We start from the raw sequence: 72089 nt of genomic DNA on the forward strand, positions 1-72089 counted from the left end.
AATCCTATCTATCCAGATTAAAATTTGAGCAACTCTACATTGTGAAGTGTCTTCAACTATGCTCAAATTTGGTGGACATGTTTTAATACTCCAATAAGGCATCCACACCAAGTGATGCATCAAGGAGAATAAAATAACTTGTCCTAAGACCCTCAAAGCCCTCTCTGTTGGCTTGTGGCTTTGGTAAACTTTACATTATAAAGTTTCTCCAATTGACCTCAAACTTTTTGTGCATGCATTAATACTCAAATAATGCCCCTACACCAAATATTGGATTTCTGGGAATTTATTTGAATAGGGTTGTAAGCAGAAATTCATTTCTCCCATTTTAGGGGTTTTCCAAGTCTACATTGGAAAACTTCTCCAGCAAATCCCAAATTTGGTGTCCAAGCCTATTTTCATCTATTATTTGACCGTGTTAAATTTAATAGCCATTGGAATCCATCTGGTAGCCCAACCACAGATCAAACACCTTGTGTGCACCCTCACTAAATTGGCTTCTTTGACCCTTGCACTTTTACCCTTGAGCTCAAATTTCTACCACAGCTATAACTAGTTACATTTTACCTCCAGTAACTTTCCCATGGCCACTGGTCAATTATTGGAGAAGGTCCCTTTGTAACTTTCTCTCATTTTCACCCTTGAATCACTATTTTACCTCTCTTCCCATGCTTCTGCTTAACCCAAGGCCCTCAATTCTTTCCAGAGCCTCTCTAGTGTGTCAATGCAGCATTTCAAACCAATAGATGGCCTGCTCATGTAGGAAAAATGAGCAGCACCTCTTCAAGTTCATTTTTGGATGAAAAATAGCTTTGTACACCCAGTGCTTGCTACACTTGCTTTCTGGAGCTGAAACTTTGCAGTCTTGTAGTCCTTCTACTAAAAACACTGCTAGACAAGGTTTCACCTCCATTAGCTCTCAGTGCAAACCAGTTTTGATAGCCTTAAGTTTGCTGCTGCAAACTAAATCATAGTCATCACCCATTCAAACCTAAGCCACTTGGCTCCAAACTTCTCTAGTAACCTCTGGGAAGCATGCCCTGCACAAGAGACATCTTTGTCAGATCAAACGGTCACCCTGGACACGCGTAGCCATGGTGACTATGCTGGGAGCATGCACTAATGGTGCTCTGCACCATTTCCTCGTCCCCTAGCTCGTGTCCCACAGCTGCATAATGCCCCAGAATGCCAGAGCATCCCCCCTCCTCCACCCTTGACCCCTCCACGTCGCCAGCAAGGCTCCAAGAAGGCTGAGGGACGCGTGGCCGTCGTGCCCAGGGTGCACCAGAGAGCTCTGAGGTCCTTCTCGGTTCCTCCTTCCCCTCTTAGAGCCTCCCCAAGCACCAGGGCCTCGAATCCACTCCCCTCTCTCACTAGGAACCCCTGGACCGAGCCACATGAGCTCCCGAGCTCCCCAATCCTTTAATGGCCGCAGCGGACCGCCTCGGCCTCCTCTCAGATTTGAGGTCCTCCAAGCCTCCCCTCTCCCCTGACCCCCTCCGGTGCCATGGAACCTCCGTGTGGAACCCTCGGTAAGCCCTCATTCCCTCCCGGGGGTGCCAAGACATCGATGCCGCAACTTCTGACGGCCACCTCCGCGGTCGTCCAAGGCGTCGCCACCTCGGCCCCTTCCAGCTCACGCTCGACATGGGAATGGGTGCGGCTCACCTCTATGAGCTCTCATGTGGTCGGAGCACTGGGAGACATGCCCTGTAGCTCCGGCAGCCGCCGCCGGCCTCCCTTGCTCTCTCCCGTGGCGGGAGGTTGAACAAGGCCACTGGCCCGCACGTCAGCCGGCTGGCTAGGCCGCTAGGTGGGGCCGCGCCTCGATGGGATGTTGTCACTCCCGCGCAGGAAGCGTATTTCGTGCAAGGCGCCTCCCACGTAGCCCTCGCTGGTGGCCCGAGCCAGTGGGCCGGCCCAAAGGCTTATCTGGCGCTGGTGGCGCAAGATAGCCCCCCCCCCCCGAGAGGCTGAGCTCTTTTCCTTTTTATTTTCTCTTTAACTTATAAAATCCATCATAAAATCATACTAACTCCAAATTACTTGATTCAAATTTATGCAGGTCTCTAAAATAAAGATCTATCCAAATATTGACCTTGCACATTTTTCCAAACAACAATCATAGTTTATTTATATTTAAATACAGAATGGGATGCTTCTAGCTCCCCTTTCAAAAATCCCATAGGCTTCACATCAACTCCAATTGGAGTGATTCCAAATTCCAGAGACTCCTAGAATATTGCTCTAAATGTATAGCTTTATTAAATACTTTTGCTTGACATATTTCTGTTGCATCAAATAAATAGCCCCCTTTTCTATTTATTCCACATTGTAAAATCTCTAGAATAATCATACCAACTCCAAATCCATTGAAACCACTTCCTAAAAATTTCTAAAATTATTGTCAGTTAAATGGGTGCCTCCACTCATTTTTAACAAAATGATTTCTGTTGGCCTCTTCAATGGTCACATATTCCTCCTTTCCTTCCATTATACACCCGTGATGATCCAGAACCCTTGGCAAAGATTCAGGTATTTTTCTTATGACCAGAGAGGTCCAAGAAAAATAAAACTTCTATTTATAGAACACTTTTTGTTCTGCTTGCTATGTGGCTTACCATGGTTGTTTCCGACGATAGTTGACGGTAGACGAATTATTCGGAGATGGAGCGGAAGACCTCGAAGACCCCGAGAACTTATGTGAGCAAGGCAAGCAACCCTTTGACCATGACTGAGCATATGTTACTTTGCATGTTAAGATAGCAAGTATTCCCGTTGCATATGATCATAAGTGCCGGTAATCATTTGATATTATTTTACCGAAGGCTCCTTCGGAGCATTTGCATTGAGCTCGACTCTACCCCTTGAGGGTCATACTAATACCATGTTGACAAGTAAAGGTAGAAGTAGTATCATCATGAGCATGTTGTTGTCACAAAACAAGAGTTTATGAAAACCCCGTGGGTGCCACTAATGCCTGAGGGTGATGATGAGTTAGGTGGTCACTTTTGGTGAAGTGATGCAGCCGGTATTTGTGTGAGTAAGGTTTCAGAAATGGGATTAGATTTATGATGTGTCGACCGTCCCAACCTTACCAGTACGACCACATTACCACTCATGGGATGGGGCTATGTTAATTACTCTGGTCGGTGCTAGCAAAGAGCCACATTACTAGTGGCGGGAGTGATATGTGGTCAGTCTCGTGATGGGGTCGTGCCGGGTAGGACGACTATGCCATTTATGAGTTCTAGTCACACCGTTATTCCCCGCATGGTTGGTACTGTCTAGAGTTGGTGCTCGTAAGACGTACAACATGTGGGCTGGGTACCAATCGAGTGGACCTCTTTGTCTAGTATCGTCAGGGGAAAGGCATTGATCGGGTACTTACCTCGGGTATGTGAAATACCGCGAGTCGTGGACAACACGAAAGTTTCCCGGATCTCGTGGGTCCAGCGTACTACCTCCGCAAAGTGTAAACTATTCGAATAGCCGTGTCCACGGTCAAGGACAGTTGGGTAATCCAGCTTAAACTACGTCCTGATATTTCCGCATAAACCAAGTGTGTGTGAGTGAGTGTGTGTGGCGTTGGAACAGGTGTTGATATGAAAATAATAATATGACCAAGTTCGGTGACTTGCATATGGGGTGAACCCGGATGGTTCAGCCCTCAAGTGATATATTGAGGATATGACCAAGTTCGGTGACTTGGCATATAGGGTGAACTCGGATGGTTCAGGCCTTAGCAGATATGTTGATATTTGTAACATGTTCTTCAAAAATAATTCTTTAACTTGATGCATATTCATGATCATTCCACCCAGATGAGTTACACTAAAGATGCATGATATTGTTATCCTTCACTTTCGTTGTTCATGTCATGGGCTGTTTGCGAGTACATTCAAAGTACTCATTGGCTTGCCACTGGTTATTTCATTGACCAGGTATGAAAGAACAGGATATGGTGAAGATTAACTCGGTGATGTTCTTGTGGGCTAGGACGCTTCCCAGTCAGAATGCATCTAGGTTAAGGCTGATGGCATGGGTTCACACTTTCAACCAATAATTCCGCTATTTGTTCAGTTTCAAGTGTAGGCCTTTAAGGCCCTATATATGTAAGACTCGATCGTAGTGGTCATTTATTGTATCAAACGGTATGTATGGATGTAAGACTCTTTTATTCGGTATCTGTGTTCGGTGAGCATTGATCTCTGGGATCACTGAGCACGGCGATCTCGACTCGTAAGTAGGGTCCCCACAGAGCTGGTATCAGAGCCATCGTGAGTGTAGGAAGCCCTTAGTCAGCACGGACGTTAGTTAGGATAAAACTGCTTTCCAGATCCTTCAAACACTTACAAAACCTATATATTTTCTCGACTCTCCTAAATCTTCAAAAAAATTGAAGGTTATGCTCTAGCCTTCCACTCTTATTTTCTTGACACTCCTCGTCTGCTATTCAAAAATTCCAAATGGTCGCTAGTACCTTATGCCCTCTTACCACGGGATAAATTGAAACCCTCGTGGGCAGCCCAGAAGAAAGTAACCTTTCTAGGCAAACACATGTGCTGAAAGACAGAGAAGACAACTCTTCGACCAGACGACACCAACATAAGTACCTCCACGAGGAACAAGGTTATCAAGGATTAGAAGGTGGTGAAACCCTGGGCACTGTTCCAGAGTAATGCCACTTTCGCCTATGATAATCTGGACATAACATATGCAAACCTTAATCTGCGTCACTAATAGAGCGACCCTGTCAGTTATAAGGAATTGTGCCGACCACCACCGGTGGATGAGAACCTCGCCATTTGGTCCGCCTCACCTTGTGAGCAGGAAAACGGTTCTCTTCATCCCCCGCTCTAGGTGTCGACATCGCAGATAGTATGATTGACAGGTCAGAAGTCTATCATGTCATGCTAGTATCAGTGCATGAAGGTGTCCACCTGAGACTCTCAAAGCCTCAGAAGACAAGAAGACACTGACAAGATCATGAAGACAACAGAAGACCCTGTCAATGACAGCAATGGAGAACTACCTTCGTCAGCAACTTCCCATACTAGAAGACAACAAGAGTTCTTCACAACTCCAGTGAATTGCTTCAGCAAGCGTCAACAAGAGGCATGACAACACCATGAGAAGGTCCAGAAGACTTAGCGGACTCCTCTCCGAAGCACGAAGCGAGCATGACTGTCGAGTCCCAGAACCTAGGATAGGATAAGTCGTGAATTCCCTATGCGAAGTCGAGTCCGTGAAATGGTTCGGATGGACCATGTTATGTGTTGCTTGTTTTTGTTGTCTGTGCTTTGATATAAGTCACGCTTATGCTCAGGCATCAAGCATGCGGTTATATCACTCGTCTTATTTTGACGTTCAAAATGATTTTTGCCCTTGTTGGGTTGGCTTTTCAACGCTTGTTTGACTGCACTAAGACCCTTAGACACCTCCCCTCTGTGCTCTCTCTTTCTCTCACCCCTCTCGACAACTGAAGACGGCAAGGCAAGATGCACCAAGGTCCACTTTGAAGGATGGCTGACACTGAAGACACTGACTGTGCTACGTGTAACCACACGCAACCCGTAGGAGTGCGCTTTCCCCTCAAGATTGGGAAACCACACTAGACCAGACTAACCTCCACAAGCCTCTCCGGATCAAAAAAATTCTGGTCACGTGTGTAGTACACGGACTTGCCAGAACACGTGCAGGTCTCCGATAAACCCCGCTTAGCACCGGGTTCCGTATGGAACGAGTGATCGCAGTGAACAAGTATCCTTCCATCTTAAGCTAGCATTGTAACCTTGATGCCATAAGAGGACCGACCTCAGATATAAGAGTATAGACTAAAGACTGTCGTGGTGATGATGATATGTGTCCTGAGGATATAGCTAGACTATCTTGGTGGATCATATAGGCCCTTATAAAGGTAGGTGAACTTGGTGGAACAAGTTAGTATAGTAGCATAACCTACATAATCTGGAGTAAGATTGGATTTAGTAGGACGATTATGATCGTGAACCTTATTCTTGGTGGTATACATGACTTTAGCAAGTAGTTGGCATGATTTGATGCCTTTACCATAATAACTTGGAGTATCAAGTGGACTTCTCATTGGACTTGAGTCTTGGATTTCAATAGGTAATCTTAATAGAGTACTGAGGATTACAAAGACCACATGGTTCGGAGTAAATTGGATTTAGCTCGATAACCTCAATCATGATACCATGTTTCTCGGTGGATATAGAGTGCGTGTACTTGGAGTTGTCAGATTGGTTTACAACCTATGAGGTTTGGCCTTGGAGATTAGATGGCCATGGTTATTGAAGTTGGTGGATATACTATGACGTAATTCTTGCAATAATATGTGAATTATGAGGACTCTAAGGGATTCTGTATGTCGGGACCCCGATCCTAAGTCATAGGAGTCCAGCCTGTAACACATCGCATCCGTTTGCGGTCTCACGCACGGTTAACTCCACGGCTGCAGCCTTACCTTAGCCGGGACCGTTTGCGTCTTTTGACTCACGTATGCAATCGTGTCGCTAGCATTCCAATGTCAAAGAACCCGGATCGACAAGTCTAGTCACAAACCAAAGTGGCAGTACCGCACAAGGACAGGCATACATGACCCAACAAAGCAGGTGTCGGTCACTAGCGAGTGTAGACGAGTCGTAGTAAGCTACAAGGACTCCATTACATCGCGTGACATTTCCCCAAAGGGGACAGACAAAGCAGCTAAGAAGGACACATGCCGGTCAACCAATGTGTCCGGAGCAGTAGCGAACTACCAAGGCTCGTTGGATCACAAAGGGGCATTTCCTTGTAAGAAGTGCTACTAAAGTTCACGACTAGGTAATCGAACCCCATACATATCAAGTACGACACACGTATGCATGGCATACTGATATGTATAGATACATCGATGGCATCACAACATAACCATAAACATACAAGCTTTATTTAAGAGGCTTGGAAGAGCCACACACATAATATTACACTTAAGGGTCTCACGACCCATAATAGCAGTCATTCAGTTACAAGCCATCGGAAGAGTTTAAAACTGTCTGAGTACAGAAAGGTGCAACTAGAAGGCACATGGCCTGACTATACTACAGACCCAACCTAGGGCCAGATCGTAGCTGGGACACTAGCTACTCGTCGTCGTCGATGTCTATGAAGAACCCTTCATTAGGGTCATTAGCAACCTCTGCAACATTTATTAAGCAAACATGAGTACGGAGGTACTCAGCAAGACTTTAGGACAACTATCTACTCATGCAATGTATCAATAAGGTATTGTGGGGTTTCATGCGGAAAGGCAGCATTTGACTCGCGGCTAGCCAACTTTCATTTTTAAATAATTTTGACAACTAGATTTCTCGCACACGGGTCCACTAACACCACAACAATACACCATCGTGGAATCATTCCGTCTCCATACGGAATTGCCGTCCACGACACTCACGCTTATCTTGACAATTTTATGAGTAGCCATTGAAGTTATCTATGAACAACATATGTCTCCAAGTAGTCGATATCCGTGGAAGCGGCTATTCGAATAGATCATAACCCTGTAGGGGTGTACTTCGTCACACACGCTCTCGCCACTTATCCCCATGTGCACGTCATGCACCTTGACAACCTTCAAGCGGTAGCCTAGTGAGGGAGTCGGCCACGACCGTTAACCACACTAGTACCTAGTCCAGGTTTAACGCTTATCTGAGGGTAACCCGTACGGAAGTCCGGCCGAGGTTTCCGCCACGGCCCCAAACGATGTGTGCAGGGTTCCCAAGCCCACCATCCGGGTGCCACTTGGTACACCGTGCCACTACATACCGCATCACAGCCCACCTCTCAGGTCAGCACCATGCACGGCCTCCAGCATGACTATAAACACCAGAAACTACTTGCAACTCCTGGACCGAGTACTAAGCGATTAATAGGTCGAGCCGGGTCATATTTCAGGGCCCAGCATGTGGTAGTATCTCGTCTTGGATTACATACACGGAACTCAGTTCCTAAGGACGGTTCCAATGAAACAACCCGCCATGTACTCCTACACAGCCTTTCACCGGTACCTTTACCAAATCAGGTTCAACACACAACCTTTGCTTACTGAACACATTCTCACAATTCTGTTCATCTCCCAGATGACAGACCATACACAACTCTAAGCATAGCATGCATAGCAGGATAAGGCACATCATGGCTCAAGCAACTACCAGGTATGCTAGGTTGCAAGGTTCGGCTATTTACTGTGACAATGATAGGTCATGCAAAGGAAGTGGGTTCAACTAACGTGGAAAAAGTAGTTGAAGCATTTGATCCTAATGCAATAAGTAAGTGCAGGACCAAGAACATGGGATTTATCGGGATGATCAAAAATGGTTGCTTGCCTTGTTGCTCAGAGGAGTGACAATATCCGTCAGATGGATATTCGGTGGAATCCGGGGGAGCGGAGCCTACCGAAAGGAATGACAACAATCAATAACAAACATATGCAATCAAGATGATGCATGAGCATGTCATGAGAATGCAAGGTGATAAACTAATATAGCTAGCATGTATTAGGTTTGAAGTTGATTTGAATCAAATTCAAATATCACTTCAAACAAGGTATTCTTGGATACCATTTTAATTGATTCGACCTCATGCTCAGATCAACTTGACGTTAACAAGCACGGGATGACATGTTAAGTTGCTGGTTTGTAATTAGAACAGTGTTTTATCATGTCATTCATAATGAAATTTAAATATTTTCCAAATTCCATTTATAAAGTATTTATAAGAATTGACTTATCCATTAAACTACATATTTGGGTTCTGTAACATTTTCAAACATGTTTGAAAATGGCATATTCAGATTCCTTGAATTTTTCTGATACTTTTTCATATATAAATTATTTTCATTGGAGTTACAGATTAATTTCTATGAATTTTTGAAGTTTTAAACATTTCTGGAATTATTTTTATACTGGAAAATCCCTTTATTGCGTCAGCCTGACATCAGCAGGTCAACTGACCTGATCAGGTCAAACCTGGCACGGGGGACCCACTGGTCAGCCTCTCAGGGGTTAATCCCACGCTGACCAGCCCCTAACTGAGTTTGACTTGGCCTTGGGCCCAGTGTCAGCGAGCGATTAAGCATTTAAACTGCTGGATTAGGTTGGCCACGTCGGCCCCCACCGGAATATGGCCGGCGGCGACCACGGGCGCGGCGGAGGGCTCGCCGGAGAGAGCCAAACAGCGCTACGGCCGTCGGTTTTGGGCGCAGAATAGAGCTACGGGCAGCTAGTGAAACGCCACATCTAAAGGGAGTGGAGCTGGACCCGGTGGTCACCGGAATCCATGCCGGTGATGAGGTCAGCGGCGGCTGCGGCTCGGGCATCGACAGAAGTGCCGATGCAGGGGACTAGCGAGCTGGGAGAGAGGCCCTACGCCATCTACAGAGCTCGAGGAGCTCATTCCTGAGCTCGGCCTCGCGAGCTGAGTACCACATCGACGGCAGTGACATGGCCGGCGACGAGGTCCTTCGGGCTCCAGCGGCTAATGTGGTTAAAGGAGGGGGAAAGCCTCGGGAAGAGGGGGAACAGGAAGAGGAGCTCACGGCGGATCTTGTGAGGCTGCCGACAGGGTCCGGGAGGACCGGGAGACGATGGATCGACGGTGACCGGAGCTTCGGGGAGAGAGAGATCCGAGAGGGGGAAAGGGAATCGAGGCTTAGGGGAGAGGATAGAGCCGCCGAGAGGAGGATAAGAAGGCGCAGGCGTCGCGCTGGCGCTCCTGGAGGCCTCCACCAGCAGGCAGGCAGGCAGGAGGTGGCTGGCTCAGCCGCCGTGCTCATCTTCTCCCCTGCCTACTGGCAGGAGGAGTAAGATGACCGGGGAGCCCCTCGTGGGCTGGGCCGGCGACAGGTAAGGTTTTTCCTTTTTTATTTCTCTTTTCTTTTCTGTTTTGACAACTATTAATTTGCTATTTATTTCAGCTCCCAAAATAGTTTGTAAAAACTATTTTGAACACACCAAAATATTAGTTGGAAAGTATCCAATCATTCCTAAACTTTTCAACATTTTTGAAAACTTAAAGTTTCTGATTTCAAATTTAATACTTGAGAACAGTAGCTTTTTGCATTTATTTAAAATGCTTAAGGTGTCAAGAAAATGGTTTTCTTCATTGCTCATTTACTTTCATGATTTAACAGAAAGATTGAACTTTTCTTGAGGCCATTTTGGGTTCATTGATTTTAACTAGTTTGTATTTTCCTTATTTTGAGAAGTGGCTAGGCTTTTAGCATTTTCCTTCACCACTTGCTTTGTTCTTGTTGAAAATTTCTTAGATGCAATGCAAAGAAAACATGAGCACAAAGCTAACTTGCTTAAGGTGTCAGGGATGTGACAATGTAGAACCCCATAAATGATTGGATTCGTAGGAGTGACAGGTCCAGTAATGATTGAACGGGTTGATGGATCACACGATCGGATTCATAGTAAGGAAACAAGATATTGGATTGGTATACTATGTGTTTCCTTAATATAGTAGTGTAGAACCCTGTCCGTTGTATGATCTAGCTGGACATTAGATTTGTAGCATCCCAGTGCGACCTTAGCAGCTTATATACCTTCCCAAGGTTCTTGCTTGGTAATGCATGTGCATTTGGGGCTACACCATACTTGTAGTGTTTGGGTTTAGTTCTTCCCTCAACCCGGAATTTACTAGCATGAGCGGTGTGGAGTTGACCCACGGGGGATGGTATCTTATATGAGATAGGTGAAGTCGTCCCAAGTTAGCGGTCGAACTATTGGCATCCAAGGAAAGTGCTTAGAGGTAAGATGATAACTGTTCGCCCACATCCTAAGATCCTTAAGACCCTAAAACTTCGCTGAGCCACAAGATGGATGGACTACGACCATGGAAGACGACTCTAAGTCGTTAAAATATGACTAGTACCCGCCCATAGGAAGTCCCCGTTTTCCTCACCTGACTCTTGAGCACTGTGCTTATGTCATGTTTGGGGAAGGTATGTTGTCATCCTCGCTCTTGACATACTTATTCACCCAGTAAGAGGACAAGTGCCCCAGTAATATTTTAGCTGGGCCACAGACACCAGAGACTGCAACCCCGGCAACCGAATATAGTCTCCACGAGCATGGTGAAGCATCCACATGATCAAGGAGCCTCGATGACACATAAGAATGATGCATTTTATTGCAACTCCAACATCGACTACGCCGACCACGACATGCAAGACAGTAAGGCCAGCAAGGGCAGACACCAGGAGCCACCTCCACCCGGACCATAACTGCAATCACGGCCACACAGCACATCCACTCCTAACCACTTGCCAAAATGGCACACCTCGGTTCCTTCGTAAGAAGAGACCTCACGAACACCACTAGCACACTAACACCACACGCGCGCCGAGCCGATGCCTAATCTTCATGAACCCTACCGTCGCGGAGAGCCGCCGTGCGGGTGGCAGCATCTTGGCGATCATCATGGACGATCGCGCAGTATAGCATCGAGACCCCGACGAGCAACGCCACCATCCCGGATAGGAAGATGATGAGCCATCCCGGAGTCTCGTCCGCCATTGGCATCCCTCCTCGAGCACCTGCAGCAGCAGAAGAAGAAGAAGAAGGGGACCGGAGCAGCAGCAAGTGGCTAGACTGGGTGGAGAACGAGAAGGACTCCCTGGCCAACTTATAGCCAGGCTCGGAGCACCACTAGCCAGGCCACCAGCCCCGTCGGTGCTCGCTGGGAATCCCAGAGCAGTGCCGACATGCCCAGGCCCGCGAGGTGAGTGCTCGCTACGCCGACAGATGGCTCACCGCACACCACCATAGGGCGGCCTCGGACACTGTACGCCCTATGCACCGCAAGTGGAGGCAGCACACGGGGCTCACCCAGGAAAGAAGAATCAGAGGTAGAAGAAGAGGCTGATGGCGGACCCTGGGCCCACTTGTCAGCCAGAGTAAGTACCGAGCAACAGGTACGACTAGCAAGCACGTATGACAACTTTCCCTTTCTCCAACATCCTCGTAGAACGCAGATGCACCAATAAGTGGGATCCTTGAGATGACCCCGTCAGACCGTGCATTTGGATTATTGCTGCTAGCAAGTCCTGCAACATAACAGGAGCAGACCCTTGTTTCCGCCTTAGCAAATCTCGGGGACGAGATTTTCTTAAGGGGTTAATGTGTGTCACACCCAGTTTTTGGCCTTCCTGATTAATTAACATATTTGAAAAATTAGGACCAATTTCAAAAAAAATTGGGAATACTTGTGATGTTTGGAGTGACTATTGTTTGTCTGTTTGCTTGAATGCATGTGAATGCTCCCCATTAATTCTTGCCATCCTCCTAATAACCTCCTCATCCCATGTTCTCCTGCCTAATGATCATGCCATTTGTTTAGGATAAATATCTATTTTCACCAAATATTATTTTCGCCAAAAAGCATTTCTTTGAACTAAACTTTCAAACCCGTGAGATGAGGTTTGTACTACAAGTCCTCAAATTAGGAAATTTCTTTTGCACCAATTATTTTATTTAAAACCTATTATCAAAATCTCTTCCAAAAACCACCATATTATTATTTTCAAATTTATTTTATTATTTTATTTAAAATCCTTTCTCTGAGGTCAGAAATGGTCTCTTATGAAGGAAATATATTTGTATTGCTTTCAAAATATATAAGAAAATTTAGGGAAGCTGAGTGGATATATTCATTCCATATATATGAGTTTCAACACATGGTCATGTTCAAAATATAGGGCAAACCCCTCCAAAACCATTCCTGCCTATTTCAAGCTTTTGAAATATTTCTATTAGTAATATTACCAATAAATTCAAGTAAAATTCTAGCATGTCATCTATGATATTATTGATGATCTTGGCAAGTTTCATCTTAATCCAAGTTGATTTGACTCCCCTAATCACTCTAAAACCCTATCTTTCCAGACACAAATTTGAGCAACTCTACATTGTGAAGTGTAACCAATTGTGATAAAATTTTGTGGACATGTTCTAATACTCCAATAAGGCATCCACACCAAGTGGTGCATCAAGGAGAATAAAATAACTTGTCCTAAGACCCTCAAAGCCCTCTCTGTTGACTTCTGGCTTTGCTAAACTTTACATTATAAAGTTTCTCCAAATGACCTCAAAGTTTTTGAGCATGCCTTAATACTCAAATAATGCCCCTACACCAAATATTGGATTTGTGGGAATTTATTTGAATAGGGTTGTAAACAGAAATTCATTTCTGCACATTTTAGGGGTTTTCCAAGTCTACATTGGAAAACTTCTCCAGCAAATCCCAAATTTGGTGCGCAAGCCTATTTTCATCTATTATTTGACCTTGTTAAATTTCATAGCAATTGGTATCCATCTGGTAGCCCAACCACAAATAAAACACCTTGTGTGCACTCACTAAATTGGCTTCTTTCACCCATCGCACTTTTACCCTTGAGCTCAAATTTCTACCACAACTATAACTAGTTAAGTTTTACCTCCAGTAACTTTCCCATGGCCACTGGTCAATTATTGGAGAAGGTCCCTTTGTAACGTTCTCTCATTTTCGCCCTTGAATAACTATTTTACCTCTCTTCCCATGCTTCTGCTTAACCCAAGGCCCCCAATTCTTTCCAGAGCCTCTCTAGTGTGTCAATGCAACATTTCAAACCAATATATGGCCTGCTCATGTAGGAAAAATGAGCAGCACCTGTTCAAGTTCATCTTTGGCTGAAAAGTAGCTTTGTATATCAGGTGCTTGCTACACTTGCTTTCTGGAGCTGAAACTTTGCAGTCTTGTAGTCCTTCTATTAAAAACACTACTAGACAAGGTTTCACCTCCATTAGATCTTAGTGCAAACCAGTTTTGATAGTCTTAAGTTTGCTGTTGCAAACTAAATCATAGTCAGCACCCATTCAAACCTGAGCCACTTGGCTCCAAACTTCTCCAGTAACCTCTGGCAAGCATGCCCTATGCAAGAGACATCTTTGTCAGATCAAACGGTCACCCTGGAAACGCGTAGACATGGTGACCATGTTGGTTGCATGCACTAATGGTGCTCTGCACCATTTCCTCGTCCCCTAGCTCGTGTCCCACAGCTGCAGAATGCCCCAGAGCGCCAGAGCATCTCCTCCTCCACCCTTGACCCCTCCACGTCGCCAGCAAGGCTCCAAGAAGGCTCAGGGACATGTGGCCGCCATGCCCTAGGTGCACCAGAGAGCTCTGAGGTCCTTCTCGGTTCCTCCTTCCCCACTTAGAGCCTCCCCGAGCACCAGGGCCTCGAATCCACTCCCCTCTCTCGCTAGGAACCCCTGGACCGAGCCACATGAGCTCCCGAGCTCCCCAATCCTCTAATGGCCGCAGCGGAGCCGCCTCGGCCTCCTCACAGATTCGAGGTCCTCCAAGCCTCCCCTCTCCCCTGACCCCCTCCAGCGCCATGGCACCTCCGTGTGGAACCCTCGGTCAGATCTCATTCCCTCCCGGGGGTGCCAAGAGCTCGAGGCCGCGACTTTCGACGGCCACCTCCGGGGTCGTCCGAGGCGCTGCCACCTCGGGCCCTTCCAGCTCGCGCTCGACATGGGAATGGGTGCGGCTCGCCTCTCTGAGCTCTCATGTGGTCGGAGCACTGGGAGACATGCCCTGTAGCTCCGGCAGCCGCCGCCGGCCTCCCTTGCTCTCTCCCGTGGCGGGAGGTTGAACAAGGCCACTGGCCCGCACGTCAGCCGGCTGGCTAGGCCGCTAGGTGGGGCCGCGCCACTTAGGTGGCCGCGCCTCGGCGGGATGCCGTCACCCCCGCACAGGAAGCGTATTTCACGCGAGGCGCCTCCCGCGTAGCCCTCACTGGTGGCCCGAGCCAGTGGGCCGGCCAAAGGCTTATCTAGCGCTTGTGGCGCAAGATAGCCCCCCCCCCCCAGAGGCTGAGCTCTTTTCCTTTTTATTTTCTCTTTAACTTATAAAATCCATCATAAAATCATACTAACTCCAAATTACTTGATTAGAATTTTTGCAGGTCTCTAAAATAAAAATCTATCCAAATATTGACCTTGCACATTTTTCCAAACAACTATCATAGTGTATTTATATTTAAATACAGAATGGGATGCTTCTAGCTCACCTTTCAAAAATCCCATAGGCTTCAGATCAACTCCAATTGGAGTGATTCCAAATTCTAGAGACTCCTAGAATATTGCTCTAAACGTCTAACTTTATTAAATATTTTTGCTTGACATATTTCTGTTGCATCAAATAAACAGCCCCCTTTGCTATATATTCCACATTGTAAAATCTCTAGAACAATCATACCAACTCCAAATCCATTGAAACCACTTCCTAAAAATTTCTTAAATTATTCTCTGTTAAATGTGTCCCTCCACTCATTTTTAACAAAATGATTTCCGTTGGCCTCTTCAATGGTCACCTATTCCTCCTTTCCTTCCATTCAGACACCCCTGATGATCCAGAACCCTTGGCAAAGATTCATGTATTTTTCTTATGACCAGAGAGGTCCAAGAAAAATAAAACTTCTATTTATAGTACACTTTTTGTTCTGCTTGCTATGTGGCTTACCATGGTTGTTTCCGACGATAGTTGACAGTAGAAGAAGTATTCGGAGATGGAGCAGAAGATCTCGAAGACCCCGAGAACTTACGTGAGCAAGGCAAGCAGCCCTTTGACCATGACTGAGCATATGTTACTTTACATGTTAAGATAACAAGTATTCCCATTGCATATGATCATAAGTGTCGGTAATCATTTGATATGATTTTACCGAAGGCTCCTCCGGAGCATTTGCATTGAGCTTGACTCTACCCCTTGAGGGTCATGCTAATACCATATTGACAAGTAAAGGTAGAAGTAGTATCATCATGAGCATGTTGTTGTCACAAAACAAGAGTTTATGAAAACCCCGTCGGGTGCCACTAATGCCTGAGGGTGATGATGAGTTAGGTGGTCACTTTTGGTGAAGTGATGCACCCGGTATTTGTGTCGACCGTCCCAACCTTACCATTACGACCACGTTACCCCTTATGGGACGAGGCTATGTTAATTACTCTGGTCGGTGCTAGCAAAGAGCCACATTACTACTGGCAGGAGTGATATGTGGCCACTCTCGTGACGGGGCCGTGCCAGGTAGGACGACTATGCCATTTTTATTAGTTCCAGTCACACCGTTGGTCTCCGGATGGTTGGTACTGTCGAGAGTTGGTGCTCGTAAGATGTACAATATGTGGGCTGGGTACCAATCGAGTGGACCTCTTTGTCTAGTATCGTGAGGGGAAAGGCATTGATCGGGTACTTACCTTGGGTATGTGAAATACCGCGAGTCGTGGACGACACAGAAGTTTCCTGGATCACGTGGGTCCAGCGTACTACCTCTGCAGAGTGTAAACTATTCGAATAGCCGTGTCCACAGTCAAGGACAGTTGGGTAATCCTGCTAAAACTACGTCCTGATATTTCCGCATAAACCAAGTGTGTGTGAGTGAGTGTGTGTGGTGTTGGAACAGGTGTTGATATGAAAATAATAATATGACCAAGTTCGGTGACTTGGCATATAAGGTGAACCCGGATGGTTCATCCCTCAACTGATATATTGAGGATATGACCAAGTTTGGTGACTTGGCATATAGTGTGAACTCGGATGGTTCAGCCCTTAGCAGATATGTTGATATCTGTAACCTGTTCTTCAAAAATAATTCTTTAACTTGATGCATATTCATGATCATTCAACCCAGATGAGTTACACTAAAGATGCATGATATTGTTATCCTTCACTTTCGTTGTTCATGTCATGGGCTGTTTATGAGTACATTCAAAGTACTCATTGGCTTGCCACTGGTTATTTCATTGACCAGGTATGAAAGAACAGGATATGGTGAAGATTAACTCGGTGACGTTCTTGCGGGCTAGGACGCTTCCCAGTCAGAATGCCTGTAGGTTAAGGCTGATGGCATTGGTTCACGCTTTCAACCAATAATTCCGCTATTGGTTCAGTTTCGAGTGTAGGCCTTTAAGGCCCTATATATGTAAGACTCGACCGTAGTGGTCATTTATTGTAGCAAACGGTATGTATGGATGTAAGACTCTTTTATTCGGTATCTGTGTTCGGTGAGCATTGATCTGTGGGATCACTGAGCACGGCGATCTCGACTCATAAGTCGGGGTCCCCACATGGCGGCAAGTTACTCGGTTTCCTTGTTTCCGAACGTGGGATCGATGTCAACCCCAAGAAGATCAGCGCCATCGTTCGAATGAAAACCCTGTTTGTGTGCATGATGTCCAGAGGCTAACGGGTTGCATGGTGGCGCTCAGTCAGTTAATCTCTTGTCTCGGTGAGAAGGTATTGCATTTGTACCGACTCATGAAAAAGTTTGATGTGTTTGAGTGGAATGACGAGGCAGAAGCAGCGTTTGTCGAGCTAAAAGCCCTACTTTCCACCCAACCAGTGATTGCTGCTCTATACAGCAAAGAACCCCTGCTCTTATACATCGCAACCACTAATCAACTTGTCAGCACTATTCTGAGTGTCGAGCGAGAAGAGGAAGACAAAGTTTACAAAGTCCAGCACCCAGTCTACTACATTTATGAAGTACTGACCCCTTTGAAGCAAAGGTATCCTCATAACCAAAAGCTCTTCTATGGAATAAATTTATCGACGAAGAAGGTCGCGCATTACTTTCAAGATCATTCGGTAACAGTCGTCAGCAATGCCCCACTGTCAGAGATTCAGAACAATCGGGACAAGTCTGGTCATGTGGCTAATTGGGCCATCGAGCTGTTATATTGTGACACCAAGTTCGACGCAAAGAAAGCAATCAAGTCTCAAGCGCTTGCTGATTTCATGGCCGAGTGGGTGGAACAACAACATCCAACTCAAATTCACTTGACACACTGGACTACGTTCTTTGATGGCTCCAAAATGTTGAATGGGTCCGCTGCTGGTGTGGTATTGGTGTCCCTAAAAGGCGACAAGCTCAACTATGTTCTCCAGATTCATTTTGATTTCTCCAACAACGAGGCTGAATATGAAGCGCTCCTCTACGGATTCCGTATGGCCATCTCACTCGGCGTCCGACGCTTGATGGTGTACGACAACTCAGATTTAGTGGTCAATCAAGTGTTGAAGGAATTGGATGTCAGAAACCCTGCCATGACTTGATATTGCAATGCAGTAAGGAAGCTTGAGAAGAAGTTTGAAGGTATGGAACTCCACCATGTTCCTCGATTGAAAAATCAAGCAGCTGACGAATTGGCCAAGATTGGATCTACTAGGAAACCCGTTACTAGCAATGTGTTCCTCGAACACTTGCATACTCCTTCGGTGCAAAAGGATCCTTTCACTGAAGAGCCCCCACTATTGATAAGCACATCCAATCCAACTGAGATTGATGTTCCAGTAGTCGTTTATTTGGTTATGGAAATTTTGGTGATCACGCCCGAGTGGACAGTACCATACATTGCATACATCCTGAGGCGAGAACTCCCGAAAGACATAGCTGAAGCTAAGCAGATTGTCCGCACATCAAAGGCTTTTACTGTGATGGGCGATCAGCTTTACAGAGGAAGTATTACTAGATAGCTCAACGGTGCATCTCCCCTGAGGAGGGCAGACTGATCCTGGAGGAAATCCACTCGGGAACCTGTGGTTATCATGCGTCCTCTTGGACCATTGTTGCCAAAGCATACCGAGTTGGGTTCTTATAGCCGCGCGCTAATGAGATGGCCAAAGATATTGTTGATCACTGCAAAGGCTGCCAATTCTATTCGAACTTGTATCACAAGAATGCGTCTGCCTTGAAGACCATCCCACTCGTCTGGCCATTTGTTGTTTGGGGTTTGGATATGGTCGACCCTTTCCGAACGGGCCAGAGTGGATTCACACACCTGCTTGTTGCAGTCGATAAGTTCACTAAATGGATCGAAGCCAAGCCGATAAAGAAGTTGGACTCGCGCACCGCCATCAAGTTCATGAAGGAAATAACATTTCGATATGCAGTTACTCACAGCATCGTAACAGACAATGGTTCTAACTTCGACTTGGAGTAGTTCAGACACTTTTGCTCTACTCAAGGCACTCGTGTGGATTATGCGTCCGTCGTAGACCCCTAAACCAATGGACAAGCTGAGCTCGCAAATGGACTTATCCTTCAAGGGTTGAAACCTCGACCCATGCAAGATTTGAAACATGCAGCTGGAGCATGGGTAACTGAACTACCATCTGTTCTATGGGGCTTGAGGACAACTCCCAACCAGTCGACTAGACGCATACCCTTCTTCTTGGTGTATGGAGCTGAAGCCGTCTTGCTGAATGATTTCCTTCACAATTCTCCCTGTGTGGATTTATATTCAGAAGCTGAGGCTGAATAGGCGCAACATGATGGAGTAGATCTCCTAGAAGAAGGGCGTGAATTGGCCTTGATTCGGTCGACTGTATACCAACATGACCTATGTCGCTTTCATGCAAGGGATGTCACGAGTCGGGCGTTCCACGAAGGCGATCTAGTGCTCCGAGTGGATCAACAACGACCCCATAAGCTTTCTCCTACATGGGAAGGACCATTCATCATCACCAAGGTACTGAATAATAGAGCCTACCACCTTTACATCCTCAAGAAGAGAGCCGACGAACCCCGAGCTTGGAATCCACACCTTCTCCGGCGTTTTTATGCTTGACAACCGATTGGTTTGATGTGATAAGAGAGCTTTCTGAACAATGTTGTTTGTCAAAGTCATGATTCCTACAGTTTTTGTCGATTTTGATCGAGCAATTTCACACTCAAAATATACTCCAAATGACGAATAATCCTCTCGCTAAGGGGCTTAGATGCGAACCAGTCTTCGCCTAAATATAAAATCTACTCCGAGTGAAGAGCAATCCTCTCACTCGGGGCTTAGCTACGAACATGTTTTCCCCTAAGTTAAAAATCCTTCTGAGTGAATAACAACCTATTCACTCGGAGACTTAGCTGCGAACCAGTCTTCGCCTAAGTATAAAAACTACTCCGAGTGAAGAGCAATCCTCTCGCTCCGGGGCTTAGCTGCGAACCAATCTTCGCTTAAGTATAAAAACTACTCCGAGTGAAGAGCAATCCTCTCGCTCGGGAGCTTAGCTGCAAACCAGTCTTCTCATAAGTATAAAAACTACTTCGAGTGAAGAGCAATCCTCTCACTCAGGAGCATAGCGGCGAACATGTTTTTGCCTAAGTTAAAAATCCTTCCGAGTGAATAACAACCCATTCATTCAGGGACTTAGCTGCAAACCAGTCTTCGACTAAGTATAAAAAGTATTTCGAGTGAAGAGCAATCCTCTCACTGGGGGCTTAGCTGCGAACTAGTCTTTGCCTAAGTATAAAAACTACTCCAAGTGAAGAGCAACCCTCTCACTCGGGGGCTTAGCTGGGAACATATTTTCGCCTAAGTCTAAAACCCTTCTGAGTGAATAGCAACTTATTCACTTAGGTGCTTAGCTGTGAACCAGCCTTTGACTAAGTTTAAAATATACTCTGAGTGAAGAGAAATCCTTTCACTTGGGTACTTAGCTGCAAACATGTTTTCGCCAAGTTAAAAATCGTTCCGAGTGAATAACAACCTATTCACTCGGGGACTTAGCCGTGAACCAGACTATGACTAAGTATAAAAATCACTCCGACTAAAAAGAAATCCTCTCACTCGGAAGCTTAGCTGCGAACATATTTTATCCTAAGTTAAAAACCCCTTCGAGTGAATATCAACCTATTAACTCGTGAACTTAGCAGCGAATCAGTCTTCTCCTAACTTAACTTCCACTTGAAACTTAACTGTGACATAGATTTCTCTTAAGTAAGGAATTTCACCGAATGTAGAGAACATTCGAAAACCAAACAAACGCACCCAAATGCGGACAAATTCAAAGAAATCTAGCACGGATTAAAGTCGTCCATGCAGTCCAAAGTACTCGGGTTCAACGACCGAATAAAGTTTTAATGGATACATTAACACTCGGCATACCGAGGCGAATTAAAGTTTTACCATTAATCAAAGTTCCTTCTCAAGGATCACCAGGACTTGCAGGCTCAACGAAGGTGTCAATGTCGATCGCATCAGCAATGCAAGTCGTCACATCGATGAAGGTCTCCATGAAGTCCTCAAAATGGAGCTTCTTCATATTAGCCACCTAGAGCGCCTTCAACTCATCATCCCCAGCTTCTTTGCAATGGACTCGGACGAGCGAAAGGGTCACGTCGGCTCCGCATCATGCGATAGACTTCTTCCACGCTCGTTGGGGATATTACATGCGGTATGACCCGCCCTATTGGGTCGGGTCAGGAAAGCGGCGACTCATACATACATTGCCAGTGTAAGCCTTGCCCAGGCCTGAGGCATGTTGAGATATCTTCGTTAGAAGGCTGCCACGGCCCATGAGCCAGATGGCGGTTCAGGATTGATGAAGAAGATAAGTCGCCAAGGAGGTTTCCTAACTTGGCAAACACGGCAACATAGAGATATGGAAGGCCACGATTTGTAACGTGGCCAGGACTTTTATAAACCCTAGGGCCTCGACCTGTATATAAAGGCAAGTCTCTGGGACAGATAGATTAAGTTAGAAATCACACAGAGCTAGGTCAGGCGAGTTACACCCTCCTTGTAATTGAATCCACCATCAATATACACAAAGCAGGACGTAGGCTTTTACCTCCACAAGAGGGGATGAACCTGGGTAAACCTGAGTCTCACTTCTGCTCACCCCCTTTGAGTCACCACCAAGGTGCGATGGCTCCATCACTAAGTCCTTTCACGAGGACATCTGTCGTGACAAAACCACGACAGTTGGCACCCACCGTGGGGCTTGCGCACGGTGGAGTTGAGTTCTCAAAGGGAGCTCTTCCAGGGTCAGGAAGCTACGCGGTCGGCATCATGACGAAGAGCCGCCATGGAAAATACTACAACGACAACTTGCAGTGCGGACCTGAGGCTAATTCAATTGAATTTGGATATAGGGTCCCCTTCGGCGAGATCCATGTTTTCATCAGAAAAATTGGGGCACCCATGCCTGAGCCGGACACCTTCACCGACATCGTCGAGCCGGCCCGGTACGCCCAGCCCGCCCAACATCAGGTCAGGAGACACCACGTTTTCGTTGGTTTTACGCAAGGAACTGACCTGTCGTACGAGCCGGTAATCCAGGAGATCACCCCCGTCAACTCGGACAATGATTCATCCATGGGTGATACAGATTCAATCTACCCTCTCCACGAAGGACAGCTCGGGGGGTTGCCGGAGGCAGTAATCCCTGAGGACTTTGCGGGGCCGCACCGTCAAGTCACCATCTACAAGGTGGGGGCAGCGCCGCCTCAACCAAACCCGGTGGGCAACAATGAAGCCAGCGGGTCGGGGAAGGCTCTGGCTCAAGCCATGGCAGACCTGGCAGCGGAGACGGCGAAACTCATGGCAATGACTATGACGGCAGAGAACCAGGAGACGGTCAACGCCGAACTGACAAAACTGAGGGAGGAGATGGCCAAGATCCTACGGGACATAGAAGTGAAAGCCGCCAGGATGGCAACACAAGAGGCCTAGATCGCCGCGGAGACAGAGTGGTTGAATACTGAAGGGTCGCGGCTTGAGCGACAGCAGCGTCCCTCTGATGCGATCCACCAGAGGAGGCATCACGGCCGCCTGCGAGCAGATTTAAACCCAACTCGCCTCTTCGACAGCCTGCATACCCCTGGGATGGAACCTAATCGGCCATGGCAGGCCGCCCGAGGAGGCGTTCCGGCCCGGCCACCGCTTAACCCGCAGCCACCTTAGCCGATGGAGGCTCGTGCACCCATTTCCAGACGCCACGGGGTCACTTCTCAAACCACGTGGATAACGTGCTAGCGGCAACCCACCACCTTGTATCTCTCCCGATTCATGGAAACTCCCCGGCCGAGGTGGAGGCGAGAAACACCATCGAGATGCAGAAAACGGCGGTGGTACAACATGCATAGTATTCACATAGCCGCGAGCGGCTACACTCCACGCCCCAGACGAGTCACACTAGGAGTTGCCATGATGGCCCGCCTGCGGTGACCAACGAGCATTAGCGTTTTCCACAGACCAATCCGCCCGGGATGCTCGACACGCGGCCTCAGTATCTTGTGTATGTGGCACGAGCCGCCCGACTGATAGAAACAGCAGCGGCGGCGGGTCAGGGCTATCCGGCTTACACCCTGCTTTCTCCCACGTTGACCAAAACAGGTGGCAGGCACGTCGGGGTGCCCTGTCTAATGCCCGCCCTTCGCAACGAGCGTATCCTGAAAGATTTCAAAGGACCGCGAAAGGTGCCCAATTATACACCAGACCTCGAGCCGAGTTCGTGGATCAAAAGTTACGAGCTTGCAATGGATATGCTCGATGTGAATGAGGCAGTCTGCGCTAAGTATTTCACCATGATGCTCGAAGGAACGGCACGCACGTGGCTGAAGAACCTGCCGCCCAACTCCATCAACACCTGGGTCGAGTTGAAGGAACGCGTCGTCAAAAATTTCCGAGGAACTTGCAAGCGCCCGATGACTATCGTTGACCTACACCACTGCGTCCAACTCCAGGATGAGTGAGCCCATCATTGGACGCGGTGAGTTGCAGAAGTAATCCATTCATCAGATGGCATCTCGGCGGCTCAGACCGTGCTGATCCTGGAGAAAACTTGTCACTACGAGCCTTTGGTGCTGAAGCTTGGGCGACTCAAACGTAAGGTGCAGGACATGGGTGAATTGATGGACACCCTCACCAGCTACGGCAAATCGGACGACAATAAAGATCATGGGGAGGATGACGGCAAAGTTAGCACCGCCAGGAGAGGCGAGTCGTCGAAAGGCCACTCCGAGTTCCAAGGGCGAGGCCACCACAACCCCATGGCACAAGGTAAAAGGTAGCAGGAGGCGTCACAGACTTCGTCGCTAACACTAACGCTGACAACGGTAACCAGTGTCAGAAGAAGAGGGGCTTCAGTGGGAAAAAACCATGCAATTATCACAAGATGCTCAAAGGCCCTTGCCCAAAAAACGCCACCACGGAAGGTCCGTCCACCCACTCTTGGGAGGATTGGTATGTGATGCAGGAGTTCCGCGCTGAGGCGCTCAAAAAAGGTCAAGGAGGTAATCAGGGTGGACATCAGGAACAGTTTGGTGTGCCCGGATCACACCGAAACCCATATGGTGGATTTCCCAACCCGGGCCCGCAGGGTGTGTTGCAGTCTAATGCGAGGCAGTACCAGGTTCAAAACAGTCAGCATTATAATGCATAGGGCGTGTTTCAGCAACCGCCCCCGCAAGGCGACCACCAGCGGCAGAATGACGACGGTGGTTTCCAGAATAATCCTATGCAGTTGAACAACGAACAATATCATGTGTTCACCACCAGCACTTGCAAAAAGGGACCGAGAGGTGAAACACAGAGCTTTTAGCGTGGTTGAGCCAGTGCTCCCCAGGTACCTCAATAGGTCTGAACAGCCCAATGTCTAGAGTAGGGAGGATCACCCGCCCCGGGTTGATAACCTCGATGATTTCGCTTTGGTCGTGGCCCCCAGGTTGGAGGCTACAACCTCTCCAAGGTCCTCATGGATGGCGGCAGCAGCACCAATATATTATATTTCGACACCTTTCGCCAGATGAATTTCTTAGAGGGTGATTTAATGCCATCCTCCACAGTCTTCCACGACATTGTTCCAAGTAAGTCGGCATACCCTGTTGGACGGATCAAACTTAATGTAACCTTTGGCAAGGAGACCAATTACATGAGCGAATCCCTTATGTTTGAGGTGGTCAAGATCAAGAGCCCTTACCATGCCCTGTTTGGAAGGCCGGCTTACGCTCGTTTCATGGCCCGCCCATGCTATTTCTACCTCAAGCTCAAAATGTCGGGCCCTAAGGGAACTATCACGATCAACGGGGACATGAAAATAGCTCAAGAATGCGAGGAAGGAGACGCGGCTTATGCCAAGTCAGCTTGCGCAACAGAGGAACTCAATTTTCACCAAGGTAATGTTACCCCGCAGATATGACAACGCTCAAGAGAACCACAATCTATTCAGAACTGCCCCTCAAGTTTAAGCCGACGAATGACACGAAGGTGATAGATTTCACGCCTGGCGACTCATCCAAGCAATTCACCGTTGGGACGTGTCTGGATCCCAAACAGGAAAGCGCGCTCATCGAATTCATCCGTGAGAATCGGGACATCTTCACATGGAAGCCTTCATACATGCCAGGTGTACCAAGAGAATTCGCTGAGCACCACCTTAATATTGACCCTAAAAAAACCGGTCCGGCAGTATCTTCGCCGGTTCAATGAAGAACGGCCTAAAGCAATTGGGGAGGAAGTCACCCGACTCTTGGTTGTTGGATTCAGTATTGAGGTTTTCCATCTTGAGTGGTTGGCTAACCCGGTCTTGGTACTCAAGAAAAACGGCACCTTCCGCATGTGTATTGACTACACCGACCTCAACATGGCCTGCCAGAAGGACCCTTTCGCCCTCCCTCGCATTGACCAAATCATTGACTCTACGGCGGGTTGCAAACGACTATGTTTTGTCGATGCTTACTCAGGGTACCACCAGATCAAGATGGCTTTGGCGGATCAGGAGAAAACGTCATTTATAGCTCCCTTTGGAGCCTTTCGTTATGTGCCTATGTCGTTCGGGCTCAAAAGCACAAGGCGACTTATCAACGCTACATCCAGAAGTGCCTACACAGTCGGATTGGGCGCAATGTTCACGCCTATGTTGACGATATAGTGGTTAGATCCAGAGGAAAGAGTTACTTCCGGAGGACCTCAAGGAGATTTTTGACAATTTGTGTGTTTACCAGATGAGGCTTAACCCCACCAAGTGTGTTTTTGGTGTTCCCGCAGGAAAGTTATTGGGCTTCTTGGTGTCAGAACGAGGCATCGAAACTAACCCGGACAAAATTGAAGCAATCACTTCGCTAGGCAAGCCGGCCAATGTCAATCAAGTTCAGTGCATGGCGGGTCATATTGCGGCTCTAAGTTGTTTCATAAGTCGCCTTGGGGAGAAAGACATCCCTCTGTATCAGCTGCTCAAGAAAACTGATTGTTTTGTTTGGACGGATGAAGCTAACAAAGCTTGACAAGCCTTGAAGAAACAACTGGCTGAGCCGCCTGTATTAGCTGCTCCGACTAACAAAGAGCCTATGCTCTTGTACATTGCTGCCAATTCTAAAGCTGTAAGCGTTGCAGTGGTCATCGAGCGCAAAGAGGAAGGGAAGGAATACCCGGTTCAAAGGCCAGTCTACTTTGTCAGCGAGTTCCTAACCCTCTCCAAACAGCGCTACCCACATTGGCAGATGCTGGTCTTTGCGGTATTCATGGCGAGTAGGAAGTTGAAACATTACTTTCAAGAGCATCCTATCACGGTGGTCAATTCTGCCCCACTTGGTGATATCATAGAGAACCGGGAGGCGACTGGGCGGATTGCTAAGTGGGCCATTGAGCTTGGACCCCATCATGTGAAATATACCCCACACACAGCTATTAAGTCTCAAGCATCGGTGGATTTCATCAACGATTGGACCGAGTTGCAAATTCCGGAAGACAGACCTGATCACACATATTGGACTATGCATTTTGACGGGTCTAGACAGCTGGAAGGATCAGCGACTCGCGTGGTATTGACTTCACCCCAGGGTGACAAGTTTTGTTATGTCCTCCGACTCTTGTTCCCGTGCACCAATAATGCGGCGGAATATGAGGCCATGCTCCATGGGTTGAGAATCGCCAAAGAGATTAACCTCGGTCAGGTCAGATGTTTGGGCGACTCAGATCTGGTAGCGCAACAAGTTTCTGGCACATGGGATTCCATGTTGGAATTATGCCCTAGAGGCAATAATAAATATAGTTATTATTATAATTCCTGTATCAAGATAATCGTTTATTATCCATGCTATAATTGTATTGAATGAAGACTCATTTGCATGTGTGGATACATAGACAAAACATTGTCCCTAGCAAGCCTCTAGTTGGCTAGCCAGTTGATCAAAGATAGTCAGTGTCTTCTGATTATGAACAAGGTGTTGTTGCTTGATAACTGGATCACGTCATTAGGGGAATCACGTGATGGACTAGACCCAAACTAATAGATGTAGAATGTTGATCGTGTCATTTTGTTGCTACTGTTTTCTGCGTGTCAAGTATTTGTTCCTATGACCATGAGATCATATAACTCACTGACACCGGAGGAATACTTTGTGTGTATCAAACGTCGCAACGTAACTGGGTGACTATAAAGATGCTCTACAGGTATCTCCGAAGGTGTTAGTTGAGTTAGTATGGATCAAGACTGGGATTTGTCACTCCGTGTGACGGAGAGGTATCTCACGGCCCACTCGGTAATACAACATCACACACAAGCCTTGCAAGCAATGTGACTTAGTGTAAGTTACGGGATCTTGTATTACGGAACGAGTAAAGAGACTTGCCGGTAAACGAGATTGAAATAGGTATGCGGATACTAACGATCGAATCTCGGGGAAGTAACATACCGAAGGAGAAAGGGAATGACATACGGGATTATATGAATCCTTGACACTGAGGTTCAAACGATAAGTTCTTCGTAGAATATGTAGGATCCAATATGGGCATCCAGGTCCCACTATTAGATATTGACCGAGGAGTCTCTCGGGTCATGTCTACATAGTTCTCGAACCCGCAGGGTCTGCACACTTAAGGTTCGATGTTGTTTTATGCGTAGTTGAGTTATATGGTTGGTTACCGAATGTTGTTCGGAGTCCCGGATGAGATCACGGACGTCACGAGGGTTTCCGGAATGGTCCGAAAACGAAGATTGATATATAGGATGACCTCATTTGATTACCGGAAGGTTTTCGGAGTTACCGGGAATGTACCCGGAATGACGAATGGGTTCCAGGAGTTCACCGGGGGGCAACCCACCCCGGGGAAGCCCATAGGCCTTGAGGGTGGCACACCAGCCCTTAGTGGGCTGGTGGGACAGCCCAAAAGGGCCCTATGCACATTGGAAGAAAAAATCAAAGAGAAAGAAAAAAAAGAGGAGGTGGGAAGGGAAGGAAGGACTCCCACCCACCAAACCAAGTCCAACTCGGTTTGGCGGGGAGACCTTCCCCCCTTGGCTCGGCGGACCCCCTTGGGCTCCTTATGCCCCAAGGAAAGGTCCCCTCTCTCCCACCTATATATATGGAGGTTTTAGGGCTGATTTGAGATGACTTTTCCATGGCAGCCCGACCACATACTTCCACGGTTTTTCCTCTGGATCGCGTTTCTGCGGAGCTCGGGCGGAGCCCTGCTGAGACGAGATCATCACCAACCTCCGGAGCGCCGTCACGCTGCCGGAGAACTCTTCTACCTCTCCGTATCTCTTGCTGGATCAAGAAGGCCGAGATCATCGTCGAGCTGTACGTGTGTTGAACGCGGAGGTGCCGTCCGTTCGGTACTAGATCGTGGGACTGATCGCGGGATTGTTCGCGGGGCGGATCGAGGGACGTGAGGACGTTCCACTACATCAACCGCGTTCACTAACGCTTCTGTTGTACGGTCTACAAGGGTACGTAGATCACTCATCCCCTCTCGTAGATGGACATCACCATGATAGGTCTTCGTGCGCGTAGGAATTTATTTGTTTCCCATGCGACGTTCCCCAACAGTGGCATCATGAGCTAGGTTCATGCGTAGATGTCTTCTCGAGTAGATCACAAAAGTTTTTGTGGGCGGTGATGTGCATTTTGCTGCCCTCCTTAGTCTTTTCTTGATTCCGCGGTATTGTTGGATCGAAGCGGCTTGGACCGACATTACTCGTACGCTTACGAGAGACTGGTTTCATCGCTACGAGTACCCCCGTTACTCAAAGATGACTCGCAAGTGTCGGTTTCTCCAACTTTAGTTGAATCGTATTTGACCGAGGAGGTCCTTGGATGAGGTTAAATAGCAACTCATATATCTCCGTTGTGGTGTTTGCATAAGTAAGATGCGATACTACTAGATACACATGGTCACCACGTAAAACATGCAACAACAAAATTAGAGGACGTCTAACTTGTTTTTGCAGGGTATGCTTGTGATTTGATATGGCCAACGATGGGATGCGATATATTGGATGTATGAGATGATCATGTTGTAATAGAAAATATCGACTTGCACGTCGATGGTACGGCAACCGGCAGGAGCCATAGGGTTGTCTTTATACTAACGTTTGTGCTTGCAGATGCGTTTACTATTTTGCTAGGATGTAGCTTTAGTAGTAATAGCATGAGTAGCACGAAAACCCCGATGGCAACACGTTGATGGAGATCATGGTGTGGCGCCGGTGACAAGAAGATCGTGCCGGTGCTTTGATGATGGACATCAAGGAGCACGTGATGATGGCCATATCATGTCACTTATGAATTGCATGTGATGTTAATCCTTTTATGCACCTTATTTTGCTTAGAACGACGGTAGCATTATGAGGTGATGTCTCACAAAAATTTCAAGACGAAATTGTGTTCTCCCCGACTGTGCACCGTTGCTACAGTTCATCGTTTCGAGACACCACGTGATGATCGGGTGTGATAGACTCAACGTTCACATACAACGGGTGCAAAACAGTTGCGCACGCGGAACACTCGGGTTAAGCTTGACGAGCCTAGCATGTGCAGACATGGCCTCGGAACACATGAGACCGAAAGGTCGATCATGAATCATATAGATGATATGATTAGCATAGGGATGCTTACCACTGAAACTATACTCAACTCACGTGATGATCGGACTTGAGCTAGTGTAAGTGGATCATGAACCACTCAAATGACTAGAGAGATGTACTTTTTGAGTGGGAGTTTAGCGAATAATTTGATTAAGTTAAACTCTAATTTCTTGAACATAGTCTAAGTCCACTTTGAATATATTTGTGTTGTAGATCATGGCTCACGCGACAGTCATCCTGAATTTTAATACGTTCCTAGAGAAAGCTAAGTTGAAAGATGATGGAAGCAACTTTGTAGACTGGGCTTGTAATCTTAAGCTAATCTTACAAGCTGGGAAAAAGGATTATGTCCTTAATGCTGCGCTAGGAGATGAACCACCCGCTACGGCTGATCAGGATGTTAAGAACGCTTGGTTAGCTCGTAAGGAGGACTACTCAATAGTTCAATATGCAGTCTTGTATGGTTCAGAACCGGTACTTCAACGTCGCTTTGAGCGTCATGGAGCATTTGAGATGTTCCAGGAGTTGAAGTTTATATTTCAGAAGAACGCCCGGATCGAGAGGTATGAGACCTCCGATAAATTATATGCTTGCAAGATGGAGGAGAACTCGTCTGTCAGTGAACATGTGCTCAAAATGTCTAGGTACTCAAACCGTCTAGCTGAGCTGGGGATTGAACTCCCGCAAGAGGTTGTCACTGACAGAATCCTTCAATCACTGCCGCCAAGCTATAAAGGCTTTGTGTTGAACTACAACATGCAAGGGATGAACAAGTCTCCTGGCGAGTTGTTTGCGATGCTGAAAGTCACAGAGTCAGAACTCCGTAAAGAGCATCAAGTGTTGATGGTGAATAAGGCCACTAGTTTCAAGAGAAACGGCAAAGGCAAGAAGGGTAATTCAAAGAAGAGCGGCAAGCCTGTTGCCAATCCGACGAAGAAACCCAAAGCTGGTCCTAAGCCTGAAACAGAGTGTTACTATTGCAAGGGTATGGGTCACTTGAAGCGCAATTGCCCCAAGTATCTGGCAGATAAGAAGGCGGCCAAAGAAAAATCAGGTATATTTGATATACATGTTATTGATGTGTACTTAACCGGCTCTCGTAGTAGTGCCTGGGTATTCGATACCGGTTCTGTTGCTCATATTTGCAACTGGAAACAGGAACTGCGGAATAGACGAAGGCTGGCGAAAGATGAAGTGACGATGCGCGTAGGAAATGGTTCCAATGTTGATGCAATCGCCGTCGGCACAGTTTCACTTCAGTTACCATCAGGATTAGTTATGAACTTAAATCATTGTTATTTAGTGCCTGCTTTGAGCATGAACATTATATCTGGATCTTGTTTATTGCGAGACGGTTACTCTTTTAAGTCAGAGAATAATGGTTGTTCTATTTCTATGAGTAACATCTTTTATGGTCATGTACCCAATATGAGAGGATTGTTCATATTGAATCTTGATAGCGATACACACATATATAACATTGAGACCAAAAGAGTTAGAGTTAACAATGATAGCACCATATTTTTGTGGCACTGCCGCTTAGGTCATATTGGTGTAAAGCGCATGAAGAAACTCCATGTCGATGGACTTTTGGAGTCACTTGACTTTGATTCACTTGACACGTGCGAACCATGCCTCATGGGAAAGATGACTAAAACTCCATTCTCCGGAACAATGGAGCATGCAAGTGACTTGTTGAAAATCATACATACCGATGTGTGTGGTCCGATGAGCGTGGAGGCACGCGGCTGATATCGTTATTTTCTCACCTTCACTGACGATTTGAGTAGATATGGTTATGTCTACTTAATGAAGCACAAGTCTGAAACATTTGAAAAGTTCAAGCAGTTTTAGAGTGAAGTTGAAAATCATCGTAACAAGAAGATCAAGTTCCTACGGTCTGATCGTGGGGGTGAATATCTGAGTTTCGAGTTTGGTGCTCACTTAAGACAATGTGGAATTGTTTCACAGTTGACAACGCCTGGAACACCACAGCGTAACGGTGTGTCCGAACGTCGTAATCGTACTTTATTAGAGATGGTGCGATCTATGATGTCTCTTACCTATTTGCCGTTATCGTTTTGGGGTTATGCATTAGAAACAGCTGCATTCACTTTAAATAGGGCACCATCAAAATCCGTTGAGACGACACCATACGAACTGTGGTATGGCAAAAGACCAAAATTGTCGTTTCTTAAAGTTTGGGGATGTGATGCTTATGTTAAAAAGCTTCAGCCTGAAAAGCTGGAACCCAAAGCGGAAAGGTGCGTCTTCATAGGTTACCCAAAAGAGACAGTTGGGTACACCTTCTATCTCAAATCCGAGGGCAAAGTGTTTGTTGCTAAAAACGGAGCTTTTCTCGAGAAGGAGTTTCTCTCGAGAGAATTGAGTGGGAGGAAGATAGAACTTGACGAGGTTGTCGAACCTCTCATCCCTCTGGATGGTGGCGCAGGGCAAGGGGAAACCTCTGTCGTTGCGACGCCGGTTGAGGAGGAAGTTAATGATGATGATGATCATGAAACTCCGGTTCAAGTTTCTATCGAACCACGCAGGTCGACGAGACCACGTGCTGCTCCAGAGTGGTACGGTAATCCCGTCTTATCAATCATGTTGTTAGACAACAATGAACCTGCAAATTATGAAGAAGCAATGGTGGGCCCAGATTCCAACAAATGGCTAGAAGCCATGAAGTCCGAGATAGGATCCATGTATGAGAACAAAGTGTGGACTTTGGAAGTACTACCTGAGGGCCGCAAGGCTATTCAGAACAAATGGATCTTTAAGAGGAAGACGGACGTTGACGGCAATGTGACCGTTTATAAAGCTCGACTTGTGGCAAAGGGTTTTTCACAAGTTCAAGGAGTTGACTACGATGAGACATTCTCACCCGTAGCGATGCTTAAGTCCGTCAGAATCACGTTAACAATAGCTGCATTTTTCGATTATGAAATCTGGCAGATGGATGTCAAAACGGCGTTCCTTAACGGTTTTCTTAAGGAAGAGTTGTATATGATGCAACCCGAAGGTTTTGTCGATCCTAAGAATGCTAACAAGGTGTGCAAGCTCCAGCGATCCATTTATGGACTGGTGCAAGCATCTCGGAGTTGGAACAAACACTTTGATGAGGTGATCAAGGCATTTGGGTTTATACAAGTGGTTGGAAAATCTTGTATTTACAAGAAAGTGAGTGGGAGCTCTGTGGCGTTTCTAATATTATATGTGGATGACAAATTGCTGATTGGAAACAACGTAGAGTTCTTGGAGAGCGTAAAGGATTACTTGAATAAAAATTTCTCTATGAAGGACCTAGGAGAAGCTGCTTACATTCTAGGCATTAAGATCTACAGGGATAGATCAAGACGCCTGATAGGACTTTCACAAAGCACATACCTTGATAAAGTTTTGAAGAGGTTCAAAATGGAACAGTCCAAGAAAGGGTTCTTGCCAGTTTTACAATGTACGAGATTGAGTAAGACTCAGTGCCCAGCAACTGATGAGGATAGAGAGCATATGCGCTCCGTCCCCTATGCTTCAGCCATAGGCTCTATCATGTATGCAATGTTGTGCACTAGACCAAACGTTAGCCTGGCCATAAGTATGGCAGGTAGGTTCCAGAGTAATCCAGGAGTGGATCACTGGACGGCGGTCAAGAATATCCTGAAGTACCTGAAAAGGACTAAGGAGATGTTTCTCGTGTATGGAGGTGACGAAGAACTCGCCGTAAAAGGTTACATTGATGCAAGCTTTGACACTGATCCGGACGACTCTAAGTCGCAAATCGGATACGTATTCATTCTTAATGGGGGTGCAGTAAGCTGGTGTTGTTCCAAGTAGAGCGTCGTAGCTTATTCTACATGTGAAGCGGAGTACATGGCTGCCTCGGAGGTGGCTAAGGAGGGTGTCTGTATGAAGCAGTTCACGACAGATCTTGGAGTGGTGCCAAGCGCACTGAATCCAATAACCTTGTTCTGTGACAACACGGGTGCCATTGCCTTAGCAAAGGAACCACGGTTTCACAAGAAGTCCAGACACATCAAACGACGCTTCAACCTCATCCGCGACTACGTCGAAGGAGAGGACATAAATATATGCAAAGTGCACACGGATCTGAATGTAGCAGACCCGCTGACTAAACCTCTTCCACGGACAAAGCATGCTCAACACCAGAACTGTATGGGTGCTAGATTTATTACAATGTAATTCGCATGATGATGTGAGGGCTAGATTATTGCCTCTAGTGCAAGTGGGAGACTGTTGGAATTATGCCCTAGAGGCAATAATAAATATAGTTATTATTATAATTCCTGTATCAAGATAATCGGTTATTATCCATGCTATAATTGTATTGAATGAAGACTCATTTGCATGTGTGGATACATAGACAAAACACTATCCCTAGCAAGCCTCTAGTTGGCTAGCCAGTTGATCAAAGATAGTCAGTGTCTTCTGATTATGAACAAGGTGTTGTTGCTTGATAACTGGATCACGTCATTAGGAGAATCACGTGATGGACTAGACCCAAACTAATAGACGTAGCATGTTGATCGTGTCATTTTGTTGCTACTGTTTTATGCGTGTCAAGTATTTGTTCCTATGACCATGAGATCATATAACTCACTGACACCGGAGGAATACTTTGTGTGTATCAAACGTCGCAACGTAACTGGGTGACTATAAAGATGCTCTACAGGTATCTCCGAAGGTGTTAGTTGAGTTAGTATGGATCAAGACTGGGATTTGTCACTCCGTGTGACGGAGAGGTATCTCAGGGCCCACTCGGTAATACAACATCACACACAAGCCTTGCAAGCAATGTGACTTAGTGTAAGTTACGGGATCTTGTATTACGGAATGAGTAAAGAGACTTGCCGGTAAACGAGATTGAAATAGGTATGCGGATACTAACGATCGAATCTCGGGCAAGTAACATACCGAAGGACAAAGGGAATGACATACGGGATTATATGAATCCTTGACACTGAGGTTAAAACGATAAGTTCTTCGTAGAATATGTAGGATCCAATATGGGCATCCAGGTCCCGGTATTGGATATTGACCGAGGAGTCTCTCGGGTCATGTCTACATAGTTCTCGAACCCGCAGGGTCTACACACTTAAGGTTCGACGTTGTTTTATGCGTATTTGAGTTATATGGTTGGTTACCGAATGTTGTTCGGAGTCCCGGATGAGATCACGGACGTCACGAGGGTTTCCGGAATGGTCCGGAAGCGAAGATTGATATATAGGATGACCTCATTTGATTACCGGAAGGTTTTCGGAGTTACCGGGAATGTACCGGGAATGACGAATGGGTTCCGGGAGTTCACCGGGGGGGGCAACCAACCCCGGGGAAGCCCATAGGCCTTGAGGGTGGCACACTAGCCCTTAGTGGGCTGGTGGGATAGCCCAAAAGGGCCCTATGCGCATTGGAAGAAAAAATCAAAGAGAAAGAAAAAAAAGAGGAGGTGGGAAGGGAAGGAAGGACTCCCACCCACCAAACCAAGTCCAACTCGGTTTGGGGGGGAGACCTTCCCCCCTTGGCTCGGCCGACCCCCTTGGGGCTCCTTGAGCCCCAAGGCAAGGTCCCCTCTCTCCCATCTGTATATACGGAGGTTTTAGGGCTGATTTGAGACGACTTTTCCACGGCAGCCCGACCACATACCTCCACGGTTTTTCCTCTAGATCGCGTTTCTGCGGAGCTCGGGCGAAGCCCTGCTGAGACGAGATCATCACCAACCTCCGGAGCGCCATCACGCTGCCGGAGAACTCTTCTACCTCTCCGTCTCTCTTGCTGGATCAAGAAGGCCGAGATCATCGTCGAGTTGTACGTGTGCTGAACGCGGAGGTGCCATCCGTTCGGTACTAGACCGTGGGACTGATCGCGGGATTGTTCGCAGGGCGGATCGAGGGACGTGAGGACGTTCCACTACATCAACCGCGTTCACTAACACATCTGCTGTACGGTCTACAAGGGTACGTAGATCACTCATCCCCTCTCGTAGATGGACATCACCATGATAGGTCTTCGTGCGCGTAGGAAAAATTTTGTTTCCCATGCGACGTTCCCTAACATTCCAAAGATCCTCTCATGGCGACTTATAGGCGTGTTGTGTCAAACGTGGCGGGTAATTTTCATGGCTATCAGGTTGACCACATTGATCGACGGCTCAATGAGGCGGATGATGCACTTTCATTACTCGGATCACAGTGTAAGCCGGTTCCCCCCAATGTCTTTTTGGATGTATTGCACAACCCCTCAGTAAAATTGCCTTCAGAATAAGACATAGCAACTCCTGACCCTGAGTCTCAACTTGTGGCGGCTCTCCATGCTACCCTGGATTGGGCAATCCCCTACATGGCGTATCTGGCACGTGGCGAGTTACCTACTGACGAGTTGTTGGCCTGCCAAATCATCCGCCGATGCAAGTCCATGATCATACATAAAGGCGAGTTACACAAGCGAAGTACTTCTGGAATTTTTTAAATGTGTGTTTCCTCTGAGGAAGGGTATGCGATTATCAACGAGATACATGCAGGCGACTATGGTCATCACGCCGGATCACGCTCTCTTGTATCCAAAGCCTTTAGGAATGGGTTTTACTGGTTGATAGCTCATGCCGATGCCGAGGATATAGTACATAGATGTGATGGGTGTCAAAAATTTGGACGTCAGATGCATGTGCGAGCTCAGGAATTGCGGATGATTCCAATTACATGGCCTTTTGCGGTCTGGGGGCTGGACATGGTTGGCCCCTTCCAGATGTCTTCCAATAAAAAGACTCACTTATTGGTGGCGGTTGACAAGTTTACCAAGTGGGTTGAAGCAGAGCCGGTTAGCAGTTGCGATGCAGACACGGCTGTCAAGTTCCTCAAGGAGATGATTTTTCGCTTCGGGTATCCTCATAGTATCATTACTGATAATGGTACTAATTTATCCAAAGGTGCCATGCAAGAGTTCTGCGCAAGGCTGCACATCTGGCTTGATGTTTCTGCATTTCCCCACCCTCATTCTAATGGACAGGCAAAAAGGGTGAATTAGGAAATATTGTGAGGGATCAAGCCCCGACTTATGGTTCCTTTGGAACGTACTCCGGGCTGCTGGGTTAAAGAATTACCTTCAGTTTTATGGAGCATCATGACCACCCCTAATCGGTCTACCGGTTACACACCCTTTTTTCTGGTCTATGGAGCAGAGGCAGTATTACAAAGTGACATCAGACACGACTCTCCATGAGATGCTGCCTATGTGGAATAAAACAACGAGCTAGCATGTCAAGATTCACTGGACGCCTTGGAGGAGGAGCGTGATTTGGCCGCGTCACAATCGGCGATTTATCAATAAGACTTACGACGTTATCACAACCGCTGAGTCAAGAGCCGAGCTTTTCAAGAAGGCGATTTAGTGCTCCGGTTGATTTAGGATCAAGCTAGTATGCATAAGTTATGACCTCCATGGGAAGGACCTTTTGTCGTCGGCAAAAATCTCCACAACGGTTCATATTACCTAGTGGATCTTCGCCCAGATAGGCCAACAACAGAGATTGAGACAACCCACCCATAGAACATCGCCCACTTGCGGCCATACTATACTTAGAGCCACTGGCTCCTTACCTATGTTTACAATCTAGACTTTGTAATCTCTTGTTTTATATATAAAGCAATAAAGCCGGCACCCACGAACTTTGGGGTATTTTTCTGTTTCAGTTTCTTGAAATCATGAGTCTTCATTGTTCCATAAGTCGTCCAAACATGGACACTATTAGTATCAAAGAGCATAAGTCGCCACGTTGAGCTTATTTCAAAACTCGATGTTGATACGCCAAAGAGGACCAAAGTTGCCACGTTGCACGGTTCAAACATGGGCACCTTATATGGTTTTCAGAATTAATCCAACTTACTTGGGGGCTACTAGCTCCCAAGTCGTTTTCCAGTAAGAGCGTATACGCTTCTACAGTCCTATCTTTGGATTTTCCCTAGTCATAGGTCACTTGGGGGCTTGCACTCACAAAGTTCAGCCTCAATACCCTCTTGGCTAGCGAAAAATTAACGCATTACAATGGTTATACTGGACTGTGTGTTTGGCAACTCGCCCTATGGTCCCATGTACTCTTGGCGAGTCAATCCACTTTTGGACCCTGAACTTGCCTTGGTTAAAACATGAAAGGTACTCGCGAGAGCCAGCACATGGAAAATAGACAAACCATAGGTTCACTGAACTTGCTTCACTGAAGCCTGACTCGCGCCTGATCAGCCCGTCTAAACAACGGGGGCTGTTGCAAAAGCCTTCTTGGGGTAGCACTAGAGTTTTGCAAACTCGTCCTATCCTATCGTAACTCATCGAGACGACGAACTTTATGACTATCTTCGTGGCATCGCCCAAAGGTTTGATAAAAAAATTAACCCGCCGCAACTCAGTGAGCCGGCCTATTGTTTTTCCTCTGATAAACAGGGAAAAGAACTTTTTTGTCAAAACATGACAAAGCTTTGGGAAAAGCGATTCATATTAATGAAGGATGAAACTTCCAAACACCATCACAAGGTACGGTTATCATACTATTTTCCTGAATCCGAAGACTATTACATGGCTCAGCAAGCCATACCGGGAATCATATCCCGGTCATAAAAAGGATCAAAATATTCTTGGAGGATAAACTTCATGACAATTTGGTTCAAGCCACCTCAGGGTTACCCTGCCTCGAGCTTTCGCCATCTTCAATTTGTAAGTCGCCCAATTTCCAAGTGCAATTGGTCAAGGCGACGAACTCGTCTTCATGAGTCAAGATGGTGGATAGATCAATGTCAAAGTCGCAAGGATTCTTACGGCGTCGTGGAGTCAGGATAGTGACTTCATATGACGGAGGAGTCATCCTTTTGCTGTGTTCATCATAAGCCGCCTGGTATTTGCCGAAGTCCAGGTCGGCTGTTAGCTGAGTCGCCGCAAAACGAGACTTTTTCACACAATGGTGGTAGTCCTCCTCGGTGAAATCTGATGCTTCATCCTTTAATTCTGGAAAGCCAACGGCTACCTCTTCCGGCTTAAGTTCGGGGGCATTGGCCAAACACCAGCTTAGGGTGGTTAGCGCTCCTTTACGGGCGGCTGACCTTTTTAACTCCTCTATCTGGGGTGGCAGTGCTGACAAGCAACCCAACATGTGCTTGATGGATCTTATGGGTTCCCTGTTGCCCATCACCGCCTTCATACTCATCATACCACACGTATATAGCTCCTCTGTTAAAGTATAAATTGCTTTCAGCTTCAGAATGCAGTCATTCAGCAGGGTGGCGGCTCATGGACCTATGAGTGGCAAAACAAGATAATTAGCATTTGCAATATGCTTTGCAGCACTTTTCAGAAGAAGGTAATTGAACCTTACCAAATATAGCTTGGGTCATGTTGGAGATATGATGCTTCAAGCCGGAGAGTTCTGGAAGAGCGGCTTTCAACTTTTCTTCGGCTTGTTCCGCCCGTTTCAAGATGGCGGCTTGCTCAACATGGGCCTTATCTTCAAACCTTTTGTGTTCGGCTTTCATTTTCTTCATGTCGGAAAGGGCAAGACAAAAATTTTCTTCAAACTTAGCCCGAGCATCCTGCGGCTCAGCTATCCTCTCTTTTAAGCCGGCCACGGTTGACTCTGCCCGAGTCAAGGATTCCAGCAAAAAAATTGGGGAAGGAAGTTTCAGGACCATTGCAAGCAACATCCCTGACACTTGGGGGCTAATGTATGACTCAATTCTTTTAAGGTCATACCTTCATACAAGACCCGGCTCATCTTTCAAAAGATGACTCGGCCCTTGGGGGCTACAGGTTGAAGAATTTTTTTGTTCAATAACAAGTTCAAGACCCGACTCATCTTTCAAAAGATGACCCGGCCCTTGGGGGCTACAGGTTGAAGAAATTGTTCGTTCAATAACAAGTTCAAGACTCGGTTCATCTTTCAAAAGATGACTTGGCCCTTGGGGGCTATAGGTTGAAGAAATTTTATATTCAATTACAAGTTCAAGACCCGGCTCATCTTTCAAAAGATGACCCGCCCCTTTGGGGCTACAGGTTGAAGAAATTTTGTATTCAATTACAAGTTCAAGACCTGGCTCATCTTTCAAAATATGACATGGCCCTTGGGGGCTACAGGTTGAAGAAATTTTAGATGCAATTGCAAGTTCAAAACTCGGCTCATCTTTCAAAAGATGACCCGACCCTTGGGGGCTACAGGTTGAAGAAATTTTATGTTCAAATACAAGTTCAAGACCCAACTCATCTTTCGAAAGATGACTCGGCCCTTGGGGGCTACAGGTTGAAGCTGTTCTTTGCCAATATAAGTTCAACATCCGGCTCATCATTACAAAGATGACCCGGCCCTTGGGGGCTACACATTGCAGAATGATACAAAAGTACGATTCATCATGGATGACCCATCCTTTCGAGGGCTAATGGGAGGATATATTAACAAAGATAAAGATGGCATACCTCATGTTTGATTCGCGTCAAGTTGGGCAGGCTTTTCTCCATCTCGCAACTTGTTTCCAGGCGGCTCACAAAACTGGAATATAATTCTTCAAACTCCAATTTTTCGCAATGAGGAAGCTTCAGCTTGGCGATATCCTTCTCTGCAAATGTTTGGGCATCTTTTGGCGTGTGTTTGGTTAAGACCGCAGTTGCAGGCTTAGAATAACTAGTACCAGTAACAATGACTGTGTCTGGATCTTCAAGCGCCTTAGCAGGACTGGGCGGGTTGATGTTTTCAATCGCCTCCTTTTGAGAGCTTGAAGGATCGACCCGGATATCAGGAATATCATCAAAAATATTGTCCTAAATTTCAGCTGGTTCTTCTGGAGCCTCTAGGATGGAGGTACCTTTACCAGACATCTAAGCCGCTTTGGGAGCGGAAGATGAGTCGCCTGTTTTCCTTTTCTTTGCTTGGGCTCTAAGAAAGAAAGGTACCAATGTTGGAACAAAGACATTGATGTTTGAAAGAAACATGTTAGTAAAGAAACTTACCCCTGAACACGAATCATTGGGGGGAGAGTCGACCTTGCTAAATCGCGAGATCAAGGAGGTGAAATCCGATGAACAAGGATTCAAGGATTGAGTAAATTGCGAGAATATCTTACACAAGGGAAAGATGCTCGCGGAAACATACCGTGCTTTGTTGTTTTTGACCAGTTGTTCTCTCGGGTAAGCCGGACACTAGGTCTCCAGAATGGCTTCGAGTATGACGTTTAGGTGTATAACTCACCTTCGTCGAAAGGAAATTGGGGTCCAGATGAGCATCTGGGTGAGACATGGGAACTTTCTTACAAATTCTCCTGGACGGCTTGGGGAGAGAAGCAGTTGAGTCGGAAAAACGGAAATTACCTCGACATCTTCATCTTGGCTCTCATAGTCATCATCCTACAAACAAAGCCGGTAAAGCATAAGTACAAGTCAAAATGAAGCAATAAAGACGAGAAATTTTATCTCTGAGTGTTCCTCAACGGCCCGAGACTCGCCAAGATGGATGACTCTTTGGCTGCAGCATTGCCTTTGCTCTTCTTCTTCGTCTTGGAGGGGAGTTTTGTTGTCTTCTTGACAGTTGTCTTGCTTCTCTGGGTCCAACACGCAGAATCCCTCTTATTAAACATGATGAAAGGCTCAAGACCAGAAACATAAAAGAGTATATGGAAAGGTTACATTTTGTAGCCGAGTTGTTTACCTCTGGAGCCGGGTTGGTGATGCAAAAGGGTTTAAGCCCAATTTTGGAGCAATTTTCAATAGGCTCGCCACATAGCGTCTTTATGATATCAACAATTTCTTTTTCCAAAAGCCTCACGTTGTAAAAGCATTGGGGGTGGTTCAAGTCGCCATCATACTCACACATCAAACCATTTCGGCGGCTTAAGGGCAGAATCCTCCATTATACCCAGCAGCGGATCAGATCAATCCCGGTAAGACCGTTAGTGGTAAGGGCCCTCAGCTTTCCAAAGATAGGGACAAATGTGGCTTCCTCTTCTTCAGTCAACTCTTCGGGCAACTCGAAGTCCATAGGTAGGCGATCTTCCCTGAAGCCTCGCAGAGGGTTCTCGTTGGATGGAGAAGTGTCGTGGCAGTAGAACCAAGTCTTTGCCTAGCCTTTAGGATGACTAGGTAATGTGACAGCCGGAAACCCGCATTCACGACACCGCTGAATATTGACTCCACCCAGATCTAAGCTAGGCCCATGGGCAAACTCTGTCTGGCGGTTCAGATAGAAAAACTTCCGGAACAACAACACATTGGGCTCTATTTGCAGATAAGCCTCACAGAATACTTGAAATTGACAAAGGTTACTGATGGAATATGGTCCCAAGTCTTGGGGATGAAGGTTGAAGAAGTGCAGGGCATCTCTAAATTTTTTTGAGCCGGGCGGCTTGATGCCTCGCTCCACGTGATCAGCAAACACGACTACCTCCCCTTCGGTGGTTGGGGGATTGTTTCCCCGAAGGCAGTCCGCCACCCAATGATCTCCTTGGGATCTAGATTATCCGTTTTCACAAATTTACCAAGATAAGCATCGTTCACCTCTGCTGGCAGCCAGTTGCATTTCGAGATGGTACCCTTAGCTACAAAAAGAAAGAGATGGGCGGGTTGTCAGGAACTACGGAATGGTAACTCGCCGGCTAAATGATCGAGGATGTATCTACAAGGATATTGTAACTCGCCATAGCAAAAGGAGGTGGGTTGCGGCTCTGAAATGCTTCCTTAAGAATATTCTCGATTGAGGACAAACATGTTTTCAACATCAAGCGATAATTTATGGATCTACGGGTGATTCCGATGGAGAAAATAATGTTGGCCGAAAAATCGAGCACTAAGATCACAAAGAACACTACAAAAAATTGTGTGTAGATCTATGAGCAACAGAGGAGGAACGACAAATCGCTGGGGAACATGGTAGAACTACCGTGACTATTACTACATGTATGGATCTACAATGCTGTATCTGGACGGATTAAAAGGCAAGGGTATACAGTGTTCATGGAGCTCTCGTGCTGCCCTAAGAAGTACAAAGGTTCGAGATCTACTCCTAATGGAAGAAGGAGACTTTCCTGAAGGAAAGAGGAGATGTCGGGAGAAGATTGCGGAAGTCCCGCGATGGCGACCACACCCCCGATTGGCTTGGGAGGCAGCTGGTCCGCGACGACCTGCGATAGGGCTTCTGCGGCGACGAGCTGGTCGAGGTGCTGGCTGTAGGAAGACGATGCGGCCAAACGGACAAAATGGGGGTAGGTGGTGGTGCCCTCCCAGTCCCGTGCGACTATTTAAAGGCCTAGGGCAAGGCAGAAACGACAAGCGCGGGAATCGAGGCAATAGATTGAAAACCGAAGATGATGGCGCCTCAATTTTCGGATGATAGGATAAGGACGAAAAAGATCTATTGGAAAGTGATGTCACCAGAATCCTTGGAATGATGGTGAAGGTGATGTCACCAACAAATGACTTGGCGACTCAAGCAAATTGAGGAAGCTGGCAGCTTGTCACTCATGAAAGAAAAGACGGAGGTAATATGAGTCGCAGAAGATAAGAGTAAATGCTTGTTGGCATGAATAAATTCAAGTCAAACTGGGGCCTAATGTTGGGGATATTACCTGCGGTATGACCCGCCCTATTGGGTCGGGTTAGGAAAGCGGCAACTCATACATACATGGCCAGTGTAGGCCTTGGCCCAGGCCTGAGGCATGTTGAGAGATCTTCGTCACAAGGCTGCCAGGGCCGATGAGCCAAATGGCGGTTCAGGATTGATGAAGAAGATAAGTCGCCAAGGAGGTTTCCTAAGTTGTCAAACATGGCGACTTAGAGATATGGACGGCTACGATTTGTAACATGATCGGGACAATGTAAACCCTAGGGCCTCGACCAGTATATAAAGGCGAGTCTCTGGGGCAGATATATTAAGTTAGAAATCATCGAGAGCTAGGTCAGGCGAGTTACGCCCTCCTTGTAATCGAATCCACCATCAATATACACAAAGCAGGACGTAGTCTTTTACCTCCACAAGAGGGGCCGAACCTGGGTAAACCTGAGTCTCGCTTCTGCTCACCCCCTTTGAGTCGCCACCAAGGTACGAGGACATCTTTCGTGACAAAACCACGACAACGCGTGCACCCTGTTGGGAATCTGGTCCAAGCGGCTCATTATTGGCTCCAGATTAGTCTGCATGGTGTCTTCAGGCCATAGCTCCATGTCGATCATGACCAACACGGCTCGCAGTCGGGCGACGTACCCTTGGACCTTCAAGAGACGAGAGTTGAGTCAAAACATATTCATGGACACGTCATCTGCAATAGGCGACTTGATAGGGTCTAGATGCGGCTCCACCTCTTCAGTCCTCTTATCAAAGTCTAGGCAGAATTCTGTGTGAAGGAAAAATGAAAAGTCAGTCACAATTCATTCGGTAAAGTACGAAGTGATTCACTAAGTGAAAAAGCATACCAGTATGTGTCCCGAGCATATTGCCCAAGAAGTCCCTCAGATACTTTTCCATGGCATTTCCAATTATCGCCATCTGCTCAAGATTTTTCCACCATTCAATTCATTATTTCTTCAGTCTGGTATTCTCTTCTTCCACCTTGCTGATTACCAAGAGCTTCTTGTCACCAGCCTCGGATCTCTCCTTAGCTTCTGTGAAGACCTTGTCCTTGTCCTCGAGTGCTTTCTTCAAGGCATTCAAGTCATTGGTCGTCACTTCTAGATCCAGCTGAAGCTGGCTCTTACCTGATTCTAATTTGGCATACATGACGCCAATATCACAGGTTTTCTGAAAACATCAAGGAAATAGTTCAGTTGACACTAATACGTTTCCACTCCCGAGTGGAGAAGTACAGTTCAGTAAACCGAATGGCGGCTCGCCGCACCCACCCACACTAGTGGAGATACTAAAGGAAAATATTCACTTGACAGGTAGTGTCGGTGTTCACTCACGACATCAGCCATAGGTAGGCTAAACATGAGTGGTGGGAACCGTAAAGACACCGACGGGCTCCGGGAACGGGATTGGTACAAGCAAGAGACGCACGATGTACCCAGGTTCTGGGCTCTCCATAGAGATAACACCCCTAGTTCTTCCGGAATAGTTGATGCACCAAAGGGATTACAGTGTGCTCCTTGAGCTGTTCGACGGAGGAGGAAGAAGGAGCTGTCGGCTCGCGTCTGCCTCTCATGTATGGGTCTATGTGTGTGAGTATTTGACCGCCCCTCTGCATGGAGGGGGATCAGGGGGTTTTATAGACGAACCCACCGACCTACAATATGGATAAAAGTACAAAGGAGGGTCCTGCCTGGAAGCCTCACCGGCTGGCCAAGGGACCCACAGTAGTCTGGTCTTGTCGTTGGAGGGGCCCGCCGGCTGCGAGGTCCCATCTGGCCATGGGACCCGCCGGCCAGCCAATGGAGCTCTCACGTAAGGCCGACGCAGGACACGTGTAGTACGTCCGGTGTTTTCTTCCGAGATTCGTCATGGGTCGCCAGTACGGCGGTATCCAGTATTACCACACCAATCTTGGTAACGGAGTGGGTGCTGATGGGCCTATACTGTGCTGCTTTGACAGATCGGAGTGGGCCTAGGTCATCGGCATGGCCGCTGACTCTGTATCAGCCGTGCGCCCCAATCTTGTACCTGTGCTGACGTGTATCCACCTTTATTCGTAGAGTCTAGTCCCGGCCTAGGTTTGGATGTGACTAGGGCCGCCTAGACGGCTAGAGGCCTTGCTAGCCGGCCTTGAGGTTGTCGTCTCACTCCTAGACGGCAGGCGCCTCCCAGCTGACCAGAAGGGATTGTTGTCTCGTCCCTAGCCGGCGGGAGCTCTCCAGCCGGCCAGTAAGGATTGCCGTCTCACTCCTAGCCGGCAAGAGCTTTCCAGACGGCCAAGGAGAGTTGACCGTCTAGAAGAAGCTGATGCTTCCCTTTTCTCTTGGATGCAAAGGAGTAGGCTCAATGAGCCTACCCTGGGGTTCTCTCCCAGTCAGTAGTCCCCGAAGCAGGGGAGGTCCGCCGCCTCAAAGAGGGAAGCCTCGCCGGCTTGAGTTCCTTATTGATGCTCTTCATAGGTCGCCTGTCACAGGAGGCGCCGGGTCGGAACTCGGTTGTCTTCTAACACACGCCACGGCTTCGCTGCAAGCAGCGCTGTTGCGCCACGTGCCGGGCCCCGGGCCCGACGCTATGATTAACTGTACAAGTGACGGGACGGGCCTGCGCCCTGGGTCCCGCCACCACGCCTCCTCGGCCCTCACGCGCGTGGATCCTCTGCAGATTGCTTCTGCGATGGTTGGGTTCCGTGGTGCGTAAATTCCCTCGTAATAATCGGAGGAGGTGGGAGTCATGCACACCGGATTCCCACCCCACGTTCTCTCTTGGCTGTTCAAATGGGACGCGAGGGCGTCGAGGAGGCCATTCGCCCCCTTCTCGCCCCGCACCAACGCCCCTTCTTTCCATGAGCTAGAAGAAGAGCGCTGGTATGCCATCGCCACCGCTCGAGCCATCGCCTCGACCACCGCCAGGACCGTCTTAACCTTTGCCGCCACCCACCATGTCCAGCGGCGCCACTAAGAAGGGGCAGGTCCGAGGCGCTTGGGTGGGCAGCGACATCAGCGACGGGAACATCAAAGCGCTCCGCCACCGCTGCATGCTGCCTCCAGCAAACCTCGTGGCGGCGCGGGTGCCCAGCGCCGAAGCAGCCCCAACCACCGAAAAGGGCGAGGTGGTAGTGCTAGAGGAACACTTCTACCATGGCTTCAGCCTTCTGCGAGCGACTTCTTCGCTCGCTTCCTTACCTTATTTGGCTTGCAGCCCCATCATCTGGCGCCCAACGCCATCCTCCAGCTTGTCGCCTTCGTCGTCCTATGCGAGCGGTTCATGGGGATCAAACCCCGCTTGGACCTCTTGCGGAAGTTGTTCTTCTTCAATCAGTAGTCTGTGAAGATGGACAATGCCGAGGCAGCGGGGCATTCGGGCCCCAAGACGATGAACCCTTGTGACGTCGCGCTGGTGCACCACCGGACGACGTTCGACTTCCCGCAGATGCCGGTGCAGGATTCCGTCAAGATGTGGCAAAAGGGGTTTTTCTATGTGAAGAACGTCGACCCCTCCCGCGACTACATCAATTTGCCCCCATCGCCATCGCCCTGCCAACAGCGAAGCTGAAATGGAAGGCGACGCTTCTGAAGCCAATCGTCGAGGTGGCGCAAATATGCGCCCACCTCAATAACTTGAAGATTCGGGGCCTTTTGGCCCGTGACCTGCTCGCCACCATGGTACCACGCCGGGTCCTGCCTCTACAGCGGCGGCCGCATCTGATATGCTAGATGGGCGGCTGACACGACCCCTGCCGGCTCTCCACCAAGAATTTTCGAGCCGGAACGTGAACCTGATCTCCTCCGCCAACATGGACGAGGGCGGAGAGTGGGAATGGGGCATGGCCCCCTATGACCGAAATCATCCGGCTACGGTGGTAAGTGTTTCCCCAGATCCTCTTTTCTTATCTTGAATGCACTTTTCACTTTTTGAGCCTGATGACGACTCCACCGTCCGGATGTTCGAGCGCTTGCAAAACTTTCAGCCGTCGGCAGCCGATGTGGAGGCGTCGGACCCGACGGAAATAGGGGACGAAGGGGTGATGGAGCCCCGGGTCTCTACCTCCGTGGATATGGAAGACGCAATGGAGTTGGAGGGCTCCGAGCCGCCTGGTGATCATCTTAAGTCTTCTCTTCTTGACTGGACGGATGATGACGAGACGCCACCTCCTCTGCATGGTGCAGCCTTCGGGGAGGACCAAGAAGACCTGGTGGAGGTCTCGAGCCCCCCCTAACGTGAGCTCGTCGAAATGCCGGCGAGACGGCAGCATAGGGCGAGGCGGCCCGGCAGAAGGGCAAGGGGGTCATTGCTGCTAAGCCGGCTCCCAAGCATGCTGCAATAGGACCTCCGGTCGAAAGCCGAGGCGGCGACGGTAAGAAGCAGCGAGCCACCACCGGAAAGAGGCCAGTGCCCGTCGTTTCCTGGTAAGGGATCATCATTCTCCCTTTTTTGATTCTTGTATGAAGGTTATTCCCTTATTGGTTTGCATTCGGTAGGGATGCCGAAGAAGTGGAGGAAGATACAACCTCCGCTGCCGAGCGAGCCACCTGGGCCGCTGCTGATGCTGCCAATAAGGCACTGGAAGAGGAGTAGAACAACCGATGGGAGGAGGCGGCTCGGAAGATGGCCGAAACCACTACAAGAAAAACACTCATTTATGACAAAATAAAGTGACGGCTCTAAAATTGGTCATAAATCCATGAACAAAATTCACAAATTGGTCGTCGAGGGTCTAGGAGGGCTTTAGTCCTTCACTTTCATGACAATTGAAGAAGGTCATTATCGAATTACAGAGAATGGTCATAACAACGTGTAGCATTGTTTATACCCTTATTTGAGGTCCACCATGATCAATTAATATGGTCAACTTGACGAACACCTTAGCAAATTTGACTACTTGTGAGGTCCACATGTCAATCTCACCAAATAATGTGAAAAAAGGACCTATACATTGACTTGACGATCCAACTGAATGGTGGGACCCAGTAACAAATTTGACATGTGGGGCCGTCTAATCCACCTATCACATGGGACACGCTAACAGATGACATGTGAGGCCAACGATTCAATGGAAGTAATAAGAAAATAAAATATGAACATGACTCTGAATCTCGTCCTACTAGTAAGGTTACCCACCATAAGTGAGATACATTTGCTCATGTCATGTTTCGTACAAAAAAATATTATTCGTAGTAAGCCATCGTGGCTAGACGATATGCTAGATTTGATCTAGTCATACAACATTGTTCAAATAAAATATTTACATCTAATTCTATAAAGTTTGATAAAAATATATATCAAATAATGGGCCTGAAACATTTGAAACAATATATAACATACTTAAACTAAATATGTTTGATTGAAAAACGTTTGTGAGAGGGATTTAATTATTATTTTTGTTCAGGTCAAAATTTTCTTACCCATTCACGTAAAAATTTTCTTAGCGCTTAACACCCTTCCACCATTCCGCCTATGGACACCAATTCTTGGCACGCGGGTTTTAAACTTCAATGACTAAATTACCCTCGAGGCAGGAAAATAAAGTACACCCCAAAGAGGGTGTATTGGTAAATGACTCCCCGATAAATCTCGTGAACTAATCCTTTCACGTGTCATCGTCGGTTCTTCTCCCCCATCGAAACCCTAGATTTCTCTCCCCAAACACTGGCCGCACCACCCGTCCTCCTCCCATCCCCGCACCATCCGTCCGCTAGGAGTCACCGAGGGCGGATTCAAATGGAGGAGGTCATCTCTTTTCTTGCTTTAGGCGCGCCCCCCGCACAGGCGGATTTAGATGGAGGCGGTCGGCGGCCGACAGCGGTGGGCTGGGTAACATCCCCACGGATCTCTCCATCCTCCAGTAGCGGGGACTCAACATCGCAATCTTCATCATCAATAGAGGGTCTTCAAGGTATCCCTTTCTCCCCCTGTCGCATCTCATCTTTCCAATGCCCAGCCAGCCACCTTCTCCATGCTTAGATCTGTGTTTCAGGATGCTACCACGCTCCACTTCCTGACCAAATTTGGTAAAGGATTTGGCTGGACTTGGTGCCACGGGGTCTTCCCACTCTGGGCATTAGAACCGCTGGATTCTTCTCTCACATGGCCATTGCCGACCAAGCCAAGCTATCATGTGGTGGCCAGAACGGGAATCATCAACCCAGCCTTTGGTACTCCCTCTTCTCCTTGACCTAACCTCAACAACCTGGTAAGGTGCAGGTGACCTCTACCTACTCTTTCAAGGTCTCCAACGAGGCCACCTAAATCTGTGTGAAACCTCCATTGCTGGTGGTACCTGGAAGTATTGCCCTTGTACATCATCGTTATATCATTCTACATTGAATATTACTGCCCAGTAAAACGTAGTTGTTCAGCGATGTCATGTTTTTTCTGTTGTGTTAGCATCTAGATAATAATCAGATTGTCGTTGTCAAAAAGGGGTACCATTAATGGGATGGAATCTCTGAATCGGATCAAGGACATCCAATTCCTATTTCTGTTGTGTTCGCATCCAGAGGATAATCAGATTGTGGCTCTCAAAAAGGGGTAGCATTAGGATGGAATCTCTGAATCGGATCAGGGACATCCACTTCATAACATACTGTCCGTGCATTAATAACTATCTTGTAAATCTAGTTCTCTGCCATACAGCATAAGTGCATCAGACCATTACCTTTTTCTAGCTAATTTAGCTGGTTTTGTAGATTGTCTGACCTATTATTATTACTAGTCGTCAACCCGTGCATTCGCACGAGCTAGATTTTTTAAAATGAATTACTTAGATTGTTTTAATGATGCATATTAAATTAAGAAGAATAAGAATCAAAGATACTATATGGTAGCATTATCCACATGCAGATGATGAAGGTACACATACATTCCTACCTAGTGGGCCGGCAACTCTACCAATAGGCATAGTGGCAACTTTACATAGTGGGCGCATCTTAAAATCTAATCAAACAATTGTTTTGATTTAGTATTGTATCTGGAAATGAAGTCATGAAATAAACCTTAATAAAAATAAGAATGTGCATGGGAAAAGCCAGGCTTTGAATAGCTCGAGACTTACTAATGTGGTTTTGATACGTAAAGCAAAGATGTAATTTAGCAACCTTGAACTGAACTAAGCTGCATATATTTATACTATTCTTGGTTTTAAAGGATTTACCCTTTGTCAGCTTAGTCATGAACAAAACTCCATGGTAAAAAAAATAACAGTACGGCTAAAAAAATATGGAATATGCAATACTTCTGTTTCTAAGAATATATTACACAGTTCAACATATAGTAGAATAAATCACGCTCATGTTAAGAACCTACCATGTTAATGCCTAAGCATCTACGAATATATTACACAGTTCAACATATATGTCATGAAAGCCCCTGCAATAGCAAAGAAGAATCGGATCGCCCCCAAGAATCAGGGCAGCAAGGCCTCTATCAACCATGTTAATGCCTAAGAATCTGAGAACACTTAACCAACCCTCAATACATGAAGGGGCGATCAGATGAGACTGAAATTCTACAAAACAAATATTTCCATGTATGGCTCTAGAATTTCATATGACCACTTTCCTTTAAGAGGTATGGAAACATGCATATGAAATGGAAACCATCTAATTTCGACAAAATATATCTAGGCAATAACTCTAAGATTGCTCAAGTTGAAAAAAAGACCTCAACCTTGACTACAAAGTTGTATATTAATACTATATGTGCTTTTGGAGAATTTACCATTCGCCTATATAGTCCTGAGAAAAATTCCCTGGTAAAGAAAAATGCTAGGAGTAAGCTTATAAAATTGGTAATGAAATAATACTTTGAAGAATATATTGTAAGAGTGCGATTTGTACTTCTTCCAGCTATTTAACTATGTAAGATAGCTTACCTTTCTGATCGCCCAAAGCAGCCTACAAAAACCGACAAAGCAACAATAATACCTTTAATATTATCATACGGAGGTATGCACTTGTAGTAGTATAAATCACATTCTTGTTGATGACCATGGACATATTACAATTGATCCGACCTACATAATGTAATCACATTCTTGTTGATGACCATGGACATATTACAATTGATCCGACCTACATAATGTACCCTTATGTTTGCCCAATACTCGACATCTTTAAAATGATTAATTTGAACTCAAAACTTCTGTTGCTTCAAAAAGGATAGCACTACCTAGTTTTGTACGACCCGCATGCGAACTGACTCTTGTCAGCCCTAGAAAGCTTATGGTTCTAATCACCCAAAGGAGCCTACAGATACAGATAACACGGAAATAATACCTGCAAAATATCTTACATGCATGGTTAAGCACTTGTAGCAGTATAAATCACACTCCTCTTGGGTGTTGACGACCATGGAATCTTACAACCGTTCTCACCAACAATATGACCCGCTATCTTTGTCGTGTACTTTATCTGTAAAACAATAGTTTTTTACGCAAAAAATAAAAAATGTTAACTCTCTATTAAAATAAAAATTAAGAGGAAAATCAGTAGAGAGCATGACGGAAAAACCTTAGAGATTAGATGACTAACTTCCAGGAGTCAAGAGAACAACCCATTGCGTTTCTTAAGTAGGTAGCGCCACACGGTTTTACATGGTAGGTAAGCCTACATGTAAACTCCAAAACATGCAATTTGGATAGAGAAATGGTGGTAGCACATTTTATGGTGGAAAAAAGTATAAATAGTACATTACTTATAACGGTACTTGAGCTACTTACGTGCACATGTAACTCCATGAAAAACATCTTTGCGTAATTCTGACTACCATCCTTGACCGATTGACCTTGAACCCCATGGTCACATCTGCAATCAGTTCTCATTTCATTCAAATATGTGCGTTATAAACATATTGACATCCAAGCATCATGATTAATCAATAGAGTTTCTTAATTCAAGTTCAGTGAGTAGTGAATGTCCATAGTACCAACAAAATGATAGGGATAAACAAAATCAAATCACTGCCAGATTGATCAAAGCGGGCCATTAATTCATGTTTAGTGATTGCAAAGCAGCAGCAAAGTTGGTAGAAACAACTTAAAATGGACTTCCATCGGCCCATAAAAATTCCACAGATGCTAGACAGGATCCAAGCTAAAAGATTCGATCATATGTAAACTGCAGCAAACATATGTGAGTTATTAACTATTAAAATATAGTTATACTAAAAGAACCAAATTTGTAGGAATTTCTTGGGAATGCATAATTAGTATAAGTATAGATTTGTTGATCGTTATTTGAGGAAGGCATATTGTCCAAACTTAGCTAAGGTCTTATTAATATCATGAGGCAAGAATTTATATAGCCGCAAACTGGTGGCGTTATCCAATGTATCAATCTTGCATTATTAGGTATCAATTCTTGTTTGATGTAGTCATTGTCTATTTTGTCATATGGTTGCCCCACCCATGCCTCCATCCAGTGTGACCTTGTCATGCTTCCTCACAGGTGGCGGAGTTCACGTATATGAGCAACAAAGTGGTTTCACTACTTGGCGGAGAGGGCACCCATGGATACCCATGAGAAGGTGCCTCAACAGATATTGCGTGGCAGTGAAGCTCGACCTTGGCTACAACCTTGTGAGTGTTCTGGTTGCTAGCTGGATGTGCCACTACAGGAATCTGAGACTTTGCCGTCTGCCATGGCTGACGGCAAAGGGGGGAACCCCGGACGGCAAAGGTTTTGTCGTCCATCAGCTGACGGCAAACTAGACGGGAAAAAAATATTCGTACGGCAAAGGATCTTTGCCATGGGGGGCAGTCGGCAAATAAAATGGGACGACAGATCCGCAAACGCTCCCGTTAAGTGCTAAGGGCAGGCTGCCCTTCCTCGCTTTGCCGCCTGCCCTCCCCTTTTTGCTGTCAGCCATGTTTGAGGCCGACGGCAAAGGGGGGCATCCAGCCCCTCTCTCCCTCCACCTTTGCCGTCAGCTCCTCCCCCCTTTGCGGTCTGTCGTGTTTGAGGCCGACGGCAAAGGGGCACGCCCAACGTGTTTCAACCAGGCTATTTTGAGCCTTTGTCGTCTGCTGCAAGGCCTTTGCCGTCGGTGGGCGGACGGAAAAGGCTCAAAAGAGCTCCTGCTTATTTTATTTTCTATCATATCCAGCAATTTTCACAATAATCAGGATATATATATAAAAAAAAAAATAATTTAATAGAAATAGTTTTGTTTCCGTACTCATAACCATATTAAAATAACATTCATCCATAATACATACATATTATGCAAGGTGCATCCGTACCAAACCATATATTACACCTGTTTCATTCATGCATACAAAGTTTCATATATATCCATATACTACAATAGTTTCAACCCAAACGTCCGTGAAGCCATGGTAGAAGAAACCAGATTCAAGCATTCCATCAATATAATCCAAGCTTCTCGTGAAGTGAATATAATCTGCAAAATTGCAAATAAGAAAGTTAGAAGAAGATGACTAGATGAAGGAGAGAAGTATAGGTTATTTCCGGGAGAACTTCGCTAAGTATATGCCATTTAATAGCTAAGTTAGGTGGAATAGGTCATCTTGGAGCTACATAGCCTTATTATGTCATTTAGGAGAGAACTTAGCTAAGTATAGGTCATTCTAGAGCTAACTTGGATAAAATGTGTCATTTTGTAGCCAACTATGATTATTAAGCCATTTTGAACTTATTATGTCAATTTGGAGCTAAACTAGTCATTTTAATGAGCTAACCAAGGTTCTTATGATGTTTTTACCTAACTAAGCTAATTATGTCATTTTGGAGGGTAATTAGCTAAATATGTCTTTGTTGTGGAAAATAAGCTACGTAGAAGAAGAAAAAGAAGCAAGAAGAGAAGAAGAAGGAGAATAAAAAGAAGAAAAATGAGGAGGAGGAGGAGGAGGAGAAGGAGAAGGAAGAGGAGAAGAAGAAGAAAATAAGAAGGACAAGAAGAAGGAGAAGAAGGAGAAGGAGCTACTCTCCTTCTTTTTCCTCCTTCTTCTCTTCTTCTTCTCTTCTTCTTTTTCCTTCTTTTCATTCTTCTTCTATCTTTTCCTCTTGTCCTCTTCTTCGAGCTAAATTAACTAATTATGCCTTTTTGGAGTTAATTATGCCAATTTGGAGGATAATTAGGTAAGTATATGGTATTTTTATTAAATATGTAACTTTTCGAGCTAACTAAGCTAATTATGTCATTTAGGTGGAAGACAAGATAAGTATAGGCCATTCTAGAGCTAACTTGGGTAATATATGTCATTTTGGAGCCAACTATGATTATTAAGGCATTTTCAAGCTAAACTGGATAATTATGTCATTTAGGTGGAAGCCAAGCTAAGTATATAATATTCATGATCTAACCAAGGTTCTTATACCATTTTGAGCTTATTATTTCATTTTGGAGCTAAATTAGTCGTTTTAATGAGCTAACCAAGGTTCTTATGATGTTTATACCTAACTAAGCTAATTATGTCATTTTGTAGGATATATAGCTAAGTATGTCTTTGTTGGATGAGTCTAAGCTACGTAGAAGAAGAAAGAGAAGAAGCAAGAAGAGAAGAATAAGGAGAAGTAAAAGAAGAAGGAGGAGGAGGAGGAGGAGGAGGAGAAGGAGAAGGAGAAGGACAAGAAGAAGAAAAGAAGAAGGAGGAAGAAGAAGGAGAACTGTTCTCCTTCTTCTCCTCCTTCTTCTTTTCTTCTTCTTCCTTCTTTTCATTTTTCCTCTATCTTCTCATCTTGTCCTCTTCTTTGAGCTAAATTAGCTAATTATGCCTTTTTGGAGCTAATTATGTCAGTTTGGAGGATAATTAGGTTAGTATAGGTCATTTTTTATTAAATAGGCCATTTTCGAGCTAACTAAGCTAATTATGTCATTTAGGTGGAAGCCAAGCTAAGTATTGGCCATTCTAGAGCTAACTTGGGTAAAATATGTCATTTTGGAGACAACTATGATTGTTAAGGCATTTTTGAGCTCAATTGGAGGAGGAGGAGGAGGAGGAGGAGAAGGAGAAGGAGACCATTATGGACCTAACTTGGGTTAAATATGTCATTTAGGAGCTAAGTATGCTTAATAAATCATATTGGACCATTATGCGGTTGTTAAGCAAAACGCTAGAAATAACATACCATTATCGTCATCGCGGCGGTGAAGCACGGTGTCTCTGGCTTGTTTCACGTGGAGAAGGCTGTCTCGGAGAAGGCTCCACCGTAGAAAGGTCGTGCGATGCGTTTCGAAAGATATTCTGCACCAAACATCTTTACAATGTGCCGTTAGCATGATGACGCTCTTAAGATCACTTCATTGAAATGAAACTCACCGTCCCCGCCATGTTAATGACTGGCATCGCCAGAGGGACATGTCCGGTCTTCTCGCACATAGAATGTACATTTGGTTTTGACAACTCAAACTTTTTAGTTATTAATGAAACGGACATTAAAATGGAAGATTTGAAATAATATGAAGAAGAAACTTACCACGAAGAGCTCGAATATGGCCCTGTTAGACGCATCATTCCGTGCCCTCTCTGCCTCCATCAATGTAGTCGTCCTCTCCTCCAGCTCCTTCATCTCCTTATCCTTCTTCGTCAAAAGCGCCTGAATTGCCTCTCTCTCTTTCAGAATACAACACAACTCATTGTTAGCATTATAATCATATTGGTTCCAACGCACAACATAATTCAGAAAGATAGTAGAGTACATTAAACTAACCTCGATGGCGAGCTCGACTGGCCATGGACGAGGTGTTATCTCTGGACAGGAGCTCGTTTGGCGTGCCTTCATCTGCCGGAGAGTGCCAGGACAACGTATAAGGCCTTCTCTAATGGCGATTGAGCCATGGGGCCTCCCGTTGCCAGCTATCATCACCAGCTCTTGATCAATAGGCCCCTCGCTCGGGTTAAAGTCCTCCCCTTTCGTCCCCTTCACGTGATCTCTGTACTTCATGAGCTTGTGGTGGGAGGAGATGTTGGTGATGTTTTGTGGATGCTCGAGGTCAGACTCAGAGAATGCCTTGACCTTCTTGTACGAGGCAGTATGGGTCATCGCATACAAGTCGTACATATGTGGCACCTCTGTCTTATGGTGACGCGCCTAAAAGAGAGAGACAAGAAAATTGTATTAGTAAAGGGCTCAAGATAGCATTAAGAACGAATTGCATGAGGCATGAAGCAAACCACATACCCAGTTCTCGTCAAATTGGATTAAGTTGACGCTCCCTTGATGGTGTGGCACACCAACCATTTTGCCACGCCTCCCCTTGGCGTTGTTGTGGCTGGCCTCCCACGTTTCGGAGCACCACTGATCTACCAAGGCCTCTCAACAATCCATCTTATCCACACACACCATCTCGGGGGCACCGAAGTTAATGAAGAGAAATTTGAGCGCGTAAGAACAAAATCAAGGAAACTAACTACAGAGCCAAAATAATATGTAATTACCTTCATGTAATGCTCCTTCTCCATCTTAGAATCGCGACACTTCGCCTTGTCCTTCCTAATACGCCACGAGGCATGGTAGTCTCAAACAGCCTGCACCCAAGCCTCGTGCCGAAAGTTTTGAAGTAGGCGGCGACATTCGGTTTCGATAACATTTGTCGCGTCCTCCTCGTATCTCTCCTCACACCTATAGTAGTCTGCAAACGAGACAACACCGATTAGTACAATAACTAGCTATGGTTGATTTGTAATTGTGTAAAGGAGAAATTACCCAGAACTGTCGGATTACCATGTCGGCCCTCGTGTGGCACAAAACACCGTCGATCTCCACCTCCGGCGGGGCCGGGGCACCCAAGTAGTGCTCCTAGGTCATTCCTACCACTCGCTCCTGACCGTGTAACGTAACAAACCCCGAGAAGTTTTGACGGCAAAGTACACCAAGGACGCTGTTGGGCTTGTGGACACCCTTGGCAACAATCCAACCCCTGCAGTATGAAAAATTAAAGCCAAAACATTAGATATTTGAGAAAACGAGAAGGCAAAAGGTTAAATAAGAGTAAATTAAGTTACTTGTCCCCATTTGGCTTAATCGACCACCTCTGCTCGCGGGTCGCCGGCACGAGCGGGAGCCCTGAAGTACCACGCTGGTAAACGGTAGCCCCTTCACCCAGCTCCTCGTCGCTATCAGCATGGCCACTTGGCTGAGGCTGACCCAGATCATCCTAGGTATCCCACTGGGTCTCTGGGGACGTACCCTCATCACTGCTTTGCTCAGGAGTCGCCTGGAACGAAGCCTCTGGGACACGAGTCTCGTGGGTCCAAGGCTCGTCGATGTGAGGCTTGTCGACCTGAGGCTCGTGAACCGGAGACCGTGTAGCCTCCACTTCAGACGAATCCACCCTAGAAGTCATGTGCTCAAGTGAATCAGCTTGGGGTGGTGGCGAGGAAGGCATGGCAGCCACTGCCCAACCTCTCCGGTGGCCACGTGTACCTTTAGTACAACATAAATACCAACATGAGTAATAAAATGTATATAAATACCAACATGACTACAACATAAATACCAACATGAGTACAACATAAATACCAACATGAGTAATACCTTTAATACCTCTCGGCTTCGCGGGGAGTCGACCTCCTCTCACGGGGGCCGCGAGAGTCGAAGAAGCGGCCACTCCATGCAGAGTAGAGAGCAACGCTCTCCGAACAGGCGAGGCAGGAATGGAAATACCCATCCCACCACCCGCCGATGAAGGAGCCGCGGAGTGCTTTCGACTCTTTCCCACCATCTTTCAACACCTGTCATGACAAAGAGTAAATAAAATTAGTACAACATAAATACGAACACGAGTAATAAAATGTATATAATTTAAGTGTATCATCATCATAAATACCAACATGACTAATAAAAATTGAATACCTAACATGAACTAAAAATTTATATATAGCAATTGTTGAATACCTGACATGAACTAATAACAATCGTGCTCGTATATATATGCTTCGGGGTCAATAAATGCATCATGATCATCACTATCATCAATAAATGCATCATCATCATCACTATCAGGAAGAACATGTGGAAGGCCACCATTATGTAATGGGTCAAGAAGTGAAAGGTCATCCGCAGCAGTAAACTCTTCTTCTTCCGGCTCTTCCTGTTCGGGCTCAGGGGTTAAGACAGATTCACTGTCGCTGTCTACTTCAATGTTCTCGGGTGAAGTAGAGCGCTTCTTGAAACGTTTCTTGGACATACTTGTTTCTTGAAAGAATTCTCCTTCATATGTGTGTGGGTTAATGTGAGGTTCGTAATCCTCTTCATTGAGTGTAGGTGGTCTAAAATGTGGTGGCACTTCATAAACGACATCCCAACCTTTGAGATTTGGATCAGTTTGGCAGGCCCACGGTAGATAGAAAACTTGTGTCGTGTGTTGAGCCGTAATATAGACATAGAAAACATCTAAGTGGGTGTTTTGGTTGATTTCGACTAGTCCTATATGTTCATGAGTCCTTCTAGTCTCCCTCGGCTCAAACCAATAACATTTGAAGACTACGATGGTCGGTGGGTTTTCACCATAGAATAGAAGTTCATAAATTGCTTCAACTCTTCCATAATACTTGGTGCCTCCTTCGCCGATAGCAGAGACAGAACAATTTGTAGTCCTTAGGTCGGGCATAGATAGCTCTTTGTCAAAGGTACGAAAGTGATATCCGGTGATGTTGTATTTGTCAAATGAATGGACCTTATAGTCAAAACCATTAGCGACTTGTCTCAACTCGGCGTCCATAGACTCTGCATTAGCCTACAAGTTTAATACGAAAGAATGAAAGCATTAGCCGCAAATTAGACCAAAAAATCAAATGGCCCATTAATGGTAATTAATTACCCTTTGTTTGAACCAAGAGATGAAACTGGGATAGTCGCCTCCATGCTTTGCGAGAAGCTCATACTCTTAGACGGAATCCTTTTTGATGATCGCTCCATCCGAGAATTCGGCGACATATCGACTATATCAAATATCTGGGAATAAGAGTAGTTGAAAGGAATTAGAAGTTACACAACAATAATTTACCGAGAACTTACTCGATGTACGGTCGCACTTCTATTACGTTGGTGAAGATATACAATGAAATGGTCTGCCATTCTTCGACATCCAACGATTTCCCTTTAGAAGCACCGGATGGTGCGAGCTTCCCTTTGAATAGGCTGAGGTTGGATCGGCCTTTTATTTGGATCGCCATCATTGTACCGAGGCTTCGGTTATGCAAATGATGATTTTTGGCTTCGTAGTGTGTTGTCACGAAGTTTGCCGCCTCCTCAGTAATGAATGCCTCGGCCATCGATGCTTCAATTCTACGTTTATTTTCACACTTAGCTTGAAGCGTATTCCACATCCTCTCAGTTGAGTTGCACCATCCTTTTTGAACGCCCCCCCAATCTTGCCTCTGTAGGGAGATGCAAAATCAAATGCTGCACTGGATTAAAGAAGCCCGGTGGAAAGATCTATTCTAATTTGGAGATCAACTCCGCCGCCAACTCTTCCATTTCATCTAGCACGCCAAGCAATAGTTCTTTCGCACAATGAGAACGGAAGAAATAGCTCAGATCGGCTAATACTAGCCATTCATCCTCAGATATAAAGCCACGCAACATCACCGGCATTACCCTCTCAATCCATATGTTCCAATCATGACTCTTGAGACCAAATATTTTCAATTTCTCAAGACTCGCTCCCCTCTTTAGATTCGCAGCATACCCATCAGGGAACATCAACCGCATTTTCACTCACAATAGCATTTCCCTCATAGCAGGCCTTTCAAAATTGAACCATGCCTTTGGCTTCACTATGCTTTGCCTTCCTTTCCGTTGACGCAAGTTTTCTAACGGTCTATCACATAGAGCCTCGAGGTCGATTCTAGCCTTAGGATTATCTTTTGACTTCGCCTCTATGCCGAACAATGTACCAAAAATGACCTCCGCAATATTATTTTCAGTGTGCATCGCGTCGATGTTGTGTGGGCAAAGGAGGTCTTTGAAGTAAGGCAGATCCCATAAGCATGACTTGTGAGTCCAGGCGTGTTCCGTATTATACCATTTGAAGTATCCTGGACGTAAAGGATCAGGCTCGAGAGCGTTTAACTGATCAAGGGTCTGTTGGCCTGTCAACACAGCTGGTGTAGTGTTTTTGACAACTCTTCCTTTGATGAAATTCTTCTTGTCTTTTCTGAACTTATGGTCAGGATCCAGGGATTGTCTATGCATGTCGAAGCAAGAAAACTTGCGACCAGCCTGCAACCAACGAAACTGAAGAGTTGCCTTGCACGGGGTGCACGGGAACCTTCCATGCACACACCAGCGAGCGAATAGCGCAAACGCCGGATAATCATGCGTCGAGTACATGTACCGCATATGCATTTTGAAATTTATTTTGGTAGCGGCGTCGTAGGTCTTTAACCATTATCCCAGACTTCTTGCAACTCATCCTTAAGCGGCTACATGTACACATTCATATTCTTCCCCGGCTAGTTGGGCCTTGGAATTATCAATGTCAGGAAAATGTTCTTTCTTTTCATAATCTCTCCGGGTGAGAAATTGAGTGGAATGACAAGTACACGACAACAACTGTATTGTGTTGCCGTCATACCATACACATTGAACCCATCCATGCTGATGGCAACTCTAGGATGCCTTGTATCTTCCGATTTATCCTTATGTAATGCATCGAAGTGCCTCCACGCAAAATCATCTGAAGTATGTACCATCATCTTGTTCCCATCCGCATCTAGTTCGGTTCTTTTGCCAAATTTGTGCCATGTCATCTGTCTGGCCGTCTCTTCGACCATGAAAAGACGTTGAAGTCTTGGTACGATTGGAAGATACTGAAGAACACTAATGGGGATTTTGGTCTGATTCTTCTCACCCATACCGTTGTCTACCACAATATACCTGGAAGAATTGCAAATGGGGAATAGTTCAAGGCCACATACTCAAGCCTAAATAAGGCACATCCATTCTCACAGGCATGTATCTTCTCATAGGGCATCTTAAGTACACGGAGAATTTTCTCTAACTGGTACAGGTTTGCAGGCAGTACATGGCCTTTGCATAGAAAGCGTACAAATATTGTCATCATCGTGTCGTAGCATTCTCTGCCTAGGTTGAATTGAGCCTTCAGAGCCATTACTTGTGCGATATCATCCAGTTGACAAAGCTCAGTCTGCTCGTGGAGAGGACGTTTTGAGGACTCCAACATTTCATAGAAGGCCTTTGCAGATTCCTCCATCTCATCGTCCGAATCCCGAGCATCATCAAAGTCTTGCACCATGTCTTCGATCCCGGTACCATGCTCGTCGGTGCAACGACGAATCACCTCAGCTCTGGCACGTTGGTTAGACTCACAATGAAAAGTCCACACCGTATAATTAGGCGTAAAACCCCACTTCTGCAGGTGTTTACCCATTTCAAACTATGTCTGCTTTTTCCAATTGTCGCAGTTGGGACACTGGCACCATGTTTTTTGCTGGCCATTTGCAAATGCGGCTCTCACAAACCCCCTGGTTTTTGTTAACCATTCATTGGTCATGTCTTTCTGACTAGGGTGACCAGTGTACATCCAAGCACGATCACTCATGTTGCCTAGCTACCTATGGGCGCACAAGAAATAAATATATAATTCATCATCTATATTCATCCGCTAATCAAGTTTGTCAGTTTTATTACGTCCATGCAACATACACGCTAATAGGTAAAGATAAGTCCTAATCCCACCCGAGTATGTGTAGATTGGGTTCGTTTTCCCATGCTCTGCTTGAGATGTAACACAGAATTTCGGCAGCACCTCCCCGCTGTTCTCCTGATACACGTCTCGGCAATAAGCAGAGAGGATGTGTACCCGGAGAACAATAGGGAGGCACTGACGAAATCTCGCTCGGACCTGGAGCACAACATACGGGAAAACGAACCCAATCTACACATACTCGGGCTGTCCATGGATAACGTTGGACAATTCGAAACCATGGCGGTTATTAATATGCAAAGACATGCATATTTATAGATGTCGCCCTTTCGAACAGGAGACGCATACCGGTCATGCATACTCGTGATTGAAGAAACCTATAGTTAGCAAGTTTCATCCGCACGAAGACCGGAACAGAGCAAATTAAGGGGGTAGGAGGAGAAGTCATTTGTGCTCACAAACAAACGCAGGGGGGAGCTCGTCCAACGCACGTGGAGGTCGTCGAACAACTGCACATTGAAATTCACCTGATCAACACAAATATGATGTTTTTATAATTAACATAATCGGAAAATATGTGGCCTAACTCATAATTTACAGAACTATGACCTCGTCGGCCTCTAGAAGGCCGAAAAGCACCTTCTCGTTCAACAGTAGGTAGAAGAGGTGTCGGGGGTCGGGGCTTAGTGGCGTCGAGGGTCGGTGGTGTCGGGTGTCGGTGGCGTCGGGGGTCGGGGGTTAGTTGCGTTGGTGGTCGGGGGTCAGTGTCATCGGGGGTCGAGGGTCACTGGCATCGGGGGTTGGGGTCTTTTCGGTCGACAAGAGGCCGAATAGGTGTCGGGGATCGGGGGTCGAGTGTTAGTGGCGTCGGGCGTAGGGGGTCGGGGGTTAGTGGCATCGGGGGTCGATGGTTAATGGCGTCGGGGGTCAAGGGTCGAGGGTTAGTGGCGTCGGGCGTCAGGGGTAGGGGGTCGAGAGTCAGTGCCGGGGTGTCGCGGTTCCTTTTTCCTCTTCTTTCTTCTTCTCCTCTCTCTTCTTTTTCTTCTTCTTCTTCTTCTTCTTGATCATCTTCTTCTTATTCTTATTCTTCTTCTTTTTTCTCCTCCTCCTCCTCCTCCTCCTCTTCTTCTTTTTCTTCTTTCTTTTCTCTTTCTCCTCCTCTCCTCTTTCTTCTTCTTCTTCTTCTTCTTCTTCTTCTTCTTCTTTTTTCTTATAGTTTTTTTTCTTCTATTATTTTCTTCTAAGTTTTTCCTTTTATATCTACTTTATTCTACCTAATAAACTAACTATCTAATTTAACAGAAAAAAAAACTAACTATCTAATTTAAAAAAATAGAAAATAGGGGTACCGGAGGCAGTCACCGGAGTTGGGGACGGGCGGTGAGGGGAGGGGAGGGGGCATCGACGGGAGCCGTGAGGGGAGGGGCCTGCGCAGGGAGCCGGTGAGGGGAGGGTGCGGTGATGGGATCCGGTGAGGGGAGGGGGCGGCACCCGCAGCCGGTGAGAGGAGGGGCGGTGTGGGGAGCCGGTGAGGTGAAGGGGCGGCACCGGGGGCGGGTGAGGGGAGGGGCGGTGCCCGCAGCCAGTAAGAGGAGCGGCGGCGCCGAGGCCGATGAGGGAAGGGGGCGGCGCTGGGGGCAGCTGAGGGGAGGGGGCGGTGTAGGGGGCGGCACCGGGGGCGGTGGAGGGTTGGTCGGCCGCCGGCGGTGCTGAAGCGAGGCGCGACGTTGTGGAGAGAGACAGTAGTGGGGAAGTGGGGGTAGTGGAGCGAGGTGAGGGGGTGACTGCCGTTATAGGCTCATCCACTTCGCCGTCTACCCCTCGACGGCAAAGGGCCACATGGTGGGCGGCAAAGAGCCCCTTCCATCGGACATGGCACACCTAATGCCTGCTGGCACCCATCTGTCCTCTTGCCGTGTGCCCTAGGTCTCTTTGTCGTCCGCTGGCAGACGGCAAAGGGGTGACCAATGACAAATAGTATATTTTCCATCAGTCAGCCCTTTACCGTCTGCTTGATCTCAGCTGACGACAAAGAGGTTCTTTGTCATCAGCCAGCGGACGGCAAAGAACTGGCTGATGGCAAATTACTGGATTCCAGTAGTGTGCTTTCTATGAGATAGAAGTATGAAGTAACATTCTATATCCAATATATCTTGGTTTTGTATATGGCGTTAGACTGTATTATTTTTACATCCAATGCATTTTGTTTCATAGGTTTAGCTTTTGAACTGAGCAGTAGTTAGTTCTTGTAGATTTTAAGTACTGCATTGCATGAACAGGGCTTTACTTTATACAAAATTCACCAGCTATCTATATGCAATACACTCCATCAGTTAATTTAATGCAATACACTCCACGATCATAATTAAAGTTCTGCCTTTATTCTTGTAATGGTATGTTGCTGTTTGTTTCTTGTTAGATATAATAATGGCTCTTATGTTTTCTCTTACTGTAATATGCGACACACCCCACTGTACTGTAATATGTGACACATCCCAACGATTAGTTTGGTCTAGTTGTTTACGAGTTGTGTTGTGTTTTGACGTTCACGACAGTGTTGTTTATTTTACAATGTTAAGGATACATGATTCATATCTTTTGGTATTTGAAGTTATTGTTGCGAGAAAAATATTGAGCTAACACAAGAATAATCTTGCAACTCATGAAATTTCTATGGGAGCGTCTCTTCTTGTCTTCTGTTTCTGTTCATTGATGTGACGTTTGAAGTCTAATTGCTGAGTGTAAAACCTCAATTTTCTTCCACGATGGTCTCAAGCACTCAGAAGAAGGGGGGGTGGAAGAAGCATCGTTTCTCATTGATGTTATGTGTGATCAACTGTTTTTTTACTTCTTGTCTAATCTTTGTAGAACTATGTTGATGTGCGCTTGTGCACTTGTTTGGTATTTTTTGCTCTATACCTCGCACTCGTAGAACTATTTTGGTGTGCACTTGTAGAATTGTTTTGATGTGCACTTGTTGGGCCTTGACCCTTTATGTGCAAAGGAGTCGATGGATGATGTATGTATTTCATGTGATGTCATACTGAAATGGAATATACAATTTATTTGTAGCATTGTAGTTTGTTGTACTTATTTCTTAATGGTTCTATCCTTAGATTTGCATGCTTCTGCCAAAATAATGCATCAGTCTACATAAATCAATGCATTTAAATAAAAAAATAGACATTGGGCTTGGCCCATGTATGCTAGATTCTTGGATTAAGGTGTGAAATTTATGATGATTCTATTTGGTCATCAGCAATGCCATGTCAGCCCAGCCACGTTAGATCCTACGTGGCTCCTATGTGGCTCGTCTAGGTGGGTAATGATCAAAACAAAATTTTGGTCAATAAAGATCTACGACCAAAATTCTAGAAAGGTCAAGTTTGTTCGTTCTTAACGGCCAATCGTTGATCCTTCAAATTTGGTCATAAAAAGGTCATAAAATGTAAATAATGAAAATCTAGTGACCAAAATGGAGGGTCAAGAATGAACACATTTCTTGTAGTGAACCCAACCTCAACCCAGCCGGGCCGAGAAGCCCGCCAAGGAGAGGCGGTCAAAGACGAGACACGACCCAGCCTCACGGACGCGCGTGGAGAAGCCGACTAGCGAGCCGGCTATGAACTGCACAAAGGGAGCCGAGACAGCCAAGACCGCCGAGCCGGCACCCTCCACGCCAGCGGACCTTGATGTGATCCCCGACGCGCCTGAGGCTGACGTAGACGGCGCGCCGGAGATGACAATGGAGGTGCCGAAGACGACGATGGAGGTGCTAGAGACGGCAAGTCCACCTCCGGTTGCAGAGACGACGCTGACTGAAGCGTCAAGGGAGCCGGCCGCAAGCCCACCGCCAGGAGACGACACCATAGTCGTGGCCAACCGTGGCCCGTCCGCTCACAGAGACGGCCCCTATCTCGAGAGCCAGCCCATGAAGACCTGGCGTGTGGCCAACGCCAAACGTGCAACTCTTCCCCCATGCACCAAGCTCAGCGGCATTCCGGCCCTGGTGGCAGAATTCTCCCGCAACCGCGAGGAGGTGTCACATGCGGCCGTGATGGCCAAATGCGACTTGGATCGCCTCGAGGGACGAACCGCAGTAAGTTTTCAAGCCTTTGCCTTTTATTTGCTTCGACTGGGCTTTTTCTCCTTGTCCTTGTGTCAGTGAGGGCGCGCCAGCGCACCCACTAGGTGTAGCCCCCGAGAATCGGGTCAGCTGAGAGTTAGCTGGGCCGAATCTCATCGTTGTTTGCTCGTAGTTTATTTTTTAGTGGGGGCGCGCTAGTGCACCCACTAGGTGTAGCCCCTGAGAATCGGGCCGACTGAAAGTTAGCCGGGCCGAATCTCATTATTTCTTTTGTTTGCATTGCTCGTAGGAACTCCACGACGCCCAGGTGCACGCGTACAATGCACTGCTGGCACAGATCCACGGGGCTCAAGGCCGAACCAGCGACCTTTAGAGCAGGCTGGACGCGGCCGTCTTGGAGCGAGACACCCTGCGCGAGGCAGACAAGCAGCTCCGTGTGCAGCTGGATCTTCTCCAGACGGAGAAGAAGGACCGCGAGGTGGCTCACCAAGCGGAGTTGGAACAGCTGCGTGCCGCCCTGAAGGAGAAGGATTCCTCCCACACCGCCGATTTGGAGCGCGTGGAGAAGGTCCATCTCGAGGAGGCGAAGCGTAAGGACGCCACCCTGAAGGAGAAGGACACCATCTTGACCCAGGTGTAGGCTCATCTGGCGAAGGACACCGAGGTGGCCCAGGCCCTCCAGGGCGAGCTCACCCGCCTGGCTCAAGAGAGCACGGCACGGGATCGCGAGGCCCTAGAGGAGGCCTGTGAAACCGACATCCACTTCAACCATGAGTCTTTTTTATCTTGATTTGATATACATTTTTTCTGGCATTTCCCCTTCCCCCCTTCATACCACACCCCCATCCCCCAGGGTTCTTCCCCGGGACACGGGAGGCAGCAGAAGTGGGTGTGGAGACCAGACATGAAGATCGTTGCACTAGTGGCGAAGAAGTGGACGTCGACGCCGGCTGGTCCGTGAAGGAGATAGCTACTGGTGCCAAGGCCCATCTGCGCGAGCTGGCTCGTTCCCTGGAGCGGCTCCAGAGCACCGGGTTGGAGATGGTGAGGGCACTATGGCCAGATGCGGTGGAGCCGGCGTCCATGAGCCGGCTATCCAGCTGGCTTGAGGCCGGCAGCTCTCGCCTCGACGCGTGGCACGCATCAGTCGCACGCGCTGGAGCATACATGGCACTCCGCCTGGCCAAGTCTACTGAAACCTGGACTTGGGCAAGCTCGCAGCATAGCTCGCCGGCTCGAAGGGGGAGTTCGTGGCCCTGGAGGACCAGCTACAGGTGAGAGCCAGCAGCATCGCTTCCTTCGCCGCCTGGGACAAATTCGGCTTGGAGCGCAACGCATACGGCAACGTGGTCCCTAAGGACCGTTCAATCTGGAGCACTACGACGCCGAAGGCAGCTCTGCCGAGGTGGCCTTTGAGGAAGAAGTCACCGACTCCAGCAGCGATGCCTACGCGGACTCGACCATGAAGGACGGTGCCGGAGGTGCCCAAGGTAGAGACGACGCTATAACCTCAGGCGCAGCCGGCGATGGTGAAGCCACCACTTCATGAGCTGTTGCTGGGGCCACAGACGGAGCCTCCACCCACTAGCTTGCCCTTTTCGTTTTTTCTCTGCATTTTGTTATCAGACCAACAGTTCCACCCACTTGGGGTGTTTTTATTGTAATGAACTTCGGCAGTGGGCCTTTGAATGCTTTGAATGTGATATATGCTATCTTATTCCGCATTGTATTTGTAAGCCATGTGCTTGCCGACTCGCATTTTGATCTTTCGATTCCCTTTTGGCTCCTTTTCATCCAGCTCCTTTGTTTTTTCTAGCATCTGCCCCACCAGCCCGACAGCCGGGAGCCGGTCTGTGACTGGAACGGGGCTTCTGCCTTTAAAAACATTGTACCTAGATTTTTCGAAGCCATTGCGACTCTTAGACTCAAAAGCGAGCCAGCAGAGGCCGGATAGAAAGTAAGATCGAAAGCGATAAAACCAACCTGAGCTGGCAACCTTCTCTGTAGTCAAGCTTTTCATGTAGCCTGCCTTCCCTACCATAGTCTCGTTAGCCGGACAGCCGGGAGCCGGTCAGTAGCTTGTGCGAGGCGGTAATGGTTCGACATGGCATACACTATACGTTTAGCTACAACTAAGGAAGTTGCTCGGGCTGGCTAGCGAGCCCCCAAGCGAGTGGGGCCTGACCGGGGAACTCACAAATGAGTAAATAACTATTGCCATGAATCTAAAAGAGGTGTGCCTCAAGCGCCAGCTTGAAACACCCATTGCATTCATTAAAAGTCCCAAAAAGGGAAGAAGATACATACATTCCATGGATTCTAGCAATAGAACGGGCGAAGCAATGCCGCGTTCCATGGACGCTGCGTTTCCTAGCCGGAATCATCTCTCTTGCGCTTCCTTGGCTTCTGGGCGTCTATCAGATAGTATGCATTGTTATGCAACGCCCTGCTAACGATGAAAGGTCCCTCCCATGGGGAGGAGAGCTTGTGTTGGTCGACTGTTCGCTGGATTCTTCTGAGCACCAAGTTCCCCTCTCTAAAAGAGAGGGGCTTGATCTTCTTACTGTGGTAGTACCTTAGCTTCTGTTGATATATAGTCGTACGGCTCAAAGCCAGCTCCCGTGCCTCTTCGAGTAGATCGACGCCGTCTTCTCTTGCCTCGTTCTCTTCCGCCTCCGTGTATAGGGTGACCCGAGGAGAGTCGAACTCAACATCCGTGGGGATGATTGCCTCAGACCCATATACCGGAAAGAATGGTGTGAAGCCGGTTGACCGGTTCGGCGTGGTGTGGAGGCTCCACAGCACAGTCGGCAACTCTTTGATCGAGCATCTGACTGACCTCACAAGTGGCGCCTCCAGTCTTGGCTTGATGCCGACAAGGATCAGGACAGTTGCCCTTTCCACCTATCCGTTGGATTGCAATTGCGCCACTGATGCCAAGTCGAGCCGGGTGACCTCATTGGCAAACAAGAGCGCCAATGCACCGTTGGCAAAATTGGTGCCATTGTCGGTGATGATGTTGTGGGGGACGCCGTAGCGGACAGCAATGTCCTTGATAAACCTAGCAGTCGTGATATCGTCAAGCTTCTTGATGGGCATGTCCTCAATCCACTTGGTGAATTTATCAACAGCAACCAGGAGATGTGTCATGCCGCCTCGAGCGGTCTTGAATGGCCCCACCATATCCAACCCCCAAACGATAAACGGCCATGACAAGGGGATGGTTTTGAGGGCTGAATCCGGCATGTGACTCTGTGTGCTGAATCGCTGGCAACCTTCGCACTTGTTGACCATGACTATGTCCTCCTCGAGGTCCGTAGGCCAGTGAATCCTGTTGGAAATATGCCCTAGAGGCAATAATAAAGTAGTTATTATTATGTTTCCTTGTTCATGATAATTTTCTATTGTTCATGCTATAATTGTATTAACCGGAAACAGTAATACATGTGTGAATATATAGATCACAATATGTTCCTAGTAAGCCTTTAGTTGGCTAGCTCATTGATAACTAGATGATCATGGTTTCTAGATCATGGACATTGGATGTCGTTGATAATGGGATCACACCATTAGAAGAATGATGTGATGGACAAGAACCAATCCTAAGCATAGCACTAGATCGTGTTGTTCGTCTCCTAAAGCTTTTCTAATGTCAAGTATCATTTCCTTGGACCGTGAGATTGTGCAACTCCTGGATATCGTAGAAGTGCTTTGGTTGTATCAAACGTCACAACGTAACTGGGTGACTATAAAGATGCACTACGGGTATCTCCGAAGTGTCTGTTGAGTTGGTACGAATCAAGACCGGGATTTGTCACTCCGTGTGACGGCGAGGTATCTCTGGGCCCACTCGGTAGAACATCATTATAATGATCTCAATGAGACTAAGGAGTTAGTCACTGGATGATGTGCTACGAAACGAGTAAAGAGACTTGTCAGTAACGAGATTGAACAAGGTATAGGGATACTGACGATCGAATCTCGGGCAAGTATCATACCGATAGACGAAGGGAATTGCATAGAGGATTGATTGAATCCTTGACATCGTGGTTCATCCGATGAGATCATCATGGAACATGTGGGAACCAACATGGATATCCAGACCCCGTTGTTGGTTATTGGCCGGAGAGATGTCTCGGTCATGTCTGCACGTCTCCCGAACCCGTAGGGTCTACACACTTAAGGTTCGATGACGCTAGGGTTATAGGGAAATAGTGTACGTGGTTACCGAAGGTTTTTAGGAGTCCCGGATGAGATCCTGTACGTCACGAGGAGCTCCGGAATGGTTCGGAGGTAAAGATTTATATATAGGAAGTGAGATTTTGGACATCGGAAATGTTTTGGGTGTCACCGGTAACGTACCGGGACCACCGGATGGGTTTCGGGGGTCCACCGGGAGGGGCCAATAGCCACGGGAGGCTACATGGGCCAAGTGTGGGAGGGAACCATCCCCTTGGTGGGCTGGTGCGCCTCCTACCCGGCCCAACGCGTGGCAAAAGGAGGAAGGGGGGCAACCGTAGCGCGGGTGGGGGCCCAGGCCCACCTGGCGTGCCACCCCTCCTCTCCCTGCCCTGGCCGCCACCTCCTAGCGCCAGATAAGGCTGCTGCCACCCCTAGGCTGGGAACCCTAGAGGTGGCGCACCCTCCTCCCTCTCCTCCTATATATACCAATGAGTAGGGGCTGTTTTGAGACAATGAACTCTCTCTCTCTCTCTCTCTTGGCGCAGCCCTACCTCTCTCCTTACTCGTCCTCCGCGGTGCTTGGCGAAGCCTTGTCGGAGTTCCACGTAGCTCCACCGCCACCATGCCGTCATGCTGTCGGAGCTCTCTCCCTAAACCTCTCCTTCCTCCTTGCTGGTCCAAGGTGTTGGAGACGTCACTGGGCTGCACGTGTGTTGAACGCTGAGGTGCCGTGGTTCCGCACATAGATTGGAGTCCACCGCGATCTGAATCCCTACGATTACGACTCCATCAACCGCGTTCATAGTAACGCTTCCGCTTAGCGATCTTCAAAGGTATGAAGATGCTCTTCCCCCTTGCTCGTTGCTGGTCTCTCCATAGATAGATCCTTGTATGATGTAGGAAAATTTTGAATTTACTACGTTCCCCAACAGTGGCATCTGAGCCAAGGTTTTCTATGCGTAGATTCTATGCACGAGTAGAACACAAAAGTTGTGGGCGTTGTTTTTGTCAATTGCTTGCCGTTACTAATCTTATGTTTTCCGGCGGTATTGTGGGATGAAGCGGCCCGGACCGACTTTACACGTACGCTTACGTGAGACTGGTTCCACCGTCTGACATGCACATGGTGCATAAGGTGGCTAGCGGGTGTCTGTCTCTCCCACTCTAGTCGGATTGGATTCGATGAAAAGGGTCCTTATGAAGGGTAAATAGCTTTGGCATAGCAACGTTGTGGCTGTCATGTAGGTAAGAAGGTGTTCTTGCTAGAAACCCAAATCAGCCACGTAAAAATTACAACAACAATTAGAGGACGTCTAACTTGTTTTTGCAGGGTTTGCTACCTGATGTGGTATGGCCAAAGGATGCGATGTTACATGTGTGATGTATGAGATTTATCATGTTCTTGTAATGGGATTCACGACTTGCATGTCGATGAGTACGACAACCGTCAGGAGCCATAGGAGTTGTCTTAATTTATTGTATGAGATGCAACGCCATGTGTTTATTACTTTACTTCATTTCTAACGGTTAGCTATAGTAGTAGAAGTAATAGTTGGCGTGACAACTTCACGGAGACGCAATGATGGAGATCATGGTGTCACGCCGGTGGCAATGATGAACATGCGGTGCCCTGAAGATGGAGATCAAAGGAGCAAAGATGATAATGGACATATCATGTCACTATATGATTGCATGTGATGTTTATCATGGTTTTCATCTTATTTCTTAGAACGACGGTATCTTAATAAGATGATCCCTAGAAACTATTTCCCTAAGTGTGCACCATTGCGAAGGATCGTTGTCTCGAAGCACCACTTGATAATCTGGTGTGATAGATTCTAACGTTCGCATACAACGGGTGTAAGCCCGTTTACACACGCAAAACACTTAGGT

The 72089-nt window shown here is 46.9% G+C and overlaps 1 long non-coding RNA gene across 2 annotated transcripts; it reads left to right on the forward strand.

Moving 5' to 3' along the window:
• The first annotated feature begins 48909 nt into the window (after nt 1–48909).
• Nucleotides 48910–54779, forward strand: LOC123426472. Of its 2 annotated transcripts, none has more exons than XR_006622222.1 (3): nt 48910–49190; nt 49272–52871; nt 54741–54779. It is a non-coding gene; the product is annotated as an uncharacterized LOC123426472 (long non-coding RNA). The 2 variants fall into 2 exon arrangements; XR_006622223.1 differs by lacking the exon at nt 54741–54779 and adding an exon at nt 54084–54117.
• Nucleotides 54780–72089: the final 17310 nt, after the last annotated feature.

This window comes from Hordeum vulgare, chromosome 2H, assembly GCF_904849725.1.
Source record: "Hordeum vulgare subsp. vulgare chromosome 2H, MorexV3_pseudomolecules_assembly, whole genome shotgun sequence".
In the NCBI taxonomy this organism is placed as follows: domain Eukaryota; kingdom Viridiplantae; phylum Streptophyta; class Magnoliopsida; order Poales; family Poaceae; genus Hordeum; species Hordeum vulgare.